Genomic DNA, 72,089 nt, shown 5'->3' on the forward strand with positions numbered 1-72,089 from the left:
TATTCTGAATAGTCGAGCGAAACTTATGCGAGTGCCTTTAGAAACAAAGCGAATGTTGGCCTTGGAAATATACGGACTAGTCGTCGAAAAGTTATTCGGGAGTCTTGTAAGCCAATGCGACTGTTGAATTTGGTAATATTTCGACAAGTCCCGGAAATATTATGGGAGTACCCCTCGAACCAATGCGTCAATCGGACTTGGAAACATTCCGACTATTCGGGTAAAATTTATGCGGGTGATTTGTGAACCAATGCGACTGTCGGTCTTGGAACTTTTCCGACTAGTCGATCGAAAGTTATGCAATTGCCTCACGAAAATGTTCGGCTGTAGGATTGGAAAAATACCTACTATTTGTGGTACAATTATGGGAGTAACTCTGAAACAAATGCGACGTTCGGACTAGGAACTTATTTCGACTAGTCGGGGGAAAGTTATACCTTGAGAACAAATGCGATAGTCTGACTTCTATATATAGCGATTAGTCGATGGAAAGTTATGAAAGTAACTTGTGAACTAATGCGACTTTCTCATTTGGAAATATCCCGTCTAATCGAGAGGGAGTTATACGATTCACTTGTGAATCAATGAAACTGTCGGTACAGGAAATATTCCGACTATTCGGGGGAAAGTTATGTTTGTGCCTCTCAAACCAATGCCGCTGTCGATATTGGAAATATTCAGACTCTTCTAGGGAGAGTTATGCGAATGAATTGTAAGCCGATGCGTCTGCTGGACGTAGAAATATTCCGGGGAGTCGAGGGAAAGTTTTGCAGGCCTCTGTCGGACTAATTCGGCTGTCGAACTTGAAAGACTCCAGCTAGACAAATGAGTAATGCGAATGACATGTGAACCAATGCAAACGTCGGGCTTGGAAATATTCCGAATAAACAAGAGAAACTTATGCGGATGCCTCTCGAAATAATAATACTGTCGGATTTAAAAATATTCCAATTAGAAAAAGAGAAACTTATGCGAGTGTCACACGAACCAAAGCGACTGGTGTACTTGGAAGTATTCCGACTAGGGATGGGAACGTTATGCGAGTGCCACTCGTATCTGAAGGATCGTCGGATCTCGAATTATTTCGACTTGTCAAGAAATAGTAATACGAGTGATCTGTGAAATGATGCGGCTGCCGGACTTGAAAAAATTCCGACTAGTCAAGGGAAAGTTATGCAAATGCCAATCGGACCAATACAACTGTCGGACAAGGTACTATTCCGCTTAGACGAGAGGAATTTATGCGGATACCTTTCGAATCCAAGCTGCTGTCGGACGTAGAAAAATTCCGACAATTCGGCGGAAGTTATGAGATTAACTTATAGACCATAGCGGCTGACTGACTTGGAAATATTACAAATAGTCGGACGGAAGTTATGCGAGTTACTCTGAAAGCAATGAGACGGTAAGACTAGGAAATATCTCGACTTGTCTAGGGATACTTATGCGAGTGCCTCTCGAACCAATGCAGCTGTCGGACTTGGAAATATACCGACTAAACGAGAAAAAGTTTTGTTTCGAAACAAAGTGACTGTCGGACTTGAAAATATTCCAACTAGTCAAGAAATAGTTATGCGAGTGATATGTGAAACAATGCGGCTGTCGGTCTGGGAAACGTTCTGACTAATCAACGGAAAGTTATGCAAGTGCCTCTCGAACCAATACGGCTGTCGGACTAGGAAATATTCCAAATAGTCGAGGAAAAGTTGTGCCTATCGGTACAATTCAGCTGTCGAACCTAGAAACACTCCAGCTAGTCGAGGGAGTAATGCGAGTAACATGTAAATCAATGCGACCGTCGGGCATGGAAATATTTCGTATATGCGAGGGCATGTTATGCGACTGCCACTCGAAATAAAGTGACTGTCGAACTTGGTAATATTCCAAAAAGTCGAGGGAAAGTTATGCGAGTGCCTATCGAAACAATGCAGCTGTCAGAATTCGAAATATTCCGACTAGACAAGGCATAGAAATGCGTGTGCCTATCAAACCAATTTGTCCGTCGTTCATGGCAATATTCCGGCTAGTCGTTGGAAAATTATACGAATAACTCTGGAACCCATACGGCTGTCTAACTTGGAAATACTCCGACTAGTCGAGGAAAATTTATGCGAGTGACCTGTGAATCAAAGCGACTGTCGGACTTAGAAATATAGCGTTTAGTAGATGTAAACTTATGTGAATGCCATTCGAATCAACGCGACCGGCGGATTTGGAACTCTTCCGACTAGTTGAGGAAAAGATATGCGAGTCACGTTTGTATCGAAGCGATTGTCGGAATTGGAAATATTCCGAGTAGTCGACGGAAAGATTTGCTGGTGCGTCTCTAACCTATGCGGCTGTTAAACTTGGGAATATTACGACTAGCCGAGGGAATGTTATGTGAGTAACACTCTTACCAATGCAGATGTCGGACGTGGAAATATTCCGTTCAGTCGGGTGAAAGTTATGAGCGTGCATCTCGAACCAATGCGGCTGTCAAAATTGAATATATTCCGACTAATCTTGGGGAAGTCATGTGATTTACTCTAGAACCAATGCCAATGTCTAACTTGGAAATAAGCCGAATAGTCGGAAAAAACTTATGCGAGTGCGTTTCGAACCAATACGGCTATAATACTTGGAAATATTCCGACTAGTCGAAGGAAATTTATGAGAATGCCTCTCGTATCAATGCAACTGTAGGACTTGGAAATATTCAGACAAGTCGAGGGAAATTTATGCATTTGTCTCTCGATGCAAAACGGGTGTTGGAGTTGGATATGTTCTATCTAGTCGAGGAAAGTTATGCGGCTGCCTCTCGAATCAATGTGGTTGTCGGGCATGGAAATGTTCCGAATAATGGAAGGAATGTTATGCGACTGACCCTTTAAACAACGGATCTGCCAGACCTGGAAATATTCCGCCTAGTCGAGGGAAAGTTATGCGTGAGGATCTCGAACAACGGACTTGGAAATTTCCCGTCTATTGATGGAAATGTTTGGCAAGGGCTTCTCAAACCAATACGACTGTCGCACATGGAATTTTCCCAAATAATAAAGGGAATGTTATGCGAAAGCCTCTCGAACCAATACACCTGCCGGACTTAGATACACTATAACTTGGCCAGGGAAATTTTTCCGAGTAACTTGTGAAATAATGCGACGTTCGTACTTAGAAAGATTCCTACTATTCGAGGAAATTTTATGCGAATACCTTCATTACCAATCCTACTTTCGAACCTCGACATATGACGGTTAGTCAAGGGAAAGATATTGGAGTGCCTCTAGCACAAATACGGCTGTTGGACTCGGATATATTTCAATTAGTCGAAGCAATGTTATTCTAGTGCCCCTCGAACCAAAGTAACTGGACGTCTTGGAATTGCTCTGATTATTCGAGGGAAAGTTAAGCGAGTAACTTGTGGACCAATACGACAGTCAGGCTTGGAAATATTCTGACAGGTAGTACGGAATTATCGACAAGTCATGCGATTGACTCTCGAATTAATGCGACTAGCGGTCTTGGAAATATACCGTCCAATCGTGGGAAAGTTATGCAAGTGGATCTCCAAAGAATGTGATTGTCTGAATTGGAAATACCCCGACAAATCAGGGAATGGTTCTGCAAGTGACATGTGAACAAATGTGACTATTAAGGTTCTAAATATACCGACTAGTCGCAGGAAAATTACTCGAGATCCTCTAGAAAGAATGCGATCGTCGGACTTGGAAATATTGTGACAAGTCGAGGGAAACTTATGCAAATTACTCTTGATCCAATACGGCGGTCGAACATGGAAATATTCCGACTAGTTGAGAGAAAGTAATCCAAATGCCTTTTGAATCAATGCGGCGGTAATTCTTGGAAATATCATATATAGTCGAGGGAATGTTACGAGAACGACTCCCGAACCAATCTGGTAGTCGGACTTGAAAATATACCGACTAGTCGGGGGAAAATAATACGAGTGCCAGTCGAAAAAATGAGTCCGCCCGACTTGCAAATATTCTGACTACTCGAAGGAAAGTTATGCGAGTGAAACTTAAATTAACGCGACAGTCGTACTTGGAGATATCCCGTCCAGTCGAGCGAATTTTACGCGAGTGAATTGTGATCCAATGAAACTGTCGGGTTGGAGATAAACCGTCTAGGCGATTGAAAGTTAAGCGAGTGCTACTCAAACCAATGCGTCTGATGGAATTGGAAATATTGTAACTTGCCCGGGGAGATTTATGCCACGGTATATCTGTACAGTGGGACTGTCGGAATTGGAAATATTCCGACTAGTCGAGGAACAGTAATGACTTGTGAGCCTATGCTAATGACGTGATTGGAAATATTACGACTAGTATACGGAAATTTATTCGGGCGACTTTCGAACCAATGCGGCTGCCGGTCTTTAAAACATTCCGACTAGTCGAAAGAAAGTTATGCGATTGCCCCTCGGGCCAATACGACTGTAGGACTATGTACTATTCCGCCTAGTCGAGGGAATGATATGTGAGTACCTCTTGAAACAATGGGTCTATCGGACTTCGTAATATACACACTAGTAGAGTGAAATTCATGCTATTGACACTCGACCAAATGCGATAGTCGGACAGATATATTCCGAAAGCTGGAAGGAAAGTTCTGTTAGAGACATGTGATCTAATGCTACTATCGGACTTGGAAATATTCCGACTATTCAAGCAAATATTAAGCAAGTGCATCTGGAACCAATACGATTTTCGCACTTGTAAATTTTCTGACTAGTTAAGGGAAAGTTATGCGAGGACCTCTAGAACTAATGCGACCTTTGGACCTAGAAATATTCTGCATAATTGTGGGAAAGATGTGAATGTGCCGCTCGATACATTGCGACAGTCCGAATTAGAAATATACCGACTAATCAAGAGAAAGTTATGCGATCATCTCTCAAACAAATGCGACTGTCGTACTTGGAAACATTTCGAATAGTCGAGTGAATTTTATGCGATAAAACTTTGAATCAAAGCAACTGTCGGACTTGGAACATTCCGAATATTCGAGGGAAAGTTATGCCAATGCCTTGTGAACCAATACGACAATCGTACTCGGAAACATTCCGACTACTCGAGTAAATTTTATGCGAGTATCTTTTGAATCAAAGAAACTGTCGGACTATGAACATTCCGATTATTCGAGGGAAAGTTATGCGAAAGCCTTATGAACAAATGCGACTATTGAACTTGATAATATTCCAAATAATTGAGAAATGATTGTGTTAGTGCAACTCGAACCAATGCTTCTGTCGGGCTTAGCAATATTCATTTATGCCGAGGAAAAGTTAAGCGAGTGTATCTCAATACAATGCGACTTCTGGACCTAGAAATATCCCGATTAGTAGTAATGTTTTGAGTGCGGGCCGAGAACCAATGCGATAGCAGGAATTATCAATAGTCCGTCTTGTCGAAATAAGGTTATGTGAGTGACTTGTGATGCAATGAGACTATCGGACTTAGAAATATTCCGTCTAGTGGAGGGATAGTTATGAGTGACTCTCGAGAAATTCTACTGTTCGACCTAGAAAAATTCTAACTAGACGAGGAAAGATGAGAGAGTGTCTTGTGTACCAATGCCGCTGCCGTATTTGGAGATTCTCCTATTCTTCTAATTCCTATTACTTAAAGTACTTTTACTAAAGTAATTGATCCAACTGTCTTGGTTATATTTTTACGCCTTCTAACCAGAATTACCTTCACCAAGTAAGTTGATCGTATGTTCTTCTCCTATTTTTCAAGTCCCTTACTTGAAGTATTACCACCAAAACAGTTATTACACGTTTTTTCTTTTCATTCTAAGTCCCTTGACTTAAAGAACTTCTATTAGAAAACTTTAGTTGTGTGTTTTGCTTCCTTTTTTAAGTCCCCTTATCTAAAGCACGTTTAAAGTACCTAGGTTGTATGCTCTTTCCTCTCCAAGTATCCTATCTTAAAGTACATTACCGAAGTACCTCCATTATGATTGATTATTTTCCACCCCTTCCAAGTCCTGTCACTCAAAATCCTTTTACTACAGAATCGTATTTGTATGTTTTCTCTTTCCTTCCCAAAATTCTTTCATGTAAAGTATTTCCACCAATGTACTTAATCCTACGTTAACTCTTTTCCTTCCAAGTCGTCTCACCTAAAGTACTCTTACAGAAACACTTGGATTATATGTCCCTCCTCCTCTCTTCCAAGCTCTTCTACCTAAAGTACATTCACTAAGTTAGCTTGACTATATGCTCTTTCTTTACTTCGTATGTTCATCTACTCACAGTACTTTTGCCAAAGCACTTAATTGCAAGATAATTCTTTCCCTTCTAAGTCCTTTTACTCAATGTACTTGAGTAATTCTACTAATGTACTTAATTATATGTTCTGTTGCTTCCAATTCATCTTACCAAAAGTACTTTACCTAGGAATTTTGATCATATGTCCCTTCTTCTCACAATATGCCCATTACTTAAAGTTATACTAACAGAACCATAATCTTATATTCTCTCTTTTCCTACTGAGTCCCTTAACTTAAGGCATTTTTATGAAAGAACTTTGATATTATTTCAATCTTCTCCTCCGAAGCCCTTTTACTTAATGTGCCCTCGTTAGAGTACCTTGATTACATATTTTTTCTCCTCTCCTCCAAGTGCTTAACTTAAATTGTCTTAATAGAGCACCCAGAATAAATGATCTCTGCCCACTCTTTTAAGCCCTTTCATTTAAAGTATTTCGCTAATGTACCTCAATGGTTGTCTGACCATCGCACCGTCACTCCACCATTACTGGAACTATAACTGAGAAGTACTACTTCCCTTCACAATTTATTATTATTACATTTTTTGAATGCGTATTTCTTCAGCTTAAAAGTTTTCTTTCGGCGTCCTCTTTCTTATATTTAATTAAGAAGTAGCCCCTTTAAATTCCATGATGGTGGCTCGTGGGGAAAAATATTCTTTATGAATAACTTCATTGTTTACCTCGCAGCTCAGCAATTTGCAATGCGTCTGTGCAGAAATGCAAGCATCCGAATTCTTCTTCTACGATGTCGCGCACTACTTTTAATACATCTACGAGATAAAGAAGCATCTTAGGCACTTGGAATCAATTCTTCGTGCTCTAATTGGGGAGAGAGTAATAGTATTACAGGACGCCAACGCGCGATTTCCTTTCTGGAGCTCTCAGAGCACAGACGAAAGAGGCTCGAAGTAAGAAGCACTCATCCGGGCATTTGGGCTAAAAGTTATTAACGACGTAAAGAAGCTACCTACATTCTAGATCACGAGAGGTTCCTCAAAAATCGACGTAACTCTCTCGTCGCAATCCATGAATCGACTTATTGGCCAATGGAAAGTAAGAACGGGCTGGACTTTCAGTGACCACAATTCAATAGAAATCGCGATACATACCCGAAGGCCGAGACGGGTCGGAGGAGCGGTGCTCGGGGCGAGGGAAACTGGTGGTTCAATACCAGGAGAGCCGACTGGGGCCCGTTCGCTGGCTTTCTCTCAACGCGGCAAGGCTAGAGGGAAGCAGTTTAGGATCAGCTGCAGAAGTGGAGACACGAGTCAACAAGCGCACTAGTGTGCTAAAACCGCCCGCTGTGAATCTATTCCCCGAAAATAGGCATACCAGAAGTCCAACCAATGGAGGACATCAGCGCTATTTAACAAGAAGAAAGCGGTAGCTAGGTTGAGACGCGCTTTCCAGCGTGAAAATGAATATCAGGCACGCCTCGGATTAATACACGAGTATTGTTCAACGCTGCAGGCATACAGCAAAGAAGTACGACGTGCCAAATTAGTAAGATGGAGAAAATTCGTTACGGAACAGAGCAACGCAGATCCGTCAGGGAACGATTACAAACAACAGGCGGGCATACTACGCGCCGAATGAGTAACTAATAATCTTAAACAAGATGGAGGAAAGAACAAGAACATCCAGGAAACGGCAAGAAGCATCCACAATAAGCCTGTCTCGGACGATAGCGTATCCTAATACATACCATAACAGCGAGCAGTCCTGAATTTCACAAAAAAGTTGTCGAAACGGCGAATGCCCCTCTCTTCACGGAGGAAGAGGTCGCGCGGATCATAGGGTCCCACAAAAGCGACAAAGCCTGGGGCCAGATCTCATAGAGGTATGTGTGCTCAAAAAAGCATTCACCGTCATCCCATCCCAATTCGTAGACCTTTTCAACGGATGCCTTCAATGGAGTATCTTCCCGTTTTTTGGAAAGGGGGCTCCTTTGTAGCACTCCTGAAGTGCAACAATGACACGGAAGATCCCGAGCCCTATCGACTGATATGCCTTTTTTTCCGCCGTAGGGAAGGTTCTGGAAAGGCTGCTGAAACTGCGCATCTCCGAATCCTCCTACGCAATCGGAAAAATATCCCACAAGATGCCCACAAGGATCGGTCCTCTGCCCCTTCTGCTGGAAACTCATGTTCGACGAGCTCCTCAGGATACTGGAGGAATCCTAGGAAATCAAGACGATCGCGTACGCGGACAACCTACTCGTCATCGTAGATGGAGACTCCAGGAAAGAACTTGAACAGAAAAGTAGTCGCGTGGTTAAAAGCATCACCGCCGATGGTGCACGTCGGCGAAATTGACAATCTCCGAACGTAAGACGGAAACGATCATCCTAAAGAGCGATTGGGTTAAAAGGAAACCCATCGTTAGAATTGTAGGAAAACGTCCAGATAGAAACGGAGAACGACGAGAAAAACCGACCTAACGCGCAGACCTCCCACCATAAAGATATGGAACAATAATATTGAATTTAGGAATTCCGTTAAATACCACGGGGTATACTTCGATAAAGGGCTGAGAGTTACGACAGAATGTCGTCACCTAAACGACAAGGACAGCTCATTGTTCGCAAAGCTAGGCAGGTTAACAGCTAAGGAATGGATACTCCGCCACTGCACCCTAAGATCGATCTATGGAGGCATGCGCACCCTACGGTCACGTACGCGGCAGCAGGAAGATTTGATCTCTGCAAGGAAGAAAATCTCAAAAAGTTAAGCACGATCCAGTGATCGGCTGTCATCTCAGTCAAATCCGCATATCGCGCAACTGCTAAGAAATCCCTCTATGTCATAGCAGTTGATGCCTCGATAGATCTCCAGTTACTGAAACGAAGGAGACTATACGACATTAGGAGAAATAGGTGCACCGAAACAACTACGCTATAACCGGAAGGCCCGAAGTTTAAACGCGTGATAGCAAGACAGATCGATGAGGAAATTTCTAGGGTTTGGCAGTCTAGGTGGTAGAACTTCTCCAAGGGATGGACGACATACGCGTTATTCCCGGACATCAAGAAAAGGATGGATGCCCGTTACTTCTCTCCTAACAATTTCACAAGTCAGTTTTGTTGCAGGACACGAAATTTTCAAGGCCAAGCTGACGTTGCTGAACATCATCACGGAAGTGAGTGCCAGAAATCTTCTCGGTTTAGCCCGCTCTCGTACAAAATATGGTCGGAGATGCTCGTACGCATATTCCTATTCTTCCTTTTTTCTTCTTTTTTTTCCTCCACCACCAATCTCTCACTATAAACCTGCTATCCTTCCATTCCCATCCCATCTTACGGACCGATTGCCAAGGCTTATGGCATTGTGAGTGATCCTCTCTGTCGTTCACCATGGGCAAGGCCGGCATGGACAAGATGCGTTGCTGCCAGGATTATGATAGTGGCTAAACCGCTCACTCGGCCCGGCCGACAGGAGTTTTGGGTTTTTCCGAGTCTGGTGACTTGGCCATGGTGGTTGCTGCAAGTAGATACCTCCGTAGTCTATGCCCGAATGAGCGAGGTAGAATAATTGCCGACACCACACAAGTGCCCATCTTTATTATATAGTGACGGATTTGGAGACATTCCGACTAATCAAGGAAAAGTTATGCGAGTATATCAAGAAACGATGCGACTGTCGGTCCTAGAATTATTCCGTCTAATTGAGGGAGAGTTATGAGAGTGCCTCTCGAACCTATGCGACTGTCGGACAATGTAAATATTCCGACTAGTCGAGGGAAAGTTATGTGAGTGCCATCCGAACCAATGCTACCGTCGAACTAGAAAATATACAGACTCATCGAGGGAATGTTATGTGAGTGACTTGTGTACCAGTGCGACTATTCCTCTTGGAAATATTCCAAATAGTCAAGAAAACTTTGAGTGAGTGTCACTCGAATCAATGCGACTGCTGGACCTCGAAATATTCCGTTTAGTAGTGGTAAAGTTATGAGAGTCCACCTAAAACCATTGTTATAGTCGTACTTATCAATATTTCGTCTAGTCGCAGAAAAGTTATGTAGGTAGCTTATAAAACTATGGGCCTGTCGAACTTAGAAATATTCCAACAATTCGAGATAAATTTATGCGTGTTCCGCAAAAAACAATGCAACTGGAAGATTTAGAAACATTCCAACTGTCGAACTTGGAAATATTTCAACTATTGGGGTAAAATTTATGCGAGTTCCTCTCGTTTCAAAGCGGCTGTCGAGCTATATTCCGACTTGTCGAGGGAACTTTATGCGAGTGCAACTTGACCATAAGCGAATTTCGAACTTGGAATCATTCTGACTAGATCATAAAAAATTATTTGAGAGAATTATGAACTAAAACGACTGTCGGTATGTGGAATATTCTCAATACAGGAGGGAATATTATACGAGTCCCTCATGAACCATTGCGGATATTTGTCTTGGAACCATTCCGACAAGTCGAAGAAAAGTTATGCGAGTAAGTTGTGAACCAATGCGACTGTCGTCATAGAAAATATTACGGCGAGTCAAGGAAAACTTAAGCATCTTTCTCTGCAACCATAGCTACTGACAGAATTGGAAATATAGCGCCTAGTCGAGGGAAAGTTATGCGAGTATCTTGTAAACCAATGATTCTGTCGTTCTTGTAAACATTCCGACTAGACCAGGGAAAGTTATACGAGTACTTCTTGATACAATGCGACTGTTGGACTGTCAAATATACGGACTAATCGAGGCAATGTTATGCGAGTGTCTCTTGAACCAATGCAGCGTTCGGACTTGAAAATATTCCGACTAGTCGAGGAATAGTTATGCGAGTTGGTCTGGAACCAATGAGACTGTCAGACCTGGAAATATGACCACTTCTCAGGAGAATTTTATGCTAGTGCTTCTCGAAAAATGTGGCTGTCAGCCTTCGATCAATTCCGTCGAGTTGAGGGTAAGTTATGCTAGTTATTTTTGATCAAATGCGATGGGCAATTTGGAAATAATCCGATTAGTCGAAGAAAAGTTAATCGGTTGCCACTAGTACCAAAGCGAATAACGGCTTTGGAAATATTTCGAATAGACGAGAGAATTTTATGCGTGTTACTCTGGAACCATTATTGTGGTCGGACTTAAAAGTAGCCTTATTATACGTGAAAAAGTAATGCTAGTGACCTGTAATTCAATGCGGCGGTAGGACTTGGAAAATTCCCGACTAGTCGAGGGAAAGGTATCTGACTGTTGACTTGGAAATATTTCGACTGATCCAGGGTAAGTAATGCGAATAACCTGTGAACCAATGAAAATAACGGATATAGAAATATTCCTATTCATCGAGGGAAATTTATGAGAATTCCTCCAATAAGAATTCTACTATCGGACCTAGACATATGCCGGCTAGTCGAGGAAAAGTTATGCGCGTACCTCTCGAACCAATATGGCTGCTGAACGTTAAAATATTCCGGCTTGTCGTCAGAAAGTTATGCGAGAGATTCTATTACTAAACCGATTGTAGGATATGGAAATAATTCCGCTTGTCTGGGAATATTATGCGAGTGCCTTTCGAACAAATGCAGCTATTGGAATTGGATATATTCCGACCAGACGAGGAAACGTTAAGCGAGTTAATCTGGAATCAATGCGAGGGTCGGTCTCGGAAATATCCCAAATAGTTAATGGAAATTTATTCAAGTATTTCTCGAACCAATTCAGTTGTCGGTCTCTGTAATATTACCACCAGTCGAGGGAGAGAAATACGAGTGTTTCCAGAACTAATGCGACGGGAGGATTTGGGAATATTTCCACTATTCGGGGAAAGTTTTGCGAGTGCATTTCAAACGAATGTGGCTTCTGTGTAGGAAATATACCGACTAGACGGGGAAAATTTATGCGAGTGTAAACCAATGCTACTTTCTCGCTTGGATATATTCCAAATAATCGAGAGAAAGTTATTCGCGTTACTCTCGATCCAATTTGTCTATGGAACTTGGAAATATTCCGACTATTCGGGAAAAGTTATGCGATAACTACTCGATACAATGCAGATGTCGAACTTGGATGTATTACGAATAGTCGAGAGAATGTTATGCGAGTGATTATTGAACTAATGCGGCTGTCAGGCTTGAAATGTTGCAACTACTCGTGTGAAATTTATTCGAATAACATGTAAACCAAAGCAACTGTCGGAATTGGGTACATTCCCAGTGGTCCAGGGAATGTTATGCGAGTGCCTCTCGAACCAATACGGATGTCGGACTAGGAAATATTATGACTAGTCGAGGGAAAATTATGCGAGTGACTCTATATCCAATGCGGCTGCCGGATATTAAAAAATACCGACTATTCAAAGGAAAGTTATAAGAGTGTCTTGTGAACCAATGCGATTATCGGTATTGGAAATATTCCGACTACTCGAGAGAAAGTTAAGCGGGTCGCCTTGAACCAATGCAGATGTTAGTCTAGGAAATATTCCATCTAGACGGGAAAGTTATGTAAGTGCCTCTCGAACTGATGTAGCTATCAGAGTTTTGAATATTCCGATTAGTCGAGAGAAAGTTATGCGAGAGTCTCTCGACCCAATGCGTCTGTCGGATTTGGAAGTATTACGACTAATCAAGGGAAAGTTACTCGAGTGGTTTTAGAACTGATGCGACGGTCGGACTTGGAAATATTTCCACTAGACAAAGAAAGTTATCCAGGTGCCTCTCGAACAAATGTAGCAGTCTGACTTGGAAATATTCCGAAAAGTCGAGGAAAAGTTATGCGAGGTTCTCTCGTACCAATGCAGCTATCGCACTTGGAAGTATTACGACTAGTCGAGGGAAACTCATGCAAGTGATTCTAGAACTAAAGCGTCGGTCTCAATTAGAAATATTCCAACAAGTCGGGGCGAGTTATGCAAATGTTTCTTAATCAATTGCGGCTGTCAGACTAAGAAATATTTCGACTAGTCTTGAGAAACTTGTGCGGGTGCCCTCGAACAAGCTAATTTCGTACTTGGAATCATTCCGTCTACTCGAGTTATTCGCGTGACTTGTGAACCAAAACAGCAGTCGGAATTGGGAATATTCCCAGTAATCAACGGAATGTTAACCGAGTGCCTCTCGTACTAATGCGAATGTCGATCTTGGAAATATTCCAAATTATCAAGGGAAATTTAAATAAGTGATTCTCGAACCAATGCAGCTGTCGGACTTGGAAATATTAATAGTAGACGAAGATAAGTTATGCGAGTGTATCTAGAACTATTGCGACGGTGAGAGTTGGGCATTTTTCCATTAGACGGAGAATTTTATGCGAGTAACTTTCGAAAAAAGCAGCTGTCGAAATTGGAAATATTCCGACTGGTCGATGGAAAGTTATGCGGGATATTCTGAACCAATGGAAAGGTGGCTAACAGAAATATTCCGGCTAGTCGATAGAAATTAATGCATGTAACTATCGATCCCATATGGCAGTCTGACATGGAAATATTACGACCTGTAGAGGGTAGTATATGCGCATGCCTCTAGGTCCAATACTACTGTTGGACTTGAAACATTCCGACTAGTCGCGGAAAGTTATGCGAGTTCTTCTCCAACCAATGTAGCTGTCGAACTTGGAAATATTTCGAACTGTCGAAGGAAAATTTTGCGAGGGATTCTAGAAAAATAGCGACCGACGGACTTGGAAATATTCCCACGAGTCGAGAAAATTTCTGCCAGTACCCCTAAAACAAATGCGGCTGACGGACTTGGAAATATTCCAACTAGTTGAGAGAAAGTTATGCGAGAGCATCTCGAATAAATGCAGTTGTCGATATTGAAATCTTTACGACTAGTCGGGGGAAAGTTATGCAAGTGGCTTTCGAACAAACGCGACTGTCGGACGAGGAAATATTTCGACTAATCGATGGAATTTTGTACGAGTGCAACTCTATCCATAGTGTATGTTAAACATGAAATCATTCCGAGTAGACGACGAAACGTTATTCGAGTGAAATGTGAACTAAAACGACTGTCGGCTTTGGGAATATTCCCATTGGTGAAGGGAATGTTATGGGAGTGGTTCACAAACCATTGCAGAATTCAGGATTGGAAATATTTCGACTAGTCGAGTGAAAGTTATGCAAGTGTTTCTCAAACCAATGCGGCTGTCGAACTTGAAAATGTTCCGAATAGTCGAAGGAATGTTATGCGGGTGCCTCTCGAACCATTACGACTATCGGACCTAGTAACATTCCGACTGGTTGAGAGAATGTTATGCGAGTGCCACTCGAAACAATGCGACTATCGAACTTGGAAATATTTCGACTAGACGAAGGAAAAATATGAGTTAGCTACAATATGAGTCAGATTAGTCGAGGGACAATTATGCGAGTAACTTTAGAAACAATGTCACGGTCCAAATGGAAATATCCCAACAAGTCGAGGGAAAATTATGCACGACTCTTGTGATCCAATGCGGCTGTCGGATTTTGAATATTCCGAATTGTCGAGGGAAAGTTATACGAGTGATTCTAGCACTAATGCGTCGTACGGACATGGAAATATTTCCACTAGTCGTAGAAATTTTGTGCGAGTGCCACACGAATCAAAGTGAATGTCGGTCTGAGTATCATACCAATAAAACGAGGAAACGGTATTCGAGTATCTTGTGAGCTAAGGCGACTGTCGACATTGGGAAAATTCCCAAGGGTCGACGCAATATTATGCGAGTGCCACTCGTACAAATGCTGATGTTGGATTTGGATTAATTCCGACTAGTCAAGAGAAAGTTATGCGTGAAAATTGTGAACCAATGAGACTATTTGGAATGGAAATATTCCGACTAGTCAGAATAATTTATGCGACTGCCTCTCGAATAAATGCAGCTGTAGGATTTGGAAATATAACTACTAGTCGAGGGAGAGTTATTCATGTTTTTCTAGACCTATCGCGATGTTCATGTAAGGAAACATTACGAATAGTCAATTGAAAGATATGCGAGTTATTCCAGAAACAACACAATGGTCAGACTTGAAAATTTGCCGATTAGTCAAGGGAATGTTATGCATTAGCCTCTCGAACCAATGCGTTTGTCGGGAAGGAAATATTCTGAATAGTCAAGGGAAAGTTATGCGGTTGCCCATAGAAGCACACTCCAGGTTCCTGTCACTTAGAACCAAAGGGAGAGTTCCGTAAAGGGGCCGGATGCAGTGGCGCCATCCCGAAGTGATGCCACATGGCGGTGCCGTGATGGTTTCCCTGTGCCACTAGGATGACTATGAGTTTAGTCGGTAGAGCCTATTCCAAAATTGTGCACTCCAGGGACACTCCAGGGACTTTAATGGAGGACGCAAAATGTGGAAGGTTGTCATGGCTGGTAGCTTCCCTAGTTTGGTGCGTAAAGTTTGGCATTCTCAGTCCATCAAAAAAAAATTATTATTATTATTATTATTATAATAATTATTATTATTATCATTATTATTATTATTATTATTATTATTATTATTATTATTATTATTATTATTATTATTATTATCATTATTATTATTATTATTATTATTATTATTATTATTATTATTGTTATTTTTATTATTATTATTATTATTATTATCATTATTATTATTTTTATTATTATTATTATTCCGCTCCTACCTCGCAAAAATGAAGAATGTAGAAGACGGCAGTCGCCCCTAACGGAATTCGACCAAGGACGACGAGTACAACTATTTGTTCAGATGTACCCGTTTAAGCGCCGGACAACTCGCCTTGGAGCAGGACCGCAGAGACATTTTACTAAACAACCCTGTCGAGAGAATCTTCCGTGGTCAGAAGGAGTAGAACAGAGTGGCCTAATAGGGCCATTCTGCGCAGCAAGAAAAGGTATATGGTTTGACAAAAGAAGAGCAAACAACGTCATTCCAGATTCATGTCACGAAGAGCCGGTGAGAGTTCCGTAAAGGTACCGGATACAGTGGCGCCATCACGAAGGATTGCTACATGGCGGTCACGTGATCGTATTCTACTAGCATGGATATGAGTTTAGTCAGTAGTGCCTATACCAATAGTGAACACAATACTCCAGGAACTCTAATGGGAGATCTAAATAGTGATGAGTTCCCATGACTGGTAGGGCCCCCGGTTATTGTGTAAATATTGGCATTCTTAGACCATCAAAAAAATGTTATTAATATCAATATTAATAATAATAATAATAATATTATTTTTATTATTATAATAATAATAATAATAATAATTATTATTATTATTATTATTATTATTATTATTATTATTATTATTATTATTATTATTATTATTACTATAATTACTATTACTACTATTACTATTATTATAATTATTAATACTACTACTACTATTAATCCTATCATTATTACTATTATTACAATTATTATTATTACTACTATTAAAACTATTATTATTATTATTACTACTATTATAACTATTAATATTATTATTACTATTATTACTATTGTTATTATTATTACTATTAATATTATTACTATTATTAGTGTTAATATTACTATTATTATTATTATTATTATTATTATTATTACTAATATTACTATTAATTTTATTAAAAGTATTACAACGAATATTATTAGTATTATTACTATGATTAATATTATTACTATTATTATTATTATTATTATTATTATTGTTATTATTAATGTTATTATTATTACTATTACTACTATTATTATTACTATTATTATTTTTTTTACTATTAATACTTTTATTACTATTATTACTGTTCTAATATTAATATTATTACTAATATTACTAATAATATTATTATAGGTATTACTATACCTATTATTACAATTATTACTATTATTATTATTATTATTATTATTATTATTATTATTATTATTTTTTCAATTATTGTTACTATTATTATTTATATTACTATTATTATTATTATTACTATTATTACTTTTATTACTATTATTACTATTATTACTATTATTATTATTATTATTATTAATACCATTATTATTACCATTATAAATCTTATTACTATTATTAATATTGTTAATATTATTACAGCTATTATTATTAATATTATTATTATTATCATTTTTATTTCTATTATTTTTACCATTACTATTATAACTATTATTATTATAATTATTACCACTATTACATTTAATATTATTACCGGTATTACTATTACTATTATTACTATTATTACGATTATTATTTTTATAATTACTATTACTACTATTATTAATATTTTTACAATTATTTCTATTATTATTATTATTATTACTATTATTATTACTGTAATTATTATTATTATTATTATTATTATTAATATTACTATTACTACAACTATTATTATTATTAATATTATTACTTTTATTACTATTATCCCAACTATTACTATTATTACTATAATTATTATTATTCCGGTTACTATTATTATTATTATTATTTATATTATTATTATTATTATTATTATTATTATTATTATTACTATTATTTTAATTATTATTATTATTATACATACTTTTATTATTATTACTACTATTATAACTATTACTATTACTATTATTATTACTATTAATACTATTATTATTATTATTAATATTATTACTAAGAGTAACATTATTACTTTTATTATTATTATTACTATTATTATTATTATTATTAATATTATAATTGCTATTATTACTATGATTACTATTTTTCCTATTATTTCTACTATTATTATTATTATTATTATTATTACTATTTCTTTACTATTATTATTAGTATTACTATTTCTATTATTACTATTATTACTGTAATAACAATTTTTATAATTAATATTATTACTATTATAACTATTATTAGTCTTCCTCTATCTATTATTATTAGTATTACGATTAAGATTGCTGTTATTATTACTATTACTATTACTGTTACTATTAGTATTACTATAATTATTATTTCTACTATTACTTTCATTACTATTATTACTCTTATTACTAATATTATTATTATTGTTATGATTTAAATTATTATTATTATTTTTGGAATTACCATTATTATTATTATTATTATTATCATTGCTATTATTATTATTATTGTAATTATTATTATTATAAATATTAATATTCTAACTATTAATACTAATATTACTCTTATTAATATCATTACTATTTTACTATTATTACTTTTCTAACTATTATGACTATTATTACTATTATTACTATTATCACTATTATTACTATTTTTACTATGATTAGAATTATTACTAATATTACGATTTTCACTATTATTACTATAAATAGTATTATTACAATTACTACTAGTACTACTAGTATTACTATTATTGCTAAAATTATTATTATTATTCTTATTGTTATTATTATTGTTATTACTCTTATTGTTATTATTTATATTGTTATTATTCTTATTATTATTATTACCATTACTATTATTCTTATCATTATTATTATTATTATTGTTATTGCTATTATTGCTATTACTACTATTATAAATACATTACAATTATTACTATTATTACTATTATTGCTATTACTATTATTACTAATATTAATATTATTACTATTATTACTATTATTATTAGTTTTATTATTATTATGACAATAATTCTTACTATAATAATTATTATTATTCTCATTAATATTATTAGTCTTATTATTATTATTATTATTATTATTATTATTATTATTATTATTGTTATTATTATTATTATTCTAATTCTTCTTATTATTACTCTTATTATTATTCTTATTATTATTATTATTCATATTATTATTCTTATTCGTATTTTTATTATTATTCTTATTATTATTATTATTCTAATGTTTATTATTATTCTTATTCTAATTATTATTATTATTTTTATTATTCTTATTATTATTATAATTCTTATTATTATTATTATTCTCATTCTTATTATTATAATTATTCTTATTACTATTATTCTTATTATAATTATTATTCTTATTATTATTGTTATAATTATTATTATTATTATAATAATAATAATAATAATAATAATTATTATTATTATTATTATTATTATTATTATTATTATTATTATTATTCTTATTATTATTATTATTAGTATTATTATTATTGTTATTATTATTATTATTATTATTCTTATTATAATTCTTATTGGCGTTCCATCATGGAGTTGATACGGAATGGAAGTATCGTCGTGCGCTTCGTATTTCGTGCGGTTTTTTGCAATCTATTCCATCCTATCGGCCGAAAATTTTATATCTCTGAATTGATAAGCTGTAAGCAAATTTAGATAAAAATAGTGTCTAGAGATCGAACATCTAATGCGTTGTGTTTGAAAGTGTGTTCTGATGTATTGTCGATGTTTTGGTCGCCATTACGTCTTAGTTGCGGGAATTATAGTCTATGGCGCGACGGCAGACTCAAATGCTCATCGAGTTCTCATTCAGCGCTATCTACTCCAGATTACGATCGTAACGCTGCCGTTAACGCAAGATGCAACTACTACTACGATTAATAATGTGCCGCCTTTTGTGGTTGGCTGATGGAGTCTACCAAGATCTACGTGGTATTAGACGCCATCCCAGATGTTGGCCACTGCTACCATCTAGGACGTTTTAGTTCCGCGAACTATTCTCTATGGCTCGACGGCAAATTCGACGGTTCTCCGAGGACTCATGCAGCGCTATCTATTCTGATCTGCGATGGCAGTGCCGTCGCCAGCGCGAGCGGCATCTGCTTCTGTGATTAAGAACTACGAAACTCTTATTTTCGTCGCATAGGAGGCGCAACGATTAGCAGGAAATAAAATCATGCGACACTCAACAATTGATTATATATATCCAATGCTTCATTGGGAAGAACGCAGATGTGATCGTGGTTATACAGATTGAACTCGACAAATGTCATCTAATATATTTTAATAATATTTTATATAACAAAGCATAGTTGTTATTATTATCCACCAAGAGGAGAATTGGAGCACTCCTCTTCTTTCGACGAGTAGCGCCGTCGGGACCCGAGACAGGAGGAGTTCAACCTCCTATGAAAAAGAAAAACCAGGGATCATCTGACCAGGATGTCAGAACCCTGTAAGGGCCCTAAGCCAGGGTTACGGCAGGGCCACGAGGACTAGCAGGTACGTTGACGCTGCCCGAAAGGAATGTGCGGGATGATACGTAAAGCACAGTTCTCGTGGAAAACTCCCGGCATCAACGCGTCGTACCCATGGGAGTGTCAGGAAGCCGATGAAGGAAATAGATGAACGACAAGGACGGATGGTCCATTCCCGTCCTTATAGCCAAAAGCTCTCGCAACAATGGGGGTAATTGGGAGGGTGATCACCCCCCACTTCCTGAGGCGCCGCGTACGAAGACGGCCTGACTTTTTGGAGTTAAATAAATTTCTGGAAAAACAAATAGCAATAGACAAAAACAAACAGCAAAACAGCCCAGTATCAACTGGAAAAGTCATCGCTGCTCAAAGCGAAAATAACGTAGGCTCTCAGCCTACGAAGGGGACACCAAAAGATGGGGAGAGAGAGAAACTCGCGCAAGCGAAAGCACTCCTTGCCAAGATGAGGGCGGCTGTGACTAGGCAGTCTAATGTAAACAACGCCATTAAACAAGGGATCCCAGAACTGGAGGAGATAATGGACAGCCTCGAGTTTCTTTATATATCGCGAATAAAGGAAAATGAGGGAGCGAGGATCCCAGCCCGAGTCTCTCAGCGGCCACGTGCTAACTCTGTAGCTGATGCTAGCACAGTTAAGAGAGTAGCCACAAGTCCGTCGCAGTTTTCTGAAGAAAGCCTCAAAAGACCGAGGCAAGGTGCGACGACAAACGAAGCCACCAAGTGGACGGAGGTCGTCAAAAACAAAAAAAAAAGAAAAGAAACCTTTGAAGAAGGCGACGAAACCCCCACTGCAGGAAAAAAGGAATCCGAGCAAAGCGGAGAACAGGCCGAGAAGAAGAACGAGGCCGCGATTCTCCTGAAACCTGCACAAGGTAAAACCTACGCAGACGTAGTCGGAGCCATCCACCAGCGCATCAATACCAGTGCGGCAGGAGTAGACGTTAAATCGGCCCGGCAGACAAGAAAGGGAGGGGTTCTTCTCGAGCTCAAAAGGACTGCGGAAATCAGGACCTCGTTCGCAGAAACCCTGAGGAAAGAAGTGGGGGAATTGAGCAGCATCACGGAACTGGTCCCCAGAGCTACGCTGGAGATAAGGAACTGCGATTGCTGCACTTCAGCAGCAGAAGTCAAGGAGGCCATAAAGAGGACCCTGCCAGACTACTCGGAGAAACTCAACCTAAGGTTGACGAACCCAAACGTGAGGCAGCTGCGCCTGGCTATTGTAAACATAGAAGAGGAAGCAGCGGCGAAGCTTTTGAAATCTGGCGGTGTACTGGTCGGCTTCGTCAGCTGCAAGGTTAGGCGAAAAGCAGAAGTGAGGCGATGCTACCGCTGCCTTGACTATGGCCACCATAGCGCCTCATGTAAAGGCCCTGATCGCAGTATGCTCTGCTATTTCTGCGGCGGAACGGAGCACAAGATCAAAGACTGCAAGGTTAGCGAGCCCACTTGCTTCTTGTGTTCCAAAAACGGAGCTGAACCCAAGAAGCACGTGACCGGATCAAGGACGTGCACAGCCTTCCAGGAAGCCCTTGCCACAGCCAACATAATGAAGAAAGGATGAGAGTACTGCAGGGTAACCTCAATAGGAGCAGGTCGGCTCACCACCTTCTAACCCAGCTCTGCTCTGAGAAAAAACTGATATTGTCCTAATCAGCGAACAGTACCAAGACAGGGCAGGAGCAGGATGGTACGCCGACGAATTGGGCACCGCGGCCATCTGGATCCCAGATCCCCAACAAAGACATGTGTTGGATCATGGATCTGGACGTGGTTACGTTTGGGTGAGACATAACTCGATGACTTATGTCAGCGTATATCTCACTCCGAACGACCGAATAGACGACTTCCAGACCAAACTGGACGATCTGGAAGACGCGCTACGGGAAATGCAAGGGGATCTTATCGTGACTGGAGACGTCAATGCCAAAGTTCTCGAATAGGGGGAGGTCAGGCCGGACTCCAGAGAAAGATGAATCATGGAGGTGGTGTCGAGACTGGAGCTAGCAGTGCTCAACACAGACTCGACGTCAACCTTCCGAAGGCTTGGCTACAGAGAGACGATCTCGGACGTCTCTCTAGCCAACGATCACCTTGTGGCAAGAATCACAGGCTGGCGGGTGATCGAAGATTACACCAGCAGCGATCACCAGTACATTTCATTCGACGTACACGATAGGAGGCCAGCCGTGACAAGTGCAGCGCGACCCCCCTGGTGGAACATCGATAAAATGGATCGAGAGAGGTTATCTTGATAAAACGTTCTGAAAATCTGTAACGTAAAATGTGTTATTTCATTAAATAAAAAGCAAATTATATCTTCATATCTTAAGCAATATTTTTTCTAATGTTATTATTTAATCTTTGTAGTTATATACTGTACCTATTAACCATTATCCACTCTTTTCAAATTATACATAGAAATACTGTAATATATATATATATATATATATATATATATATATATATATATATATATATATACATACACACACACACACACACTCACATTTTTATATTAAATATATGCTAATCAGTACAATGTAGAGTGAGTATTTCTACCATAAGGAATATGCAAGCATATATCTATGAAACCGGGAGAAACGTAGTTTTGATAGTATATATTTTTGAAGCAACAATACACTCTAGATAGTGATAATTACGAAGAAAACAACTTGTTAAATCGAAAATGGCAGAAAATGATAGAGATATAGCATTATCTGGAATTTACCTCTAGTAGTATTGCCAAATCTTCGGCCTAACTCTGTTAACCTTATATAGAGCTGTAAAAAATTTTCTCTTAATTTAATACTCATATATGTATTAGATTCATTGGGTATATATTTAAGTCGAATTAAGATCTTTGCGATTTTGAATACTGTTATGTTATTATTTCAATTAGATATATGTTGAAAATCAATTAGAAACATATATAACCTCTAATTGTTATATTTTATCAATTTTGAAAATTATTCATTGAAAATGCAGATTTATATGTAATTAATAAGAATGAAAGATAGTTTCATTTTTTTGTTATAATTATTCAAAAGGAGGTAGAATGGTCCAAGTAGTGAAGGTTCTGGTAAATGAAAAAATTATATGAGACCTGGATATAAAACTGCAGATAACCCATTTTATCTTAGATTTCAATACAAACTGTATTATAAAGGATATCAGTAAGTATAACGTTTCTTATTATAGGAATATTTTAGATTATTTTTATTCTGATCATATATTTATAGCAATTTGTGTCATGCGTTTGTTCATTACAGCTTAAAAAAACGGTATCCTCCACTTTATTTACATTAGCTTTATAGATACAAATAGGATAGATATAAGTAAACCAATTGATCTTGCTAAATTATAACATATAGGATTATATAAATTTCATATTAATTGAAAGCATGCTGGAGTCCATTTGAGGAAGTAATTAAATGTTTATTTTTAAGGTAGAATTATTATTATCGGATATTAAAAAGCATCTTTTAAGGGTACAAATTTATTCAAAGCAAAAGTCAATATAGAGGTACTTAGGGCAAGTGAATCTGTAATAGCTGGAATCGAAAGAAATGGTGGTGTTATTACTACAGCCTTTTATGATAAAAACTGCTTGTTTGCTCTAAATGGTACTGAATTATTTTCTCGCAGGAGTATAGTTATTCTTGATTATTTAATTATGTTTTTGCAATATAGTTAATTTACAAAAATCAAATATTTCTTGTACTTATATCATTTTAATAATATGTTCACTAATGAAACATTTGTACGATCTAGGTGATCCAATACCCCGTAGATTATTACTGTCTGCAGATTGTTTAGAATATTATTCGCATGCTATATCAAGAGGATATTTGGCAGACCCTGAAAAAATTTCTCAAGAACGTTTAATATAATCTCAATAATATGATTATATACTTCCAAAAATTGAAAATGACTATGAAATGCTAAGAAAGCGTAAAAACCCACGACAGTCATTCTATGGGCAGGTTAGGTTATAAGTTTTGCAGATAAAGCAATTCTCAAACCAGAATATTCGAAAGAGTTTTATGCTAGTTAAAATCTTGCATATTCAATAGATATAGAAACATGTTTAGTCTTTAAATTAAGTCATTTAAAATACTTTAATAATATCAATGAAATAAGAATATATGAATTATTTTAAACCCAACTTTTGCTAAAGTTTATCTTTTTTCATAACATTTATGATCAAATTTTGAGAAACAAATCATAATCTAATTGCTAATACAGAGTCTACTGCAAAATTTGAGGAACCGCAAAGATAATAATTATTAGAATAAAGTCCTGTTACTCCTTCTGATTCTGGCGCAGTTGCATAAAAACAAATTTCCTGAATTATAAACTTTATGGAGTTTGTGGTTGAAAAATTTTCTCACACCGTATACAATTAAACAGCTGAGACTTCATATCTTTCTTTCTCATGTCTGTCTACATATTTGTTTCCCACTCCGCAAGAAATCCATTTCTCCTTATCAATTCCTGGCTTATCAACTTGATCACCGAAATCTTCACTAGAAGTAGCAGCGTCGCACGAGAGAGTGTGAGAAAGAAAAAGAAAGTGTTTTTGGAAAGAAGATTCGAGAGGGATAGAGAGAGCAATTATTTGCATTCGATTTAGTCTATTTTTATGATAACATTAAATAGATTACATCTATTATTTTTCGAAATAAGTAACTTTATGTGAAAAATGAGAAAATGAGAGACAGAAATAATTTATATTCTTCGATTTTATTTAATTTTATAGATCTTATCTACTTATTTTCTCAATGAATAATTTCGTGTAAAGAAAAGAGAAAGAGTGAGAGAAAAAGGTAAAAAGAGAGTTTTTTATTTTCAAAATTTATTAACTATTGATCTCATTAATGCAATATACTCGTGATAATGGCAAAATTCCATTATTATCTCTAAATTAATGAGCGTAATTACAAAACTAATTTGAAATTACATTAACCAATACGAATAAATAGTTATATATACTTATATGGACGCAAATGTATGTTTCATACACATAGATACGTACAAAATGTTAGTACGTAAAAATGTTTGTTTTTATCATAAAATGGAAAGAGAAATAAAATAAGAGATAATGACATATTAAATCTTTTAATTGTTTATGAATTTGGATTAGATTATTATTATTTCTTTTTTCAAATCAATGTCAAATGTATCGATATTTTATTACTCGTTAGATATTATTTGTATTGATGTTATATTAGAATTTTATTTTATTTATTTATTTATTTAATACTTTTTGTTTTTTTCTCTTTCTTTATTAAGTAGGCAATACGCCAACAAAAATTAAAACATTTAAATTCGATTGAAAGAAAATATTTGAAAGAAGACATTATATAATTATGTAAAATGTTTATCTAAAGAAGACAAAAAAAAAGAGAGGAAAAGAGTGAGAGAGATTTTTTTTAGACTCTGGATGCATACACGTAGTCTTCGTGTATTTGTGTGCATGTCTTTTTTTCTTCGTAATTGTTTTTTTATAATACAGTTAGAAGAATAGACAGTTTTTTTTATTTTTTCTTTGACTCACGAATATAATAAGCGCTCTAGATTCTTTTGTTAAGGATCGAAAAATGGAGTGTCAATTTTTTACTGCAATTTATATACATATATATATATATATATATATATATATATATATATATATATATATGTATATATATAACGAAAAATACTATTAATATCGTTGGAAATTGAATTCAGATTAATCTTTATCCTACTAATAGACTGACGCAATGCTGAGGAAAACGTTTTGCTCGACTACTTTAATATTGAAAACTATATTTAATAGATGTAAAAGTATAAAAGAAACAATATCACATGCTATTTAGCGTTCGCTGATCCGACGGTTTTTCAGATGTTTCACTATAACGCTATTCGCTATTGCCCTCGCTTATTTCGTTAGTATGTCACTCGCTGGATATTCTCGTTATTTCGCTGCAGATTCTTAAAAGAGCTGCACACTCACTCTCGCCGCCTTTTATTACTCTCTTTCTCTTTCAATATCTCAGTTCTTCTTTTTTTTCCTTAAACATACGCAAGACCATATATAATACCTCGCAAAGACCATGCTTTATCAACGAATTTGTCACACACATATACAAACATACAATTCGCAAGTTTTTGGAACTTTCCGTCTTTGTTTATTTGTGAACAGTATATCTCACACACATAACACTACTAGTTCTGTAATCTTCTAACATACACACATACACATCAAGAGCAAGTGTAAAATGTTTGCATTCATTTTTATTAATAATCGCCATCTAATCTTCTAAGTTCGTCATTTATGATACGTGTTATTATTCGGACGTTGAACACGTGAAACGCGATTAGGAAAGACGCGACTAATCTCTCTCTCTCTTTTTCTCTTAGTTATATATTTTATTTTAATAATAGCGTCTCTCTCTCTCTCTCTCTCTCTCTTTCTCTCTCTCTATTGTAATACGTACTTATTCTCTGATAATGATAATAATAATGATAACAATAATACTAATAATAGTTTCAATTCTATTATACGCACATCCCGTGAGATTAATCTTATTAATAAAAAGAAAGATTACAAACGGACTTAAAAGTTCTCTATAATCTAAATTGGAGAAGAAAACATTTTTTGTGTTTCTTTTCTTTTTTTTTCTTATTTTTTTTCTGCTTCAATTTTGATGTTTCTAGCCGGCGATTTGTCATCTTGCGCATACACTTATAATTTTCATTTATTATCAGTAAAAGCATATACCTGTGTACGAACGTTCGACGAAAATTCATATGAAATATTAATATATGCGAAAAGCATACATCTTTTTAATAAAACATTTTTGGACATAAGTTTACATAAACTTTTTTCATCCTTTTGACCTCATATAATGTAATATGTAGTGTATATTTAGTCCCATGGGTCATCCTATATATTTATCGATTGTATGTTTCCGATGTATCATTATCGAACTGTATACTCAAATGTATACATGTAATCGATTACACTTGCAATCGAGGAAACAACAAACATCCATATTCTAATTCTTTGCTAAGATATTCCTTAAAGATACCAAATTCGCTATATCATCTAGATCCAATGGATCAAGCATCAATGATTTATTGACATTTTTCAATCTCTCCTTGTCATGAGAATATGTATCGTAATCGAATATGTTTATCCTTATAACCCGTGAATTTAATCTTTCCAATTTGGAAATGTCCTATTGCAGTTGATTGGTGTTTCTTCTTTCGGCAAGCATCGTTACTTTATTAAGAAGGCTCAAATTTATTATCGATTGTAACAATTGACAGGCTTCACCGTCGACCTTTAAAAAAGCGAAAGAAAAATAAAAAATTGAAAAAAAAAATATAAAAAAAAATAAAAAAAGAACGACACGGAAATAGCTATTCGATATTATGACATTTATATGTTTGATTAAATATATAAACATATTAATGACCACCGACTTGCAAAAAAGATAATTGAAAAGTTTTCAAACCAACTACGATCAAATCATTCTCGATCAATGGTTCCAGCGCGCATCATAGATGTGGTGTACCGTATGTAAAAAGCGACATTCAAAAATACTATAGCATGTATACGGTGTTCCTTTAATTTAGGAGTTAGATCCTGACAATCGTATTCCAATGTAACAAATTTCGAAAGATCTTCCCTTTTTCTTCGTATCAAATCCTGACCGCTCATTTGTCCGTAAAACATCGTGTTTCTCAATCTCGAATTGAATTTCTCTGGATGTGCCCTTTTTGGGATTATTAACGGATTAAACAGTTAAACCAACACACATACACATAATAATAGCAACTGCGCGCGCGCGTATGTGTATGTGTAAGTTCATGCTGCGTTAATGTAGAAGAAAGAAATATATATTTAAAAAATTCACTTATTCAAATAAATATTTACATATTTTAATTATTATTTCAAAAATTGTTTACAGAAAAAAAATTACGTTCATTCTGCTCTAATCTGGACATTTCATTAAATTTTACAATCTTGGTACAAATGAGACATGGTATGTGGAAATTCTAGAGAAGATTGAAGAACATCAAGATACTTACTTTCCATACTTACTTCAATAATATATAAGTTTGATGATTTTCCAATTATTTAAACGATCTTTAATGCAAATGGAGAACAATAAATAAATATTGAAACAATTGTAGATTCGCTTTAACTTTTCATAGCTCGAAGTACAAAATAAATTTTATTTCAAACGTTGATAAGTTAAATTTTATACTCGAAGTCGTTGCCTTTATTAATAATTTTAATTTATCTTTATTAATAATTTTAGTTTATATTGTTTATATACGATATTATATCGTAGATACATATGTACGATTAATTCTTTTTGTCAATAATTATAGCATGGATGAAATTGACAGAAAAAATTACATATCAATTTATGAATATTTATTCGGAGATTAAACGATTGGTAAAGGAGAAAAATGAATGAATAAATAAATAAATAAATAAAAGAAAAAAGAAGAAAGAATACGACGAAAGTATGTCAGTACAATCAAAGTACAAATACAAGACGATCAAGTAGTAACTGAAGATAAAGGAACTCGAATGAAAACGGGGAAATATCTAAATTAGGAAACCGTGTAGTTTTTCTTTTTTTCTCTCCTTCTTTTTCTCCCTTTTACATTTTCGTAACTTAGCGTTTTGTATCCCTATTCTATCATTGTCTTATCATCCATATGAAGACCTTTGAACTTTCTGAATGTCTCATAATAATCGCCTTTCCTCTCACCTCTTCTCCATTTTATTCTCCCACTCTCTCTTTCTCTCTTCCACTCTCTCTCTCTCTTTCTCTCCCTCTCTCTCTCTCGCTCTCTCTCTCTCTCTCTCTCTCTCTCTCTCTCTCTCTCTCTCTCTCTTTTACATCCAAACAAACACACAAACACAAATGTAAAGCAGATATAGACAATGAAGCAAAAATATCGATCAATTTCGAAGATCTTCGTTCTTTTTCAGAAATATTTAAATAAGTTCGATTTAGAAAACTTCATTTTAGAAATAAGTAATAATTTTCTTTGGAGATGTATATTGATAAAGGATATATGCAAATCAATTGTTATTTTTCATTTTCATTCGTTTTTTCTTTTTTTTTCTTGTCAATGAAATTTTATTCCATTTGCGATAATTTCCGATTCTGATTTATTCATCGAATTCGTCATTTCCTATAAGAAAGAAAAAAAGATTAATAAATAAAAAGGGATATTAATCCACTACGCATACATATGTGAGTAGATATAAAATTATTAATTCAAGAGATATATTTTAAGGATTTAATTTAGAGGATCAGATCACACAGAGCGCTTGAAAATTGGGCTTATTTTTAAAAATCTATAAACTCAAAAGTATCAAACGAATATTTTTTATTTTTGGCTGTATACTACTTTATATTTTAAATAATGTCTTTTACAAAAGTTATTGAAAAATATTAAAAAATACGAACGCACGTCGCTGACCAAAAGCAGATCTTTGTAATGATCTATATGAAAAAAGAAAAAATATATTTTCTTATTCGTGAATGTTGTGGTTATAAAATAACATATAGATATTTTTTATCTTGAGAAATAGGCGGTGAATGAACGTAAAGCTGTTTTTGCACAATAATTTGGCAACAGAAAAATTAATATTAAAAAGAACTAATTAACATTAACGCAAAAATCTTACGTTATTTTGTAGATAATGTATCTTAGAGTATTATGTCCAATCAGTCCAGTAGTTTCTGAAATTTCTTTTCAGTTAGATCGAAAAATATAGATTCAAGAAAAACGCTAAAGAAAGTAAGTATCTGGTTATTTGGGTTTTTTGCTCATATTTAATCAGCGATTCCTGGTCTATATGACCAGGCAGACTCCTTTAGCAGCAGAGTGAACATCTTGAAATCCTTTCTCAATTCGCGAGCTTAGTGAGCATTTTTCGTCTTTTATTGTATTCGAATCTCCGAGGTATCGCAACGCTGCTTATCGATTTTCATGTACAATTCATAGCAACGATGCCCGATTTGCAGATGCATCAAGTTCATCATCAACAGAATGTTTTTATATCCATCATATACAAGCTTTACTTATTTTGCAAAAGATTTAACTATTAAATCTATCGCTTTGCCCGAATAATATCCAATAATCGTCAATATGCCATAAAGCAAAGCCCCGTTTGCATCAACTTCTGTCTCTAAAAACATTCAAAACTGGACCTTTTCCCATTTCAACTGTCAATTTTTGTTCCTCCTTCACAGCATTTTCCATTGACATCTTATACACACTCTCTGCAGCAATATTAATGTGTTGCTAATAATGATATCGTAAAACGATTGGTATATCGCCTTCGGTAACCATGATTCCTCAACATTTTTCTATTCCTCTTAAACTAATTCCTAACAATCGGAATGCTAAAATAATTCGTCTGTTTATGTTATAAGCTTTATTTTTTATAAGAGGACTAGAATTGACACTGGTTCATAGAAGTCACACGAGAAATCATTAATGTCATAGAAATCATTAATGTAAAACCGAGTCCACGAATGCTTGATTCCATGAACTTCACTTCACCGTGCTTGCCTTACACTTCACAACATTACTGATTACAGAAAAAACAGTAACAAAGTTTAGAATTCCGTATACATGCAAAAGGATATAATAAACAGGTATGCGTACTAAATACATGGGTCGAACCGCGTGACTCACCGCTTACAGCTGCCCGAACGTTCTACCTAGAAATATTTATATCTCCGTCAATTTTTCGAATTTTAATACCGGATATGGCTTAAATTGTTCGCAAAACTTCAAAGTTAATAAAACTGCGCAAAAATTGCTTGTTTGAAACTTCTTGGGTGGTTTGATTCTTTAAATATTACTAATAGTGCAATTAAAAGAGAACTGTTCGATTGACCGATGCTATAATTCGCATCACGAAAGAAAAGTATAATTGCATTTAGAAAAAAAAGAAAAAAGATTCATTTATTAATCTTCGTATATCCTTGACGCTTCTTTCTCCCATAACAAAATTATCGCTGTCATATCACGGGCTCCTCTGTACCCTACTCTACGATTGTTTTAAACGAAGTTCTGCGTATTTTTAAAAAGAACAGAGATATATAAGGTGATCAAAGTTATATTCCCAACCCTATATACGATATATATATACACACACACACACACACACATACATATATATATATTCTTTTTCATAATAATACCTTAAAAGACTTATATTTGTACACTTCTTTTTTACTTAGAATCATAAAATACACTGACAAAATTTGATCATTAAACCTGCAAACATGCACACATGCAGATATGTACACAGAGATAGATATTGATACTTTACGTACTTTACCGTTATTTCCCTCTGCAGTAGCTTTTGTAATGCGCATCGAATCGCACATTGAATCGCAGTATATCTGAGCGTGTTACGTGAAACAGAAATACACGGTTTGCTTATGCAATAACATCAAAGGAACCGTAATCAGAACTATTTAATGTCATACCGCTAAAATATATATACCGAGAAAACGATGTTCTTCGAACTTGTGTTCGCTTTGAGCTTTCGTTGATAGATGAAGAGATTTAAGGTGAAATTAATACGAACGAATCATATTTTTATTATTCCTTAGATAAACATGAATGCCACGATCGGTTTTACAAGTTTAAGTTGATTATCAGCAAGGTATACAAGTTTTTTCATTTCGATTAATTATTGATCGTTCAATAACATTCAGTTTTTTAAACAAATTTTGTGATAATCGATATATTATTCGTATTAATAACTATCACAATCTTTCGTAGACAAATAATATATCAGGAATATTTATTCGTATAATTTTCTTTTTCACATTAGATTTAAATCATTTACGAAAATAAATGTTTAGTCCCTCTCGCTTTCTCTTTCTCTCTCTCTCTCTCTCTCTTCTCTCTCTCTCTCTCTCTCACTCTCTCTCTCTCTCCCTCTATCCATCTATCTATCTTTTTATCTAGCCATGTATCTATCTATCCATCTATCCATGTATCCATCTATCCATCTATCTATCCATCTATTTATCTATCTATCCATCTATTTATCTATCTATCCATCTATTTATCTATCTATCTATCTGTTTGTCTATTTGTTTGTTTCTAAATAGGAACAAAAAAACTATAAATCCTTTATTGTTTATACGATATAATTTTTTAAAAATCTTCTCTTTACTTTTTCGCTTCGTACGTCGTATATGTTGAAAAACGAACATTCAGTTAGGATAAGCGCGCTCGCATGTGTGTAACATATATATATTTATATGTACAAATACTTACGTCATTTAAAAATAACATTCGGATACGAAGAGTAGTATATTAAGTTTCGTAATAAACTTTCTGTTCATGAGATACATATTATTTGACAAGGAAGACGAAAAAACGATAAGATTTAATATACCCGATGGTCAATGAAATCCATATTTTCAAAGGATTTGAAATAACTTATGGTTTTCTTTCTAACGAATATATTTCTCGTTAATATTAATCGAATCGATCGTTGAAAGAAACCAAACAAGCACGCAAGGCATGTAATATGATAACTTTTGAAAGTAATTATGTTCTTTTATATCACGATTAATTTACAAAGGTTATCATTTAAATCTCTTGAATAATGATATCCACGCGCGCGGATGAAATAGACAGAGATAGATACAAATAGGGATAAAGATAGATAGATAAAGAGAGAGGAAGAGAGTGAGAGAAAGAGAAGGTATCAACTTACTGAATAGTAATGATATTTAAAGGAAAAATATGCTTGATGTGAAATTTTACCGATGGAGATAATCTGTAAGAGTTGAAAATATATTATTGATCATAATAAAAACGAAAGAACGAATTATAAATGCAACGAGAATGTATTTAAAAAATTACTATTCGCCACCTTCAATAAACACGATCGATTATCATGATGAAAAAGACATTAAGACTGTTCACCATCTCCGGTTTTTTAATAATTCATGTCATCAATGAGAACAGGCGTAATTCTTGGCCGATTTTGACGAACAAGATCTCATCTTAAAGACGAAGGTGTGGTTTTTATGAATATCATTAAACTACTATTCAAATAAAATGAAGTGAATTAACTACATACAAATTTTTATTGCGGAGTTATCCGCATATATTATATGATGAATTATTACATTAATTAGTTTTATAATTATTATGAATAGCTCGCCCAATGAATTGTGTAGATATTGACTAAGTAAGTTGGCAATGGAACGGTTGGCCATGTTACAAACGGACTTTGATTACATTGTATAGCCTGTAGAGATATGACCGAGGCTATAGTGCAGCCACAAAGGTGTGGTGATCTCGTTGCAACTGTTACACCTCCTCTAACAAAACATATAACTAACACGCCTCGGCGCCATCAAACACACACGTGGGAAACCGACCAAACAAAGTGAGAGACAACAAAAGACGTCGAAAACAAAGGAGACGACAAAAGACACTGGAAACAAAAATGAAATCACTCATTCTTTGATTTTTCTTGAGACCACAGCCATAGCTGTTGGAAGTGATAGTTTGATTAAACTACTGTGTACTTGACAAAATTAAATAAATATATCACAAATATAGCTTAATGTGCAATTTCTTTCTAGATAGTAAGTTGTCTACGAAAAATCCACAATTGGTGACACCAACGTGATCTTTGTGCATCAAAAGTTCCTAGTAAAAGGAAAACGTAATGGCGTAAGCCATTCTGCCTCATCATAAAACACGAGTTGCAAAAAAAATTAATAAATAATAAATTCGAAAATTACAATCAGCCTCATGTACAAAACACCTAAAAAAAAATACAAATATCGAACACGATGTCAAAAACTAACAGTGTATACAGACCTATTAGAATTCGGCGGAAATTTGAATCCGATCTCCATGAATCAACAACAACAGCAAATTAAACACACTGATGATATCAGTGGTACAGAGAATACAGGCGGCAAATGAACTCATTCTGAACAAACGAATCAAAACAACAACGGACAAAAGACATCATCAAACACTTCGATAGTATCACCCATCCCATCAGCGTCAATGACAAGAACAACAGCAGAAAATACTTCTGATATGCAGAATTTATCCAATTATAATCAACTATTAGCTCTTAACAACATACAGCGTGACAATTATTATTCGATAAATCAACCTAAATTGCATTCATCAAAACTGGATCTCTGGTTTTCTGGATCTGGTTCGATTGGATCTCTAATTCATTTTGGCTGAATTTGAATTCACTACTTATAGAATTGTTAATGATAAAATAAAATACCTGACAGTAGGTCCCTTGACCATTATGGACCACGACACGATCGAGGAGATTTCAAAGCCCGCTACAGATAAGTACAAAACTCTCAAAAACGCGATAATTTCACGATTCTCTGGTTCCAGACAAAACCAAGTAAAAAAACTTTTACGTGAAACAACGCTTGCAAATAGAACACCTTCTCTGCTCCTGTGAATTAGCTAATGGTTGTACCATAAACTAGTTGATGATACTAAATTGAACCAACTTTGGCTTGACAAATACCGGCATATATCAAACTGCATCTGATTACCGCAATTTCCGCTTGATGATATAACCGAGTTTGCGGACCGTTTTTACTAGCCCTATGATCTACAAAATAACCAGTTCACAGCAAACTTTGCACGCTATCCTGAATCACTGATTCCTCAGGATATTGATTGAACCATACCAACGATTCATGGACGCACTCTACAGGGACCTGGACTTCGTGTTTGTCTACGTGGATGACTTTTTGGTATTTTCGAACGATGAAGACCTACATTTGGAATACGTACGCATCATTCTCAAATACTTAAAAGACAACAATCTCATTATCAATCTAAAAAAATGCCTGTTCAACCAAAAAGAGATCAATTTCCTGGGATACACCATCTATGAACATGGTTACACTCCAACGTGCGAATGAGTTAATGCCATTAAAGCATATCAAAAACCTGAAACTATCGCTGCGCTCCACAGATTTCTTGGTATGATCAACTCCTACGATCGCTGTATACCTTAGGGAGCTCAGATTATGCTTCTCCTCAACAGTTACCTCATAGTGTCTATAAAAAATAATAAAACAAAGATTGCTTGGACTCCTAAAGCCAACGGGGCATTTGAAACATGCAAAAACACACTCTCATCAATCACATTGCTCGCTTTTCCATCTTCAAACGAAGCAATAACTCTCACAATCAATGCATCCGTAATTATTATTGGAGCTAAACTAGAACAGCTGGAAGGTGATATGACTGATATATAAGTTGGAAACCCATAGGGTTTTTCGCCAAAAAACAGCCAGATAGAACAAAAATATAACACATACAATCTCTTTGTTATTTTTGCATCAGTCAAATTTTTCGATCTCTTGCCAGATTGCCGACTATTTGTTATCAAAACAAACCATAAACCACTCACTTTTGCCTTCAAATAAAAACTGGACAAACCATCGGAACGTCAACTACAACTGCTCGACTACATTTCACAATTTTCCATCGACATAGTCTATGTGAAGGGTAATGATAACACAATCGCAAATGCACTATCTCGCATTAATACCATCAACATGGCAACCATTCTCACACGTTTTGAAATCCAAAAAGCACAACTTAACGACACTGAACTAATTAATCTAATCAGAGACTCATTATCATTGAAATAACAAAAACTCACGCTAGAACCAGAAATCAGCATCTATTGTGACATTTTGACAGGATTCATCAGACCATACTTATCAGAACCATTACGCAAGACAGCTTTCAAAGTCATTCACGATCTCTTACATTCTAGCAATATCACAATTATTGCTGTGCAAAGTTTTTTTTTCCATAGTAGGTTGTCCACGAAAAATCTACAACATGGAGTGTCGTTTCGACGGCAGTCATGCGTCATACAAAGAAGGAATATTAGTTATCAAGATCTTTTCTATTGTAATTGTTATTGTTATCGTGTTCTGTAATTGTAATAAAGTTTACGTAAAAGCAAGAAAAGAATAACCTTCTCATGCCAAACATCCGTAACTATTGATCAAGAAGCTAAGAAAAGTGATGTTTTTATTTCGTGATTTGCAATTAAATTGTAGTTCATTTTGTAATTACAAAATAAAAAAATAAATGTGTAAGAATAAAGAAGAAAATGAGTAAAGAAAGAAAGAAAGAAAGAGGGAAAAAATAAAAGAATGAAAAGATAGACAGAAAAGAAACCATTCGTATAGCAATATGCAACGAAAAGTTTATCTCATTATATATATACACAGTATTTCGAAGTCTCCTGGAATTTATTCGAAATGAAAAACTAACTCAAAAAATGTTAACTGAGATACTGAGAACTAACTAAAAATGTTAATGAAAAAAATAAAAATTTTTAAACTACATTCAATGATTGCATTATCAACATTGAAAACATAACATTATGTATTTATATCTCTCAGAGTATAATAAAATTATTGATATATATGATGAACGTAAGATATAAATTAATTATTAATAATAATAATAATTAATTTTTTATAAATGCATTTTATTACAACTTGAGAAATATTTATGCTTACAGATTTGTTATGTCCACTATTGGTACAATACAAATATTAAAATAAGTGATCTACAATGCATGCACAACATATATTGCAAAATTTTATTTTTATCATTAATTTTGATACAGTATTTTACATAAAGTTTTTCTGTTGATTATTTCAACTATGTATGCCATCGATTTAAAGAATACTGATAATATTATGATTATAAGCAATAGGAGAAAAGGCATTAATGTTAACTATAATTCTATATCTTCTACATTTTCTAATATGCAATAATTCTATCACTGATCTTTTCTATTTTAACTGAAATGCATCGTATGATATTATTATAAATTTATTAACAGGTATGTATTTTTATATAAATCTATTATTAAAATAGAAAATGATTTTTGCATTTTACGTTTTAGAATCTTGGAATAACAAATGATAGATTTTAAGAATGGAAATGTAATCATAGAATGATATATATAGGGAATATTTGGAAATATTTGTATAAAATAATTTTCTTATATACTTCCATTTTATTTACTAGTATTACCAATATCACTAAAGTATTATGAATATTATTACTGAGATGCTATTACTGACATTTATTTATGGAACACAGTAATGCCATAAGTTAGTGTAATTTACATCATGGAATTGAAATATACAATATATGATAACAGAATTGTTATTCATTTCTTTTTTAATTATGCTTATTTGGTAATATGTTACAAAATATAACAGAGATAGACATACTTGAAAACATATAAGGACTAAGAATGTGGTTAACTGATATTTTAAATAGACAAAGATTTAGGATAGTTTTTAACAATAAGAGAGAGATCCACGATGGAAAGTTCTGTTGAGTCACTTATATAATTCTCAAAGTCTTTGAAATGATAATATTTAACATTTTTGAGGATAAAAAACAAAAATGAAATGAGGATTAACAATCATAATAAATATTTTTAAAGGAAAGAATATTCTGTATATTATTGTAATATATTATCAACAATATCAATAAGGTAATGTAAAAATGTATATAAAATTAAGTAATATTTTAGAGAAACAATCTATAAAGCTAAAAAAATTTGGTATAACTTAGTGAATTTTTTTTTAAATAATTTTATGTTCTGAAGTAATAGTTACAACAAAATTACTTAATGCAATATTAACTTTTTAAAATTGGAACAGTTAGTTTTCTATTAATGGAATTAAAAAATAATTTCATTATTTTCAAAATTTAGATGATAGTTTTATTTTTATAAGATCCTAAATAAGATTGTTTTGATTTTATTTTTTTAAATTCAATAAGAAATACACAGTACGAATGAAAAAGTTGATGTATCAAAGTAGATACAAGCATTAATATGTTGCATTGTACAAAAGATAAGTAGACTCATTATTTCTCTTGTTTTATCCTGAATTTCATTTGAAAATAAATGATATATTTGTTATTTTGTAACTGACATTGCTGCTTTCTCAACAATTTTTAACTTTCTATAAAAGATTGTTGAAAGATATCAGATTTGAAGACCTGTATTTTGACCTTTATAGCAAGGTCAGAAAAGTTGAATAGGTAAGGGAAAAAAACAATTTCTTCAAGAGCTTTTTCAAAAATATTCTAGATGTTTTTTCCATCTTTCATCATTCTATCCAGATTTCTCTTTTTTTCATATAAATTTTTTTTTTGTTTTTAATTCAATGATGAATTTTCTATAAAACCGTTTTTATATGTTGGCTAGTTGCATATTCTTATTTGATTATAATAATTTATCACTCACTTTGGTTGATCTCTGACGAATACATGGAGCTTGTTCACACAAGCAATAGCAATAGATATAGATGATGTACTACTAATAAAATTTGTACTAAAAATTTTATTTTAATTTTAATAATGTATAAAATAAATAATTATATATTATAAATGATAAAATAACTTTCATCTACAATCCTGTGATTTCTGATTAGAGATAGATTTCCATAATTCTAAACTTGAATTATAAATGCCACGTTCAAATGAAAAACAATTTTAATTTTGCGTAATACTGATTTTTTAAAACATAAATTATACGAATTGGTTCACTATTTCTATATTTAATAATAACAATATCTTTGCATCTTCCAAATGTCTGTGTCAAATACATGGTGAAAAAAATTTTCTTTCTTATCGTTAGATAAATAAACAATTTTTCTCAATTAGTTATCTATGAAATCACACAAGAGACCTAGGACATAAAGATACTATTCAGAAGTATCATTTATATATACATACATACACAAATATACACAATGGTGCATTATATATACTACATATTATAGATACACTATTCGATGAAAACGATTATTGTTAATAATAAGTTAGGATCACAGAACAATAGGTTCGAGTAAAGAAATAGAAACATTCTATAAGGTTATTAATTCTTTGTTCTACTACGCGTCCAAGAAAAAACAGTATTAAGGCACGTATGAAAAAAAGACGATGAAAAGAAGGCAAATTAATGTCAAAAGTGTTTATATTTTTGAAAGAATAGTTTGAGGGTAGTTCAAGATTCGAGATAGCGAGAATAATGCACATTATTGAGAATACATATACTGCGAGATACTATGAGTAGTGTGAATTAAATTTGGTGATTTTAAAGATTTTGAAATTGTTACTTTTTCTTTTTTATTATTATGTTTATTTATTTTATTATGTTTAAAGAAATTCCATTAAATATAAGTTTATATTTAAATATAAATTATATTTACAAAGTACAGTACAATTGTGTTAATAATTTTTTTAGAGAGAGAAAAAGAGGGAGACAATTCTTTATTTATTCAAAATTTATTCAAAATTATTATTTAATAAAATTAATTATTTAACATCTCAGGTAGCCTTTTATGTATGATACTATTTTATTTACTCCTATGAAAACAGTATATATATAGAATTGTGATCTATGAGTTCACCGGTCAGGCTGAGTGAAACTATTGGTAGGAGTAAAATGGTGTAGTGGGGAATATTCTACAATATAGAGTAGTGGAAAAAGGAAAGATGCAAAGCTTCCATTTACGAGTCATCAGTTTGGCAATGCAAATTATTTGGTGAGATATGTTCAATATATTCAATATATTTAATATATTTAAAGTCGAAGAGATTCAAATAAGATATTTATTACAGGAATTTTTCAAGCATTTAATAATGCTATTACAAAGTTTCTGTTTCTTTCGTTTTCGTTCTAGTTAAAGTCATTTTGGATTTGCGTCTATCGACAGATTGCCATAAAGCTTTATTGTTCTTATAGGTAATTACGTATTATTTCTGAGTTATAAATTTGTCTAATGTACTAATCAAATAAACAAATATGTGATTTGTACGGTATAATATAGGCAAGTCAAGTATGAAAAATTGTTCTAAACATGCCGCGAGACTTGCATCATAACTTTTCTTAAATTTTTTACCCTTATTTTCACAATGTTTATGCTTTTTGCGGGTTTTAAGAGTGTTCAATGTAATATGTAATTTATTGTTTATTAATCATGACGATATATTATGTTAAATTCGACTTTCATACAATAATATGTATTAAGTACATATATTCATCATATGACATAACCAAACATTCATTATATAAACACATAATATACATACGTATATTTATGATGTATATCACACATGTAAATACGTATGCTACTTTATCTATATATGTAGAATTCTTAAAATCAAAATGCTCTTTGTTTAGAACGATTTTGTTTTTCGTCCGGTATTATTATAGCCAAGGGCGTTGTACAGATGTGTAAATAAGTAGCGATTGCGCGAGATATTGGTGTTATTTGTATAAATTAGACAGAAGAAAACAATAGGGTTTGAAAGACAAAAGAGTGAATATTCTGTAAAAGCTAGTACTATTGAACAAATTATTAAGTAACCTTATTATATTAATACATTGCGGACGGATCACAAGAATTCACATATTTGTGTTTTTGGTATTTAGAGAGACATAGTATAACAGAAAAAATATTTCCATATGAAATTAAAACTGATTAGTCTCTTATTCTTAGTCATAAAAATAACTTGATTTATATATCAATGGGTTTTTTATAGCGTGTAATAATCATGGAAAACGATGAAGAACATGATAAAATTCTGGATATGTTTCCTGACAATTTTTTATATATTTCAAGTGAAAATGAAGATAATAATCATTATGACAATAATACTGAAAGTGAAAGAAGTGAGGAGGATGAAAAAAAAAGTAAAAAGTAAAAAAAAAGTATGTAAAAGTAACGCTACGAGAATTACATTTACCAGATTTGTTTAATTCCACTTCATATTACACAGTGTTTTACAAAGTATCATACTTCAATAATATATTAGCTTGTAAGAATATGTAATAAATAACTTAAAAATGGAATGGGTATTTAATTTTAAAGCTACGCTTATGTAAAAGTTTTTTATATTTATTCACCAAAAATATAGCTGGCAATTGGGTAAAGCTAGCAATAAAGCTACCGGTCCGCAATGTATTAATGTTTAAAGTAATTTTGGTGAGAAATCTTGTTTTATATTAATAAAGTTGTTTTATTTTATAAGTTATACAATTTTACGAATCGACGAAGATTAACACACAGTACTTGTGTTCTTTTTACTGTTCCTTGCATGTTATTGAAATAAATTACGTTAGTTTGTTAAAAACTCAAGTAAATTCCGATATAAAATGTAAACACATATGTTAAGTATAAACCAACTTTCTACTGTTCTATTTTAGTTGGCATGTTCCAGGAAATTTGTTTTCATGCCTCTACGCAAAATAGACAAAATCGTGAAAGATGACCTCTGTTTTAAAGTAATATGATTTCTGCTATGGACAACACTCGGTTGGTCTATTATACAGGTAAGTAATTTCATTTTCTTAATTATTCCCAAAATTAACTCTATTTTATTTTATTTTAGATATTCAATGTTGTCGTTTGTGCAGTCATGGAATTTATCTTTGTTTTAATAAAATAAAAGAAGAATCATGAGGCAAACTTAATGTTTTCATTTAAATGTACTTATATTTTCCAATTTCAATTAATTTTTAGAAGTATGTGTATTTGAATAGTGTCCAAAGCTTTCAAAATGTTTGTTGATTTATTTTTTCTATAAAAGAATATTTGTTTTATTTTATTTATACTTTTTTATTTATATTTTGTTATAATTACATAGACTATACGTATAAATATATACATTTTATACTTAACGTATATGTTATAAACATTATTAATATTCTATGGATAATAATTGGTTGGTTTTAAAATTTTTTTATTTGGAAATGTTTGTATTTATTTTTTATTACTTTTAATTTTCCGGTTATATACTTTTAAAGATTTTTTTATTTTTATATTTATTATAATGATGATATTGATAATATTATTTTTGTTTTATTTTAGATCATCATTGCAGTCGTTTGTACAGCCATACATAAATTTATCTTTGTTTCGATAAAAAAAAAAAAGAATCGTGAGTTTTCTCCGTTAATTCAAGTTTATGTGCGTTTTGCGATTTCAATTAATTTTTAGAAAAGTGTACTTGAATAGACGCAAATGTACACAAAGCAGTCACAGTCATAAGTTGTTTTAAAATTCTATTTATATATATTTTTTATAGTCATATATACTATACTTGTATATAAAATAAACAATAGATATTCGACAATTAATTCATTATCCGTTTCTTTATTAATAAATGATTATCGCGTATTAAAGTCAGTGCATCATGGAAGATGATCAAGAACTTCTATACAAAATACTTCTATACAAAAATATTGGTAAGTAATTTTATAGTTAATATAATTATACAATCGTTTTTATTATAATAAGTTTTATAAATATTTTTTAAAAATTCTTTTTCAGATCATAATTGCATTCACATTAAGTCGATTTTTAATCACTACAACTTTAATCTCTCTTATTTTGGATATACAATGTGGACGAGTTTTTTGGAATCACCATGAAACTTCGTAAGTAGTGAATGAAAGAATTTAAGTCCTTATATTACTCATCATGCCGAGAACGCAAGATCGTCGAAAGGCTTTTCGATAAATTATTGAGATACATCACTATTAATAATTCCTTTTATAAGTTTATTCATGAGTAGTTCATTTTTAATTGTATATTTTCATTGCTTTTTTATTATATATATATCTATTTTTTTTAATTTGGTATCTTTTTGTTTCATTAGTTTAAATTATTTAATTAATAGTGCAATTAAGTAATACTTCTTTTGTTCGTATTTGGTTGTAATATTAATAGTGACATCTGGTATTCATTTGCCTGATATCGTCAAAAAAAGCATGTAAGGTGGTTTATACTGCATTCATTGTTTCGTATTTATTCTATTTAATCGCAGTATACTTCGATATATTGATATGGATGTACAAAAAAATGAGTAAGAAGACAAACGTGACGATTAGATTGTAGGAATTGATTTTATTCTTTTATAAGAACAGCTACTTTTAGTGAAAGGAGTTATCCGAGGTTTTTTAATTATTTTTGCAAAAATATATATTCAATCAATTTTGCTAAAAAAAATAGAGCTAGCAACAGAATCATTGATTTTAAAAGAAAAAAATAAAGTGATCATTGCTAAAAAAGAAAGTTTTGAAAATTATCGCACATATACTAAAAATTAGATAGACTAGTGTGGTCTATACTAAATTAATTCATTATTAATTTAAGATTTTCAGCAATTAATATATTGATTCCTGTTTATCTCCTCGTACTTTCTGCGTTTTTCTTTACGCATGTACCAGGTGATTTATGAGTAAAAAATAGTTTGATTTTAATATTAAGTTCTCCTTTTCTAACGATTGCGTTAGTAATTGTGCACTATATATTTTGCACTTGATGAATCCACGAATGTTAAATGGTTGATTGTACATCGTTAAATTTTTAATTACATACATACATACAAAAAAATTTCATTATTGGAAATATTAAATTAATCATTAAACATAATAATGAGTAAAAAAATAGTCATATTACACATACACATACACGCATGCACGCACCTGCTGACCCTTTGCACTTAACGACTTTTCGCTAGGGAGAATTAACAACTCAAAACAATTTTGCGAATATTAAGCAAGCTTCTTACAGCTATTTTAAAATGAAGTATCCAAAAAATTTGGCTAAATATATCTCTTGTGAATGTTTCTGAATAAAAAGGAATGTTGCTTACATTATTCCTTAATCAATACTGTTGTAAATTTGCCAACAACATGATGCTCATATTTATTATTATTACCAACAAATATATTTGTTGGTAATAATAAATCCTTTATTTGTCTTAGAAAAATCTTTTGGCAACAGAATTGCGTATAATGACTGGTTTATTATATAAGAAATGATAGACATATACAATATACACAGGTTCTAACTCAAATGAGAATATTAAACACGGTAACAAAACTATAATGATCAGACCGAATAATATGTTCCTTAAACGCGTGCGTCTTTTTCGGGATCCGTGAACAGAGAGACCGAGATTTCGAGGAAACGAGATCAGCACGTCACTTCGCACGAGACAAACGCAGCCGGATATCACGTGTACCGAAATTTTCGCGCTCAGATTTAATTTACATATCTAATACTTCTCCTTAAATTAAGCGCTTAAAAAACTTAACTAACTAAACTTGAACCGCTAATGTACTTGATTTTTTTCGGGTCGTTTAATACCTTGGTTAAGACGTCGGCAATCATATCGCTGGTGTATATTGTAATTTGAATTTCTCATCACGTAGTGATAGCGTATTGCTATGTGCTTGTTTCTTACATAGAATACAGGATTCCTTAACAATTTTAATGCGCTTGTATTATCATAAACGTCGATTTTGAAATCTAATGCCAGTTCTGAAAAAGTATCGATTAAATACAAGGCCTCCTTAACAGCGTCTGTAATGATCATGTATTCTGTCCCCATAGTTGATAAAGCAACCATTTGTCCATTGCTTCCTTGATTCCCATGAAATAGGATCTCCACTTAGAAAAAAAACAATCCGTATAGCAGTGGCGATCATTTATGTATCTTCCCCAATCAGCGTCTGTAAAACCTTTCAAACAATTGTTACCCGATTGATAAGATATGCAATAATAATCGGTGCCTTTAATATACCTAAGTATCCTTTAGGCTCCTTCCTAATGCGATTTCTTGTAGCAGTTATTGAATTGACTTAAGTAACTTACTGTGTAACATATGTCATATCTAGACACAGTTTCTGAATACATTAAACCACCTATCAATTCATGGTGTGGATATTGTTTATCTTTAGCCTTTTGTTGTTCCTTAATTAACACTGTACTTGGTTCTAATAGGAATCTCAGTCATGATGGATTTCTCTAATTATTTTCTTATATGTATCCTTTGGCCTACTTGATTTCATGGTTTTTGATAGTAAACTCTATCTCTAAGCAATATTTGACGTTTCCTAAATCTTTAATTGAAATGAACGCCTTTGTAAGACCATTCTTAATTTGTTGAATCTTTGTTACATTAAAATGGATAATATGGATAATATTAAAATATCATCAACACAAACAATAGCTAACAATAGCTCTTCCTTTGATCACGGCGGTATACACATGGGTCGAAGTTGGATGGCTTCAAGCTCATTTTCCTTAATTCTTTATCCAACTTTATGTGCCACTGTCTAACCGCCTGCTTTAATACATATATGGCTTTCTTTAGCTTGCAAATCTTGTTCCCGCCTTCCATTTGCTTCAGCATCTTCCTTGCGATGTTTTTAACTTTATTATTCTCCTTTTCTGTATCTATTAACTTCTTGAGTACATTCTGCATGTTCTCTGATACTTCCATATATACTTTCCTATCCAGTCAACCGTTCAAGTAAGCGATGGTAATATCAACCTGATAGATGTTTATTTTATAATGAGCTGCCAATGCTGCTGCAAGACGAATTAAACTCAGACGAGCTATAGGTGCGAACGTCTTTGTAAAATCCATGTTTGATCTCTGGCTAAAATCTCGTGCTACTAGTCTGGATTTCTTCTTGCTAACTGCATTGTCTGATCCGTACTTGTTTGTTAACTATGCGACTGCCAATGATCTTTCTCTTAAGCTGCTCAACTAATTCTCAAACATTCTTTTCCAACATTAATATTGGTCAACTGACACATCAAACCATATTCCATTTTATCCCAATACTTTTACAAGAGATAGATTTACCTACCTTTTTTGGATGTTACATGTAAAAATAGTTTTAACACAAGATACTAAACTTACAATACGTTTGTAGTTAATAAGTGGCTACCTTGATTATATAAATTCAAGATTTTTGAATCATTTTGTACCGAGCGAACAAATTTGTGCCGACGAAGCTATATTAAATTCAAAGAGTGAATTTTGTTTATCACGCATAACCCGAAGAAATAAACTAAATGGAGCATTCGAATCTATACATTAAAAGATTCCCATACGGGTTATATTTGTGGAGTTATGCCTTATCATGATAGTCTTACAATACAAATATTGATAAGATCAGACCTTCTATTATTAATTAGAATTCCATTGCATTTGTACGCAATGCTATTGAATAAAATTCCAGGTACGCAAGGACATTATATATTTACAGACCTTTATTATATCATTTATATTTTATCTAATGAATTATGTAAATTAAAATGTCATTTGACTGGAACAATATTGACAAATAGAAAAGAGTTGCTAGCGATAAAAAAACCAAAATTTCAAAAAAAAAAAAAAACTAATGATAGCTTATTGTAGAAATAATAATTTAGTTTTGACGTGGAAGTATAAGAGGATTGTCAAATATTGACAAATTGGCATAATGCAGAGATAAATATAGTACAAAGAACTCTTCGTCATGGTGTTCAGACTGTTGTTAGAAAACCTAAGGCGATCATAAATTATACAAAATTCATGGGCGGCGTTGACCGTGCCAATCACTATGCCTTGATATACTGCTTTATGCGGAAGTTACTGAAGTGGTAGCGCAAGCTAATTTTTTAGGGATTAGAAATCTGTTTAATTAATTTCTATATTCTTCATAAACAAGTCAAACAGCAGAAGAACTAAGATAAGCAGAAGAAATAATATAATTGCCATTATTATTTATAATTTCTTTCCAGCATGATGGCAATTTGTATATCCCATTTTTTAAAAATGCCTTATCCCTAAAGACGAAAAATTGAACCAGTGCTGATTTCTTCTTCGTTTTTGAATTTTTTGCAAAGCAAGTAAGGATAGAAACAAATGATAATCGGAGGGTACTAGTCCGGGGAGTATAGTGGATGCGATAGAATTTCCCTGAAGCTCTGCGAGTTTCTGACAAGTCCCCAAAGCAGTATATGGTCTGGCATTATCATGAAACAGTATGATGTCCTTCCTATTGAACATCGACAGCCTCTTTTCTTGGAGTGCTGTTTTTAAGTTATCCAATTGGTGACAGTACCTCTCTGAATTTAGCTTTTCGTTCGGTTTCAACAGCTCAAAATGTATTGGTCCTCGAATGTCCCACCATATACACAACATTCTCTTACTCAGGCTTAACTTCGGTTTAGTGGTGGAGGGGGCAGGTTTTCCGAGTTCACAATATACTCTTTTCCTTACGATGTTTTCATAGGTAATCTACTTTTCATCCCCAGTTATCATCCGGTCCAAGAAGGGTTCGATTTTGTTCCGTGCAAGCAGAGATGTGCATATGATGACTCGATCCTTCAAATTCTTCTTACTTAACTCATGTGACATCTATCTCGAATATTTCCATACCAATCCTAGTTTCCGAATATGATTCGAAATGGTTTGTTGAGTTGAATCAAGCCTTTCTGCAATCTCCGATGTTATCAAAACAGGATTTTGCAACATGATCTTGACAGTATTATCGTCGATCAAAGATGATCACCCAAAACATGGCTTATCAGAAAGGTCGAAATCACCTATTTCAAAATTTTCGAACCATCTTCTGCATGTTCTATCAGGAACTGTAACTTCATCAAACACTCAATAAATTTCTACACGCTTCTGTAGCATTTCTTTCTTGTTGGAATTCGTGCAAAATACAGTGACGTAAATAAACTTTATCAATAGCCATGGGTACACGATCGCGTCTCACTTAACCTCTAAAGTGCCATTTAGCTCAACGAAACTCAGTAGGCGTCAATTCAAGCGGTAGGTATCAACGCGCGGTAAACAGATAAGACTGATGCTCGAGAACAGTCGCAATACGAGCCGAAATGTAAATACCTGTAATATAGTCAGTTTTACGCGTTACATGCTGTTGAAGAAGTAAATTCTAATCCTTTTACTTTTATAGGTATTATGGATTTATTATAAATTGTAATAGATAATAGTTTCAAAAATATATTGCATGAATAAACAATACTTCAATGGAAATTGAAGCATCTTCAAAGGAATTTCGTCCCAAGGAATGTAATAATACTACGCCTAAAAATAAATATAGAATACTATAAACAAAAAATCTAATCATAAAAAATTTTCACCTCAAATGAGTATCTAATAAGAGAATACGTACAACTCTAAAAACCCTCCATGGTATGATACTTCCTAAAACATTCTGGTAGATGTAAAGCTACTTTACATTTCATCCATTCCCACTTCGTTTCACTTCGTATTTTATGTTTATAACAAACTTTACACGTTCTTGTCGGATTCTGAGGCGTCGGATCGATATTTTTTGAGAAATGAGCCTAATATTGAGCTTGGAGTCGAAGAGGTGTTTCAACTGATGTAGATTTCCCACGCATTTTGTAGTCCGGTAATTTGACAATTTGTAAAATTGCCTCTGCTATATTTATACGGTAATCTACATAAGTCTCCCTTTTTCGACTGTGAATTGTTTTATGCATAATATAAGTGTTGAACAGAGCCATATCTAACATGTAAAAGAAAAGTTTTCGGTATCCTTTGATGACTTTTCTCATAATTGAGAAACAGGTTAACATCTGATCTTGATGATCAACTGTCATACCCTTGTTATATTCCAAGATATATTTAGGCTTTATTATTTTCTGTAATTCTTTGTTTGATTGCTCAACCATTTCTACGATTTCGTATTTCGTTGATATCATATACACGTCGTGCTTATCCTTCCATCTTAGAGCTATCAAATTATTGCAATTTCTCCATATACATTCTCTTTTCTTCAAAATATGCTTTTGAATGGCGTTCGGCATATTTTTCCTGTTTTTGCGTACTGTCCCGATAATGTTTGTCTTTTTCTGGTGTAATTTTAAAAAGAGATTGGGTGAAGAGTATCAGTTGTTCAAAAACAAAGTATATCTCTTGTTTATTATAGATTTTGATAGCTCTATCATAATGTTCTCCGACGCACTATCATTTCGATCAATTTTGTTCTGGCCGGTATATATTTTGAATCTGTGACAGAAACCGGTACTTGCCTCGCACAGTTTGTAAACTTTTAATCTAAATCGAGCTCTTTTCGACGTATTGAATTGTTTGTACGCTAAAAGCCCTTTATATTTCATTAGAGATTCGTCTATACTGACATATTCATTGGATGTGTAAATTTCTTTAAATTTTTCATTCCAAAAGTTGATCATAGGTTTTATCTTGCGAAGTCGATTATTACTATCAGCAGTTTCATTATTAGAGAAATGTAAAAATCTCGAAATTTGCCGAAATCTCTTAAAAGGCATCGTTTGCCGAAATATTGGCGTTCTACAGCTCTTCTAGTCCAATACAGTTGAATATTTGATTTTTTCACTTGACCCATCAAAATACACAGTGCATAATACGCTTTTATTTCGTGTAAGGTAATAGGATACCAAGTGTCGTCCATATGTCGTCTTTTACGCTCGTCGTGAATTGTCTGATGTACGAAGCGATTTGTTTCCGTAACTAGTATTTCCCAAAACTTGTTATCAAATGTAATAAAAAATAATTCTAATATTTTTGAATTCTTGCCTCAATTATTTAAAACAGACGCTTTTATTCCATGATATTCAGAATACTTCCAAACTATTGGTGTGTTTTTTATTTCCTGCCAAATCCATGATTGTTGGATTTGTGTCCAACCATGAGATCGTGTCGTACCTTCCTCTTCACTATTCTCATCTATAATCATACGCCTTACACGCTTTGTGATTGGCTGAAACACGTCACTACCACTAGATTCGTTACCATCGCTTTCATTTAACATTTTTGTATTTCGCATTTTGTAGGGGTTTCTTAAATTTCAATAACTAAACTGCTTTGTAACAGCAATTATAAGAATTGTGACTAACTGTCATAGGATATTGACAGGAACTAACATCCAATTACGATCATAACTGGTAAAAAATCATTCTGCGAATTTGGCTTCTTATGTTTACGTTTGGCTTAACTATCTGTTCGCAAGCCTGGCTTCTGATGTTTATGTATAAGTTAATGTTAAGCGAGCTCTAGCACAATACAAACAATAGTTTATTTTCACATTTATAAGCATATTTAAGTAAAATAAATACAGTAATGCATTTTTGGCAAGGATATTTAATTTTGCTAAGCAGTTTATTGACAGTATTTTTAAATCAATCATCAGTGAATTTTGTTTTGCTATTAAAAAATATTTTTAGTAAAACAAATATCTACTTATGCTTATATCAGTATTAGTATCATGCAAACATTACATTACACATATAGTTTTGTAAAACTTTTAGGCAAGTCTATCTTATTATTTTTCATCTTCTATAGATAGCAACCCTTCTTAATATATTCATATAGTTAGGATGTTAGACCTTACGTATGAAACAAAAGATTTTGTAACATTTTGCAAGTTACTAATATCTTGAAATATAGATCGCGTTTTGAATGTTGTTATATTGCATGTTATGATTTTATGTACATTTTTGAATTTCCAAATCCACCATTTACTTGCTTTGAATTCAGATAGATCAACCCGGTCTTTCGCTTCCAAAGTCTACAATTTCAAATTCGTCATGGATAATAGATCTTCTGCCACAACTAGTAAATTTCTGTTACTTAAGTAAGTGAACAATAAATGGATTATACCTAAATGTTTTTTTAATTTTCTTTCTTTTTTATTTCTAATTGCTATATACAATTATTTTGTAATGGTTAAAATAATACCTTGCGGATTTCGATACAGTTATCGATAATCACTAAGCAATGTATACTAGTGTTGCAGCTTTTATGAGCATGTATGGTGTATTAAGAATTGACTCCAAGTAAGTTTTTGGTGTGTTTTCTATTTAATCTTCTGGGCAGGCTCGACGATTTTTGGTAAGACAGTTTATGTGGTTATTAATACTAATTTGATGTATCTTCGAGAGATTTATAATTTCTTCTTAAACTGATGGTATTTTTAGGGTTTTCCTAATATCGTCGTTTCTAACGAACCAACGTGCATTTAGGATGGTACGTAGAACAATAGACTGTAGATTTTCCATTTTTTTTATATCGGATTTGGTAGCCATGCCCTAAATTTTCAAGCCGTATGGATTTTTCGAAATGGATTTTGAGATAACTTTGTTTATTAACAGTTTATTGGTTGCACTGAGTTTGGAATTTTTTGAAGTGAATCAGTACAGGGATCTTGTATTTTTTATTTATTTGATTTTTTGATATGGATATATTTTCTCCAGTTTATTTTATTGTCTAGATGGAGACCGATGTATTTAACAGAGTTAATTTATAGAACTTCAATGTTTCGACATTTAATTTTAGGGATACGATTCCTATTAAGTGTAACTGTTATGTGTCAGCATTTGATTATGTTTATCTTAATTTTGTTGTATTGCGTTCAATTTTCTATTTTGTGATTTTGTAGAATTTTTATTGGAATTTCTACTTCTCATGCAAGGATATGATTACCTAATAATTGCATAATATATGATCGTATCATTGAAAAAGATGTATATTTCTGTGATAGGTGTGGATGGAAAATCCGTTGTGAATAAAGAGAATTAGAACACTTTCTTGAGGTAGCTCGGCGTGTATTTTTTTTTGACGAAAAGTTTACGTTTTTGATTTTGACGTAAAAAAATCTGTTTGAAAGGTAGAAAGATATAAGTGGATATAGGTTTGTTGACAGTAGCTTCTCTAATTGCTCTTAGTGGTAGACTTTATCAAAAGATTTTTTTTACGTTAAGAAACAATGCAGTGGAGTAACAGCTGCCTTTTTCAGTGGATTTAGTTATTTTTTATCATTTCATGTATTTGGTCGATTGTGTTGTGATTTTTTCTAAATCCGAATTGGTGATCCAGGATCAGTTGTTTAGCAGTGATTTTTTCTATTAGCATTTAATGTATAGTTCTTTTTTTTCTATTAATTTGGAGATAACTTAAAGAAGAGTTATTGGCCTATACATATATTGACAGTGATTTGAAGCCTTTATTTTTCTGGCTTTTGTAGCAAGATTATTTCAGCACATTTCCAGACCTGTGGGAAATAACCAATTCTGAATATAGCGTTAGTTCAAATGGTTTTCAAGATAGTTTACGGAAAAGAAAATTTCGAATTTTTTTCAAAGGGTGATTTCTTCCCTTAAAACAATTATGGCACGAAGAAATAAATAATTATATTACGGATTACATACTTGTATCCAAAGTTTTAGAATATTTTGAATTTCAGTCTTGATTTTTCCTTATGAATTGTTTTTATTCGTCTCGCTATATTCTCTGATGAGGATAAGATATATTCTTTCTAAAGCATTGTTTATAGCTTTAATTTCCTTATTTACTCGAGCCTATTAAAAACACTTGTATATATTTTTAAGTCGAAAAAAAAACACATTCGAGAATTCTTGAATATTATTTTCATATGTAGAAAAGCCTTTTTTAGAAAAGCCTTTTAACGCTTCTATTAGAATATAATAAAATCGGAAATATGATAATTTTTTTCTAAAAGAATTCATGTCATCTTTGATTACACGATTTGTAAATTTAAGATTATTGTTGATACGTGGAGTAATTTAGACCAAATTATCAATTCTTACCAATTTTGGTTTTTATTAAACCATTCTTCTTGGAAGTATTTTAAGAATTTGAATTTATCTGCTTACTTTTCTAGATAAAGCTTATAAATTATTAAAAATACATTTTCATTTTCATTAATTTGTATAATATCAATAATTTTAAGCTGGTGCCTATATTTCTTTTTCATATAACTCTTTTCATATGTGACCAATACTTCAGAACAATCGCTTCTTTAGCGAATACATTTTTATATATATTCCTGATACTATATGAAACATAATCAAACAAAAATTTTGATCTCAAAATTGCAAATTATTTGAACCGCTTGTTTTAAACTCAGAACAATAAAATTAATAGTTTGTTTGTTACTGCAAATTGTTACACCAAAAAGATGAACTTTCCTATTACGATCTGTAGTGGACTACTAAAATAACAGGAAATCCTTGCCAAATAAACTTGTACTGTAGTTAACATCTGCATGAATAATAGCATTTTTATTTAAGACTGCTCACCCAATATCGCTTAAGACCTGTAACTTCATCGATGGGTGTGGAAAAAAATGAACTAAATGCATCTATTTTTTTCCGATTTATTGTACATATGCTTGTATAGATACGTTATACTCTTCGGTGTGCGTAAATTAAAGAACCGAATTAATTATGAGACATCAGAAACGATATGAATCGCTGGTACAAAATTGATATGTATTTCGTAAGAGAAACGAAACATGCAATTTCTAGATAGATTTTAATGCTCTCTACATATTCGATTGATGTTAAATGAATTACATTTTCGTATCTGTATAAAACAATTCATTATAATAATAAATTGGTAATGATATTATTTAAAAAAAATTAATAGATATATTTATTAATTGTTCCGTTACAAAAAGTACTACAATTCTGTGTCCTTCGTTTATTTTGTCATATTGCTTGGTGAGTCGCGTTCTAGTTTTCTGAGTATACAGACGTACGAAACTGAGTTCCGCGAGTGTTGTGTTTACATAGAGGATGTCGGGAAAAATACATAGCAAGCCGTTACAGTAAATATCTTTCAAAATCGGGTCGGCTAATTGAGACGAGATCTCCGCATATTCTTGATCAGGATATGTCATCATCAAATCTATTTCCGGCATGGCAAATAGTTACCTCTCCAAGACATGCAACAAATCCTAACAACAAAAAACGACCAAGAGAAGACGATAGCAGTGATGAAGGGCAACCAGGACCTAAAGCAGTACTTCCAACCGCTAACAGATACTCAATCTTAAATTCAATCACGGATATAGATATGATAGAAAATCGAACCTTGTCAAAAGTACCTCCGCCCCCTCCAATTTATGTAGATGACGTAATCGACATACAATCCTTAACGAGATGCTTGGATGAAGCCGTTAAAAAAGAGAGCTATAAATTTAAAATTAATAATAACCAGGTTCGTATCCTACCAACTGACGCAGATACATATAGAAAAATTGCTAAATTATTAAAATCATCTAACGCAAGTTTTCATACGTTCCAACTGAAACAAGAACGATCGTTCTGTGTTTTTCTACGCAATGTACATCACTCTGTTGATTTGAATAATCTAAAGGACGAATTACAAGAGCTCGGGCATGAGGTAAATAATATTAGTAACATTCGACACAGAGTTACACACAAGCCACTGTTAATGTTCTATATTGACCTTAAACAAAACCTAAACAATAAATCTATATATAATATAAGTCGACTGAATAATACTATAGTTAAAATTGAACCACTCATAAAAAAGAAAGAAAAAGTTCAATGCATAAGATGCCAAAAATACAGCCACACCCAGAAGTACTGTAATCGCCAATATAAGTGTGTAAAATGTGCAGATTCTCATCCAACTGTAGAATGTAAAAAATCCATTGAAACTCCTCCAACTTGTCACTTATGTGGCGGCCACCATACCGCAAACTACAAAGAATGCCCTCATTATAAAGAATTGCTCGAAAAAACATTTCCGAAACCTAGTCGCAGAAAAAATCCAAATATACAATTAAACTCACAGACCAACCCAATGGGAGATAACCAACGTTTTACCGATCCATCCTTTTCTTATGCACAAGCAGTTACAAGAAGCAATCACTCACCAAATAATCTTAGTCCAACTTCTCCTATTATAGAAAATAATAACAAATCGTGCAATTGTGAAAATATAAGTAAGTTAGAAAAACTAATCGAAAAGCAAACGAAACAAATAAATAACCTTCTTTCTCTATTAACGACTATTGTAAATAAATTGACTTCCACCAAAAATTAATGAGGACTTTACGTATTTCTCTTTGGAATGCCAACGGTCTGATGTAACGAAAAGTTGAGTTGGAAGCTTTCTTAAAAAATCAAGACATTCAAATAATGGTGGTATCTGAGACTCATTTTACTGATAAAACTTATTTTAAAATATATGGGTATAAGGTGTATTGCACGCATCATCCCAGTGAAAGGGCACATGGGGGTACAGCGATCATCAAAGATAACATTAAACATTATGAGCTTGCGCCATACAAACAAAACCACATCCAAGCAACTAATATTATGATATATGACTGGCACAGCCCGCTTAGCATATCAGCAGTTTACTGCCCTTCTAGACACAGTATACAAAAAGAAGAATTCGACTATTTCTTTAAAAGTTTAGGCTCTAGATTCTTAGCAGGAGGCGATCTTAATGCTAAACATAATAGTTCAACTCAAGACATACCGCCGCTTCGCCAACTACTAGGTGGATGGGCAAGAAGACCAATAGACAAAGCAAACCTCTTTGCCTCTTATCTAGCTGATGTATTTAAACTATCTGCCTCCACTTTGCTCATCGATGAAGAAGAAATTAGGAATTTCCTGAACGCGCCTTTGCAATTGTCGCCACAAATCAAACCCTTTACGTCAATGGAGTTCAAATTAACAATTGCAGCTAACGCAAATTCAAAGAAGGCTCCAGGTAAAGACCTAATTAACGGGAAGATAATAAAAGAATTGCCAAAGAAAGGGATAGCATTAATAACTTCCATATTTAATGCAATTCTACGTCTAGGTTATTATCCAACATCCTGGAAAATAGCTATCATAACTCTTATTCATAAACCAGGGAAACCAACTCATGAAGTTACGTCATATCGGCCAATCAGTCTTTTATCCACTATATCCAAGCTATTTGAAAAAGTGCTAATAAGTCGCCTCTTCGATGTACTAGATGCACCAGTTTTCCCTGAGCATCAATTCGGGTTTCAAAAACGTCATTCCACAACTGAGTAAATTCATCGTATAACTCGTCAATTATCACAAGATCTCGAACGAAAAAAATACTGTTCAGCAGTATTTCTGGACATTAGATAAGCTTTTGATAAAGTGTGGCACATTGGATTGCCGTACAAACTTAAAAAAAACTCTGCTATACTTTTTTTACACAATTGTGAAATTCACAACAGCATTCCCTTTTTTATCTGGTGTCCCACCAGGGAGTGTACTCGGTCCTTTACTATATGCAATTTATACAGCAGATCTACCCACCTCAGAGGAGATAACTACGGCAACATTTACAGATGACACTGCTCTGTTAGCTTCGGACAGTGATCCTCAAAATGCGACTAAAATACTGCAATGTCATCTACACAAGCTTGAAAGATGGTGCCAAAAGTGGCGAATCAACATCAATGAAAATAAATCGGTACATATAACCTTCACCTGAGAAAGGGTACTTGCCCTCCTGTGACAATTAATGGGATAGTAATTCCAACCAGGGATTCAGTCAATTACTTGGGTATGGTATTTGATAAAAAACTGACGTGGAAACATCATATTCAATCCAAAACAACCTATCTGAAGGAAAGAGTAAGAAAACTATATTGGCTCATTGGCAGATCATCCAAGTTAAGTCTGGAAAGCAAGCTCATAATATACAAAGCCATTTTAAAACCCATTTGGACCTATAGAATTCAACTATGGGGAACCGCTAGTAACTCAAACATAGAAATTCTACAAAGATCTCTATCAAAAACCCTGCGGAACATTTGCAATGCCCCTTGGTATGTAACAAACGAAAGGATACATACAGATTTAAGAATTCCTACAGTCAAGAAAGAAATTGTTAACTTCAGTGAACGTAGAACGAACAATATTCGTCTAGCTAAACATCCGAATCCTCTAGCAAATAAATTGCTAGAAACCTTATAACTAGTACATAGGCTAAAAAGGTTCTACACTTTTGATTTAGGAAGAAGATTTAGTTAATTTTTTTAATTAGGTTAATTTATCATTTTAATGTCGTCTTGAATTTATAACTCATGTCAATATATCACGTCAGCAAAAATACTTATAATTCTCTGCGAGAATGGATTGTATATTCCTCATTATTCCTTTATTAATAAAAAAGAAAAAAAAAAAATTGCTTGGTCTCAAGTGTTCCTTTTATATGTTTTAGTTTTGAATGATTTTAGAAATCAACAAAGAGACTAACATCATTAAAAACAACAGTTTTATTGCGATAGACATATAGACCGATTTAAATAATCGATAGCGACTAACATGTAAATAGTGAATAGTTAATTCATGATAGATTGAATCATAAATGGTATTTCTCGTGGCGCGACAACAAAGTTCCGACGAAACAAAAAGATAACAGTAAATTCGTGGTAACGTGTTTTAGACTATTATATTATAGGTTTATGTATCAATGGAGATACAATATGTATATACGCGGTAATATGAATAAAAATCATTTTTCCTATTGTATTAATTATGGTTTGTAATCATGATTCTACATATATAGATATATGCATGTAGAATGTGAGTTTGTGAGAAAGAGAGGAGCTATAACAAATACAGAGAAAGACAAATCCTTGAAGGAAAAGTTATTCCTAGAGCCTAGTGAAAGTTTACGTAACGAATTGTTAAACTGAATCTGTTCCAGGAAACTAGAAAGAAATCTTCGGTTTTTTCGAAAAATTCAAAAAGTTAGGATATAGGTTTTTTTACAAACATCATTTTGTGGATTCGATTGAAATAATAATAAATCTCTGTATACATAAATAATCAAATAATATATTTCAGAATAAGAACGGAATATGTATAAATATTGAGTCAGAAATAGCAAACGATATTAAAATGCAATTGTGTTAAAATGGTCTACAAGAAATAACGTGCGGGAGAATTTGAAAAATGTATCTATTAGTTTTGAAGGAAAGCAACAAGAAAACAAACCACTAACAGGTAAACGCGCGATAATAAGCATTAAGTTATCCTTAATAATAATTACTATTGATGAATTATAAACAATGATGTATGTTTAAATATTAAATATTTGTTTAAATATCTATAACTTAATTCCTTCAAAGTAACTTGATAAATTAACAAACTTTTTAAGTTCTCTATACTTATTATTATTCTTTTATTTTATTATTAATATTATTACTTTTACTTCATTCAAAATTCCAACAATCATTTTTGTATCAGTTATATCACAATTGTGATTCATTTTTAATCAATGTAAAATAACTTCAGTGCATGACGAATCAAATATGAATTTTAGGTCACTTTTATATTGAACTCCACGGTTCTTAACTTTATTGTAACATTTAATCGTATTTTGTTCAATATGATTTATATTTTTCAAGAACCAGTTAAGTTTCGCCTTGATAAAACCTTGTGCTTCCTTTTTACTTTCAAATTTTTGTTATCTTTCTATGTCTAGTAGTTTTTACAATTTACACATACTCTCGCATTCTATCTATAAACGACCTAGAATCTTTCATAACATAAACAGTCCTTAAGGCAATGAGCATGAAAACTTCGATGCTGTATTTCCTACGGATATTTAAAACGAATATTCGTTTGATCATTATGTACCTTAATACGAGATACTAGTGCTCAGTTGTTACTTCAATGCTGAGAATGTATGGAATCTCTCCGATGTTGAGATTCTCATTGATAAAAAGATATTTAAGATATTTAAATGCGATGGTGTTGCTGTGAAGAATTTTTCCAGTCGAGCTGTTATGAGTCTTCGCTTATTCTCAAATCAAAATGTGAATAATTTCCAAGCTAACCTAGATGAATCTCCTATCATTGACAAATTTTGAATTACCATTGAGACTCGCCCTCACATACTACCTTCTTTCCACATTCAATATTTGGTCATTGTCTCTGATCATGGACGAGAAGAGATCCCGGAATGGTACTCGGAATATTCTCCAGAGAAAATTGACAGTTTCATAGTTGAGATTCTGGTTTGCAAATAATCTTAGCTGATTAGATGGCAATGGTGTTAATTGAGCATTGTGCGCTCTTCTTAGTCTGGTCTGTAAGCCGAGAAATTGCATATTTGGTTCAAGAGTACAATTTGTAGGCATGGGTGAGTTAAATACTTTTCCGTTCAATTCTTATTGATGGAATTGTGTGTCAGAGAATTTGCTCTACAAAACGTAAATTGCATTGCGCATCTCTTGAAGTTCGCCCTTGGTAACCGTTTTCTCAGTCACTTGATTTAGTTGATATGGCAAAACTATGATTTTACTTTTGTTGAAAAGCGACTTCGAATTCGAGATTGGTCTTCTCATGGATTTCTATGGACTTACCTTGCTCTTCCTTTGCTGAGAATGATTGTTTTTTCCATCTGTATTCGTTGCCCGTTGATTCTGAGATGGAGTAAATAGAAGACGCGACATTTTGTACGATAATTGAGTATTGCCATCGTTTGAATAATATTCGAAAATGAAAGTCTCTTAGGCGCAGGTATTGATTTGCTTATTCTGTTATCTAAGTCACTGTGATACAAAAAAATTATCAGACGAAAACGACAATCAATCAACGACATAATGAAAGATTGAATGTTGAATTAAAACTAACTGATTTAGTTCTTTTTCCGTTCTCTTATTTTATTTAGTCAAGTTACAATAAAGCAAGTCTACTTAAGATAGTGCCGTGATACGGTTTGAATCAACGGCTCCTCTGTTTGAGGCATATATAATAATCGTGAACGTAAACTATTTGCTATTCATCTCTGAATCTGTTTGATTCTAGTTACTATACCGTTTTTTTCCTACGATACACTTTTTGAAATTATCTGATAAGGCATCCAGAAGCAGACTAAAGCTTTATGATTTTTATCAAAGACTTCAATCCTCGATCAGAACTTCTAATTAAGTATACATCTCATTATCGAGAAGTGAGGCTGTATCAACATATGTTTAGCAATTCTGGTTAGCAATGAGCTGACCGGTAATTGTATTTCATTCTATATTATGAATATATTTATATGGGTATATTATTAGTGTTTGCGGTTATTATAATCAGCATTTTTGCTGTAACACATATAATATTTCGTGCGTAGCATTCTGTTTCTTCTGAAGTTTTTTCACATTGAAATATTGCCAGATATGATTTTATATAACATGGATTCAGAAATAAATGAAGTTAAGTAACAGCGAGATACTAATAGATAAATTGGTGTAAATAGGCTAATGTCATTCGTCTTAAAATTATTCGTCCTACTGCGATTTTCGTAAAAGAACCGTGGAACGATTTATTATCCCTCGACCATTATGACAAATTAACAATTTTCTATTAAGTCACGCATTTGAATTCAAAATAATCTCATGCATATCAATACATAATATGTACTAATTATATTAATCAAAAAAATTTTTGCTTCATTCTTGGTATTGTTACATTAAAATTAATACAATAAAGCAAAACGAAACGTACAAGAAGAAGGCAAAAAATACTAATATTGCCAGTACTGATCATAAGAATAATGATGAAAAATGAAAATGCAATAATAGGCTACAGAATATAGAAAAGGAATTTCGTGCAGCATAAAAGATCCTTTTGATCCAATTAAGGGCACATATTTAACACTGCTCAAATTTCTAGGGATCGATGAAACTTTAAACCTGTCGATATTAAATTTAATTAATTAGTCATCTTTTCTTAGAACTTTTATTATTTCATAGAGGCTCTTAAAATTGATTGATTGTCAGTATGCTCAAAATTTCTTATGATCTCTCTATCCCTCTCTTGATATGCTTTTCCGGTTTTCTACGCTTATCACAATTTCGTTTGAGTATATTTACATGTTTCTTGATACGGTCGGCCACGTTATTTATCTTTAAAACTAAATTCCAAGCTGACTAAATACTTATTATTTCATTAACAGATTATTGATTATTTTCATAATAGTACATTATGGATATCGTACATGTATATTTTTCAGAAGGATATGTGTTCTATTCTATAATCGATCTGTTGTTTCTTGTTTTTATCAGCCAGTAGTGATGGAACAGGATTATACACATGGGATATTAATTAAACAAAACTGTATCGTTCTGTTTTTTCTCCTGTAAAACAAGAAGAAGTGTTTATTCAATTCGACAGGAATCGATACATTGGATCGATACATCGATCAAGATGGCCGAAGCTGGCCTTGACTATAAAAGTGGCGGGAACTTATTTTTGTTCAAATTAAGTTTACAATTTCTCAACATCCCCACATAAACGAAAATGACAAAAATATATAAAAAAAAATCGATTCATTTAAAAATCTTTCAGCCCCATTTGGAATTTAAAGTTTTGCAGCTTGGGTCCAAATAATTCTTTAGTTAGGACATCTGCTGCCATTTCCTCGGTTGGGATGAATTTTACGCTAATTTCCTTCTTCTCGACACATTCCCAAAGGAAGTGGTGCCTAATGTCTATGTGCTTCATCCTTGGACGATATCCAGCATTTTTTGCCAGATCTATAGCTCCTTTATTATCACAGAAAATTATGACTCCTGGTAAAACAGCGTCGGGGTCCAGCTCTTTGGCTATTGCACGTAACCATAATGCTTCTTGTGCCGTTGAAGATAGCACCATGTACTCGGCCTCCGTTGTGAATAACGCTACTGTGCGTTGTTTCTTGCTTTGCCAGGATGTAGATCCTCCTTTGAAGAGGAAGATGCTTCCAGTAATCGAACATCTGTTGTCGGCGTCGTTCGCCCAGTCAGAATCGTTGTAGCCTTCAATTTTTCGATTAGCTTTAATGTGAAGACTAGTTTCGTGGAGAGAGTTCCCTTCAGGTATTTAAATATTCATTTCACCGCTGTCCAATGTAATCTCTTTGACAGAATCGGCTAGCTAGGCCTACCGCGTATGCGATATCCGGGCTTGTTCCTTGGCTAGCATAGAGTAAACTACTTATAGCTTCTCTATATGGAATTTATCTCATCTCACTCGCCTCTGCATCAGACATAAGCTAGTCTTCTTTGGTTAATTTTTGGTTTAGATCGAGTGGCGTCGACACAGGTTTGCAGTCTGCCATTCCAAATTTTTCTAAAATCTCTCGAATGTAAGTCTCCTGGTCGATGTATAGTTCGCCCATTTCCTCGTTCCTTGTGATACGGACACCCAAAAGGTGTCGTGCCTCGTCGAGATCAGTCATCTGAAATTTTGCGAACAGTTCAGACTTCAGTTGTTTCATCGTTGCATCATTATTTCCCAAGATAAAAATATCATCAACGTATATCCCTAGAATTAAATTCGACTCCTTGGTTTTTCGATAATAAATATAGAGATCTGCTTTGGATTGTCTCAACCCCATCTCCTTGAGTGTTCCGTTTAGTTTCTTGTTCCAGGCTCTTTCGCTCTGTTTGAGTCCATACATTGCTTTCCGCAATACGCAATACGCGCCATACCTTCTTCTCTTTGTTCGTTTCGATGAGTTCTTTTGGCGGACTAACGTAAATCTCCTCTTCTAATTCCCCATGCAAGTAAGCAGTAGTGACGTCCATCTGGACCATCTTCAACCCGTACTTTACAGCTAGAGCGCATAGGAATCTCATAGAAGCATACCTGACCACAGGTGAATAAGTTTCTTGAAAATCTATTCCTTCTTTTTGGCTACAACCTTCCCGGACGAGTCTCGCTTGATCTTGAACACCCATTTCGTCTCAAGAGCTTTTCTGTTTGCAGGTAAGTCCGTTAGCACCCACGTTTCTTTTCTCAGAAGCGATTTTCTTTCCTCCTTCATAGCTTTCTTCCACAGGTTGCTGTCTCGACCGCTCAGTGCTTACTACACCGTTTGTGGATCCTCGGTATTACCCCTCCCCCTGCTGCCATGTAGGTCATAAAATCGTCCATGTTAACAGGTTTGCGAGCTCGTGTTGATCGCCTTGGTAGCGCTACACCTGCCTCGTTCTGTTCAGCATCATGGAAGTCATCAAACTGTGCGGATTCGTCGCCTGTTGATATGTCTTCACTTTCATCGATAGGATATTCAGACTCTGAATCTCCCCGTATGGTATCTTCGGTGTCCCGCGATAAGCTTTGCGCTGACTCGTCGTCTGGTTTCTCTCCGAGTTCATCTTCTTCGTCTTCGACAGTCTCTTCGCCGAACGGTATCTCGATGAGCTCTCTGGTTTGACCAAAGTCCTTTTCTTGTTTTGGTTCCAATTCTTTCTTTTCTTCTAGGAACACCACGTTCCTTCGTTTGTAGATTTTGTGCGTCGATATCCTTTAGTATCGTCGTCGTAGCCTACGCAGACGAGTTCTTCCGCCTTCGAATCCCATTTTTGGCGCTGCTCCTTTGGGACCTGTGCCATTGCTTTGCACCCAAAAACCTTCAAGTTCATTAAATCCGGTATCTGTCCGGTCCACATTTCTTCTGGAGTTTTCCCGCCAATTCCGCTGGCCGGAGATCTATTGATTAGGTAAACAGCCGTTGCTACCGCCTCTCCCCAGTATTCCTTTGGTAATTCAGCATCGAAAAGCATACTCTTCGCTCTCTCGATGGTACGGTTCACATACTTTTTGTCAAACCGTTTTGCTCTGGCATATATGGGACGGTTCGTTGGTGTCTAATTCTAGATTTCTTCAGAAGTTCTTGATTCACGAACGCACCTCCGTTGTCAGTTCGGATGGATTTGATCTCTTTTGTGGTCTGTTTTTCTACAAACGTTCTGAAATCCACGATGACGTCTCTGGCTTGGTCTTTTTCTGTTAAAAAATAGACGAATATTTTACGACTGAAATCATAGATCAAAGTTATGAAATACCTCGCCCCTCCAATGGATGCACTCTCCATAGATCCACATAAATCTGAATGGATTACTTCGAGTATTTCTTTCGCACGTTTCTTTCCTTTGAAAACGGTTTCTTTGCAATCTTACCCTTAAGGCATTAAATGCAAGGCTTTTCCTCAATATTACTCAGCTTTATTCCTATCGCAATATCATTACTAAGTTTTGATACGCCTCGATAATGAAGGTGGCCAAGTCTCCTGTGCCAGAGTTCTGCCGTCGGTCGCTCTGCCGCAAAGAAGGCCCTGTCCGCTACGACATCGAGCTTGTATATTCCACCTTTTAGCAACATCGTGCCTAGATTGTTTCCCTCTTCGTCACGAATCTCGTTGATTTTCGGAGAAAAAAGTACAGATAAACCCTTTTTAACCATTTGACTTACTGATAGCAAGTTAACTGAGCTTTCTGATACATGAAGCACGTTGCGCGCTGTGATCTCTTGTACGTCGTTACTCGTTGGAACCTTCAGGCTCATGTCCCCTGTCGACCTTGCTGACATACCTTGTTTGTTCGCCATAGTAACTTTCGCTACTGAGCATTTCCTCTGATTTCTCAGTACTTCATCCACCGCCGAAATACGGTTTGACGTACACGAGTCGACATACCAGTTTCCACCGTTCGTTCCTGTGGACGATAGGAAAGCCCAATACGCTTTACTTTGTGTTAACACTGTCTTCTTTTCATTTTGTTCGCTTGTATTTGGTTGTTCGGTTAGCTTTACTTTATATTTATTCGCAAAGTGTCTTGTGCGCTTGCACCGAAAGCATCCTACAGCCTTCGACTTCATTTTCGTCCCGCCTGTGTAGAATGCTGTGTCGCTGCTCGCGCCCTTTACGCTTTTTATTCCCTTGACGTCTTGTAGCAACTTTATCATTATCGAGTCTGCAGATATCGGTGTCCCAGAATTTTCCAGATCCATAATCATGGGGCGGTATTCGTCTGGTAGTCCTGCCAGAAGCAGCGTTCCTACCCACTGGTCTGATACCTTGAACCCTACGCCATTAAGTTTATGAGCAGTTGTTGTTATAATGTTTACATATTCCTCAACATCTTTGCATTTTTATAGTTGTGTAGTTACTAAGGTCTTCAGAAGGCTGACCTTCCGCGTCAATCCAGAGTCTTCGAAAATAGTTTGTAATTTTTCCCATACCTCTTTTGCGGTGGCACACTCCTGAATGTGTGCATAGTTTATAGGGTCTACTGGTAAGATGAGCTTTGACTTAGCCTTTGTTACCCTTTTTTCATCAGCTACGTACTCTTCAGTTCCCAGTACGCACCCCCCACAGGTCGTCGTGTTCCAGCCACGCTTGCATTGCAAATTTCCATGTTGGGAAATTTTCTCTTCCTTTCAGCTTCTCGACTATTTGCGTTACTTGATTTGAGCTCGACATCCTTGACGGTAACGAAGTTCCCTCTTTTTCACAGCGAATAATGAATCATTCCATGAGAATAATAAAATTCTCCTTATTTTTACGCGACACGTATCTCATACGTTACGCGGCACGAACAAAAAATTGTCCTTTTTGAGGTTAAATCACCCACGCAGTATGAAATCGCCTTTTGAGATCTTCCACGCCTTGTGTTTTAATCTCAACACACACTGATACCATAAAAGTAAAAAATATTGACACTGTCCTTCGCGCGCGGCGTTTTTCTTTATGTTCTTTTTATTACTTTTCACGTCACCACAACCTGATGGAACAGGATTATGCACATGAGATATTAATTAAACAAATCTGTATCGTTCTGTGTTTTTTCTCCTGTAAGACAAGAAGAAGTGTTTATTCAATTCAACAGGAATCGATACATTGGATCGATACATCGGTCAAGATGGCCGAAGCTGACCTTGACTATAAAAGGTGCGGGAACTTATTTTTGTTCAAATTGAGTTTACAGTTTCTCAACAAGTAATAAATATTATTATAATAATTGTTTTCATGCGTGTCTTGAGTTACATGGCAACGTCCGCTGGAGGATAGACATCATGATTTTATTCCAGCGTTGGTAGCGTAGGAATAATTTTGTGGTTATTGATTATTTTTTTAGTATTTCTCTAACGGCATCTCTTACAATTTCTGGAAGGATACATATTGAATTCGGTGATGTCAAATATTCATATGTAGTATATATTAATTACTCCGTATTTTTTCTTGGTTTCTGATTTTTCTTTAATTTTTCTCTGCTCTTCGCGTAGTTGTATTGTTTCAAACCTTTCGTATTGTTTAAGATTTTCTTGTACTTCATTTGACGATTTTAGAACCGCATATTAATTTCTGCAAATTAATGAGAGAATGCAATTTCTTTGAAGGTCCTGTAGAGCTCGTGAGATGTGTGTATGATATATGATAAAATTCACTTCGTGAAATGTATCGATCGAATGAATGATAGTTTCTCTCAAACTATCCTCAAAGACGTTATTAAAATTAGGAAAGAGAAAAGAAAAAGGAATAGTTTAAGTAAGAAAGTTTATGAAAAGGGAAGTAATGATATCTATTGGTTGCGAGTGTATTAGGATAGTTCGTTTGAAATGATTAAATAATCTCAAATACGGTTCTTTGTTCCGGTAACAATATTGATTTGATTGTCGAATTGATGTCTTAAAGATAGGTTCCAGATAACCACCTTGTTTAAGAATCAAATAAACAGTTTAGTTTTCATTTATCGCCTGTTTTGGAATATTATTGAAGAACATATCTTCAACTAACAATGCTTAAAATCGGACGATGATAGGAATCAGAAGAATACATAGAAACGTAAGAAACGTGTTTCTTTTATTTAAGAATTTTCTTAGAAATTGTCCAACAATATTACAAACGTAGATATTCTCAATAATACTTAAGGTGCTTATGTATTTTTCAACATAGTTTTTTTCCCTAAAAGTCAATAAAAAAATATTTTTTTATTTAATAGACATTGCACGTTTTAATGCTTACATTTCATTTTGCAAGAAAATGGATATAGCGAAAAGTAAAAAATAATCGTTTTAAAAATTTCGTTTAGGTGTGACAGAACAAATTTTACAAAGTATGTATTGCTGATTATCAAAAACGTGGAAGAATGTCTGCTAGTAAAATACCACATCATTTATAAGCAAAACAATGGGGATATTTTCCAAGGAATATTCTACCTACAAAAGCTAAAAAAAATCTATAAAGAAGGTGTAGAGTATGTGCAAAACATGAAAAAATGCAGTAACATTACATGGGAATGCAAAGAATGTCTTGTAGCACTAGATATATTAAACTATTTTGAAATATACCATATTGTATAAGATTATTAATAAAGAAAAATTAGTATTCATCTATGTAAAATTTTTTGAGTAAGACTTTATAGAGTCTTCTCGTTTTAAATAACGCCTTACGGGAAGTTACAGTGTATTGTTCTGGTACGTGTATCTATGAAATAATTACCAGCACAAGTGGTCAAGAAGACGATATATAGCCTGAATCAAGAAAGAATAATTTATTGAAATCTATTAGTATGCAACTGGTTTAATTTGTGGCCGATACATGACGCGAGACTATTTTATGATATGACCTGATACGATATAAGACTTGATATTAAGTAATTGTGAGATTACTTAAGTTTTTCGTAAATTTCTTGTAAGCGAAAGGATTCTTTTTTTGTCTTGGAATTTCGTAGAAGAAAGACTCATGTCTCACTTAAAGATAATAAGGACCTTCTAAAAAACATTCTTGTAGGCGAATACTTATTTACCGTTATTTTAAGGATAAATTAAAATGGAATTACTCACTTAAGGTTATTATTTATATAAAATCTTTATTAAGGGCGGAACAGAGTTTCAAAAAATCAATTCTGAAAAGAAAGGACTTAATAATGATGTATGGCCGAGCACACTGTCTGTCATATAAAAGATGTCAGAGTATAGAAATTTTTGCGATGCGGACACAAGATAAGAAGTAAAACGCGGCAGTCAACGTGTTAACATAATATATTTGTCTTTCTGAAAGAAAAGAAAATTATCTAAAATTTAGCAAAACAGCCATTTCCGATAAAAACTAGTGATTAAAATTTAGAATTTTCAAAATGTTTATTTAAAAACAAGTGAGCGATTAGATACAATTACAAAGAATTCTGTATGTAATTATTATCACAAAAGCATTGTCTTGCTATTATTTTTTACTTATGGAAATAAAATCAATGGTGATAACTACTATGATAATAGGCACACATGTTTCTCTTCATTGTTCACGGTACTTTCTCTTAAGGATCATATAAAACCATTGGAAACAGTTATTCTTGGGAAATTATCGACTATTAACTAAACAAAACGCATAGATAAAAAACACATGGCCACCTTTATCTGGACCTAGGCATTTTTAGTAAAGTATCTGGGTTTTAATAATATGTCAACCTGGCCACTAAATAAAGTAGAAGTAAAGCCTAGTTAAGTAAAAGTAGAGGTCTAGGCTCGATAAGCTAAGGGCTATCTGCGTCTAGCTTTGAAATATCCATTGACACCCTATAATCATCAAGAGCACTAGAATGTTTAAACATTCCAACGAGCTATTCCCGACTAATGGGCATTTATTATTTCCCTTTCTATAGGTCAAACTCCGCCCTTTACCAATCTCATTTGAGTTTACGTAAATACTTCAAAATAGGCCAAAAGACAGTTAAGTTAGATCTTTCAGACTCACAACATCTAAACAGTCAAGTTACATCGTTCAGACTTACAACATCTAAGCTCTCAAGCAATCAGTTCAGCTAACTACATATCATACACGAGACACACAAACAATTGTAATTCATCCAATTAAATACACAGTGAGATTTACATATCGCAATTACTTCTCTATTTTTCACGGAACCTTTAAAGAACGCGTGTTCTCCCATTAATTTGTGGGAACGCGGCGAGCGGTATTTTGTTGACGGCCAACAACGGTATCCTAGTCTAGTCCCGCCGCCCTTATCCATCGCGACCAATGGGTCTATAGCTCGGATATCAAGAACGAGACGGGGGACATTTCTTCCGTGCGAATCGACTGTCATCGCTGGTCCGGTGCTATTTTCAAAAACGCTCTCGTCAATAATCAACAATAGATATTTAAGTAAGTTATCTGGGAAAAATTGTTAATTATATCAACCAACCTTGAACGAAAAAAGATTAATTATAAAATATAATAAAGAAATATATTATAAGTTAGAATTTGCTCGTCCTTAGTGCATTAATTTAATTTAAAAAGTTTTTTATACTAACTCTGTGAATCTTATAAAATGCTTTATTATATTAATTATATAACTGAATTTTCTTGGATGTGTTTGATTAAATCAAGCCTTTTAGTTATATTTCTAAATATTTGGAAATAGTTGACATAGCTTTAGCCTGCAAACAATATTTTAAAAAATGACATTAAAATATATGTTATAATTAAATAAATAAAATATATGTTATAATTCAATAAATAATTAAATAAATAAAAACGAGCATCATTTCTAAATTATACTCGTACCTTACAACGCTAAATTGATAAACTGCTTGTCTTACAAGTACAAAATAGGTTGAATAACACATGTAGCATAGTATTGATATTATATAAATCTATATTATTTCATATATTAACAAACTATAACATAGCATTCCTGAGTTACAAACATTAGTAAGCGATAACGTCAACTGATTTTCAATATGAAGACATAAAAAAGAATATTTAAAATACATGGAGATATTAGTAAAATATATAAAATGTACAAAGGTGCAGCAATGCAAGAAAAATTATAATGTTAAAAAATTTTTAATTTATGGAGACATGATTTCGCAAAGAAGTGTAATAGTCAGAGAGCAAAGGATGAAAGAGCGACCGAGTTACAGCTTCTCGTCCTATTATGAATGCATTAAATATAACGCAAAAGCAGGATCTGTGAAAATGAATTTACCACTCTTGTTCTCCGGAATGAGAAGTGAGACTTCGTACTAAAAGGTACAACGTGGGAGCGGACCCAAACGTGATTTTGCGTGATCGGCAATAGTACTTATATCAAGCTTGCAAGTTTGTACAGCAAAATAAATACCTGTCGAATCGGAGCCTATCACTGAATCTTCCGAAGGAGTGGAGAGAGTTAACGCTTACATTCTCACGGAACAGCTAAATCCAGATGGACTATATGACTGAGCTAATGTATGCTAGGTGATTATCACATAGACAGGCGAGATAGGATATTCCAAGAATGCAAACATTCGGCTAAGGGTCATGAGCAGAATGTTTGTTAGGTTCAATAAAGAAGGGAAAATTTGTTATGAAATGTAAAAATAAGTTTCTAGAAAATTCTTTCGAGAAATTTTCTTTCGTTTTAATAGACGTTTCGGAGAAGATGTGAAATCTGGGCTGAGTAAAAAATGCATGAAAAAAGACAGTATAATCCACAGGCAGTCCGTTTATGAAAGAAGAAGAAAAAAAAAGAAGGGAGGATTATGCTGAGTACCACCGATTTTCCGGGTGTTTTTAGATCATAGTTATTTCCTTCGGACCTAAATTCTTATAGGCCAACGATTAGTTTTTCTATTAACAGTGAAAACATTACATAACTAATCAAAAGAGTCAACTCCTTCTTTATTTTCATTATTATAGTACTGTATAATAGCTTGTTTTCTATTCTCATTGATTATATTAGATTTTCAATCTGATTAAGAGGTAAGGTCAACAAATAATTTCTACTACCCTTGTATATAGGATCACATTATTTAGAGCATGAATGGACTAAAATATTTTCAGTAATAGAGAACAAAAATTAATGCAAAAACTACTTATTGTGCACACGGGCTGTGGTACATAGTAAGATTTTACAAACTTCAACGTTACTCGATCACAACTGAGTAATTGATACAACGCAGACTGTCTAATAATTGGCATATAAAGATACATATATCATAATAGATCATTACAGATAAATAATGGCACAAGCCCTATTTATTTATTTTAAATTTAACTTAAAGTTGGTCTAGGGTATCATACACACTAGATGCACAACTAGGATTAATAATATAAATACTATTATTTTATATTATTGAAATGTTGATAATAAAACTAAAAATAATATCAATTTTATTTTACTTCAAACAAAATATATATAATAATTGCACATAATCTTTTGTTTAACATAGAATGAACCGTAAGTATTGTTTACTAATACTTTTTTGTATTTATAGTAGAAAAAATGTCAAAGCTTTTCTTTAATACATAAATTTTTATTAGTCGCGAAATTAAATAAAGGAAGAAATCATTCAAAAAATAAATAAAAAAAGAAGCTATAAAAAAATCACTTTTTCATTTTGATACGTATAATGTATATATATAGTTCTGAATTTTTTGATTATCTTAATTGTGTATAGCAAGAATAAGAACAATATATAATTACAAAATTTATATGTATATAACCATATTTTTATTCTATAATAAGTTTTCTATGATCACATCTATAAAATATTCATTTATTTACAGAGAGCATTTACAGATTACATTTTTAGCAATCACTGAATTGGTCACTGATCATACTTAATCACGATTAAGTGATAAAATTTATAATTTAAATATATTGAAACGATAACTTTAATGAGCTTGCTGCTAACAAGAAACAAGAGCAAACAATGTATGTTTGCATAGGACAAAAATAAACCAATTTTCATAATAAATTTATGTTACGAAATAATGTAGAAACTACTAAACTACATTTATTATAAATCGGAAAAGACGAGAAAAACTTAAAAAAATACTATTAATTTATCGATCAATCGAATAAATAAATAACAATTGATAATATAGCTATAAAAATCAACATCACGTTAAAATTGGTGAAACCAATAATATTAAAATTAGAAAAAGAAATTAATTAAAATCGTTGTAAATTTAAGAATTACGGCACGCTCAAAGAATGCAGGTGAAGAACGAGATAACGGATTCCATACAACAAAACACTAAAGAACCAAGGAACAATCGGAATATCTCAATAACTTTCTTCTCAATAACTGATATTTCCACAAATACATTATTTTAATTTCAATTCGCAAAGTATTTATCATCGCGTATCTATCTCACGAGGTTCATGGGATTCTTAAAAGAATTTGCTTTCTCCCATTTATTTACGGGAACGCGGCGAGAGGTATTTTGCTAAGGGCCTTCAATG

The 72,089-nt window shown here is 33.5% G+C and overlaps 1 long non-coding RNA gene and 1 pseudogene across 1 annotated transcript; both read left to right on the top strand.

Moving 5' to 3' along the window:
• The first annotated feature begins 22,307 nt into the window (after positions 1 to 22,307).
• LOC124956344 lies at positions 22,308 to 24,392 on the top strand (annotated as a pseudogene).
• A 15,547-nt stretch (positions 24,393 to 39,939) lies between these two features.
• Positions 39,940 to 50,945, top strand: LOC124956226. The gene is made up of 6 exons (XR_007103171.1): positions 39,940 to 40,002; positions 41,667 to 41,792; positions 41,852 to 41,948; positions 42,331 to 42,707; positions 42,793 to 42,899; positions 50,822 to 50,945. It is a non-coding gene; the product is annotated as an uncharacterized LOC124956226 (long non-coding RNA).
• The last annotated feature ends 21,144 nt before the right edge of the window (positions 50,946 to 72,089 follow it).

The sequence above is a fragment of the Vespa velutina genome, chromosome 21 (assembly GCF_912470025.1).
Source record: "Vespa velutina chromosome 21, iVesVel2.1, whole genome shotgun sequence".
Classification (NCBI taxonomy): Eukaryota; Metazoa; Arthropoda; class Insecta; order Hymenoptera; family Vespidae; genus Vespa; species Vespa velutina.